The 68,654-nt window shown below is 61.1% G+C and overlaps 1 protein-coding gene across 1 annotated transcript; it reads right to left on the bottom strand.

Moving 5' to 3' along the window:
* Positions 1 to 6,422: 6,422 nt before the first annotated feature.
* On the bottom strand, positions 6,423 to 51,427 carry GNA12 (G protein subunit alpha 12). The gene is made up of 4 exons (XM_080672197.1): positions 50,993 to 51,427; positions 23,416 to 23,631; positions 10,927 to 10,977; positions 6,423 to 8,996 (listed from the first exon to the last, which is right to left on the bottom strand). The coding sequence occupies exons 1-4, from the start codon at positions 51,302 to 51,304 to the stop codon at positions 8,427 to 8,429; spliced, it is 1,149 nt and encodes a 382-aa protein (XP_080528323.1). The 5' UTR covers positions 51,305 to 51,427; the 3' UTR covers positions 6,423 to 8,426.
* Between the last annotated feature and the right edge of the window lie 17,227 nt (positions 51,428 to 68,654).

A 68,654-nucleotide genomic window follows, 5' to 3' on the forward strand; every position in this document is an offset into this window, starting at 1 on the left:
CAAATTCCTATGCGCACTGTGGGCCCGGGACGCGTCGGCAGCTAAGCAGGACAGGCAGCGGCACCCGGCAGGCCAGATCCATGTCCTCGGCGGGCCGCCTGTGGCCCGAGGGCCGTAGTTTGAGGACCCCTGCTCGAGACTTGGCCGAGACCACACAAGAAGGAGGTCATTTAAGCAGACCTGTTGCGCCTAATGAAACGGGATTGATAACGATGTTCCGAAACAGAGCCCCGGCCCAGGCCGTTCACTGGTGAGTTCTACCAAACGTTTACCCAGAATCGCCCTGAGCTTCTAGCGACTCCAAGCTCACCGCCTCCCCCAGGCAGGTGGAGCGGCCGTGGCCACGTTTACCCATTCTCTCCAACTGCTCCTGGAGGGCAGAACAGAGGGACTTTCCCCACGCACTCGCCGAAGCCAGCATCACCCGAACACCACATCCAGACAGACGGTCCAGGAAAGTGAGGCCCCTCTCTCTCATGAACACAGACGTAAAAATCCTCAACAAAGTAAGGAATCCAACGACGTGTCAGTCGAATTTTCTATCCCGACCAAGTGGGTTTAGCTCAGGCAGGCAAGGCCGGCTCAACCTCGGAACCCCGAGGAAGAGGGCCTGGGAGAACCGGAGTGTTTCCGGGGCGGCTCAGAAGTCACATATGTCATCTATAGTCCCCAGCTCAGACTGAGTCACATGGCACACCTGGCCGTGATGGTGCAGAGGCCGAGGGTGCGGGAGGGCGAGCCGTCCGACCACCTGCTGCCACCTTCCCAGCCCCCTCGCGGTGCCGTTTCCGCAGGGCCGTGGCACCGTTAAGTGTGTGCGGCTCCATGCCCCTGGGAAACGCTCCCTGGCTGTGCAGCAGGGCGGAGGAGAGGTTTAACTGACCCATTCCTACCCTAAGAGCACAGCCCTTCAGGTGTCCGGACTAAGTTGGGGTGGGGCCCCTGGGTGGCGCCCAGGCAGGGACGGGGGCAGATGCGCACTGTCTGCACTGTGGGACTGCGGGGTGCTGAGCCCCGAGGTCTTACTGCGTCCTTAGCCTGGAGCCTGGGGCAGGTAGAGCTGTGGAGGAGAGGGACGAGAGGCGTCTGTCTGTCCACAAGGAAGGGCCAGGTTCACAGGGGGCTGCTCCGTGCAGGGCCCTGACCTGGCGCTCCCGGTCTCACCTGGGTTCTGCATCATCCTGCGTTGTGGCGTTGTGCGAGGCGTGGTCCCCGGTGTCGCACAGCGCACTGACCCCCAGAGGGAGGGCAGCCCCAAAGGCCCCCAGGCAGGCGCTCCTGTCCTTCCAGCCCGCGTGGCCGTGCTGCCCTCTGCCGGCGGCATGAGGCACCGCAGGGCATCCTACCCGCCCCTCCCTCCGGAAGTTGTAAAATCTCAGCGCCACCAACCCCGTGCCTGCCCACAGCCTGGAGCCTGCGGTGTGGGTGGAGCCTGCGGTGTGGGTGGAGCCTGCGGCGTGGGCGGGGCCTGCAGCATGGGCGGAGCCTGCGGTGTGGGCGGAGCCTGCGGTATGGGCGGGGCCTGCAGCATGGGCGGAGCCTGGCCGCAGGGTCTGCCTCCAGGAGGCGGGGCCTCGCTCTGTCCACCAGGCCCGGCCTTCCGCCCACTCGGTGCTGGTTCCAAGGGCAGGATTCCGACCCAGACGGGGCGGCGCATTCTCCTGACGCGCTGCGGGAGGCATGTCCACCGTCTGGTAAGACCCACCCAGGCCCAAGGAGGACGGCGAGGTGCGCCCAGCGCAGGTGAGATGGGAAACATTTGGGAAAGCCCGCCCCTTCCGGTCCGCTGCTTGAGGGGCCACGGCCCCTGGGACCCCTCCTTTCCTTCTGCTCCTGCAAAAGGTCACTCGCTGGAACGGGGCGAGGTCACCAGGATATTTGAATTAAAACTTGGCTTAGGGTTTTGCTGTGGCCACTGCCTCTTTCTGAGAAAGAGGTGTGTCCCCCCAGGAGCCAGAGCTGACCACCTTTCTGGGGGGCCACAAGGCCTGCTCCCACGTGGCCGGGGCAGGGACAGCGAGTGAGGAAGACAGGGGTCCTCCAACCGGTCTCCCCCACAGGTCTCCGCTGTGGACTGAGAAGCGACAGCAGCTGCCGGGCCACGTGGGGATTTCTGAGTGATGACCCTGTTTTAAAGGAAACCCTGTCCCTGTCACACTGGGAATGCTTGTGTGTCTCAGGCAGCCGAGGGAGGGAGCATGGGTCCCGCACACGCACATGCCATGGAGGCGATGGCCACTTTCCCAGCACGTCCCTCTGTCTGTCCGTCTGTCTGTCTGTGCCCCGGCCTTTGGCTCCCGGCTGTGGTCCAGAAAGCACTGCCAAGCGGGAGGGAGAAGCCACTAGCCGCAGAGCCTCCCGGGCCTCAGGTAGATCCCAGGAGGGGCATTCTGAAAAGGAACACGTAGAGACGGAGATGTTCTGTGAACGTACAAGGATGACGCTCAGGGCACAGGTCCCCGAGCTGCCAGCGGGGCGGGAGCCTGCGGGGGACTCGCCCAGCTCAGAGCCCGGGCGAGGGGGGTCACGCCAGTCCCCACTGCTGCTCCCGTGTGCGATGCGGCCAGCAGTCCAGCCCCGAGAACTTGAACACACGCCCGGCTGCATCCTGATGAAGGGGCAGGAGCAGCCAGGCCCCATCTCAGGGACACATCCTCTCCGCGCAGCCCTGACTCCCCGATTCCTGGCCTCTGTTTCCCTCATTCTCCCCAGGGCCAAAGTCACTTCAGGAGAATCATTCTGGACCCTTCCTCCCGCCCCAACCCAAGCCCTATCCCACCCAAGCCCTATCCCACCCCTCTAAGCCCCGCCCCACCCAAGCCCCACCCACCCAGGCCCTATCCCACCCCTCTAAGCCCCGCCCCACCCAAGCTCCACCCACCCAGGCCCTATCCCACCCTCTAAGCCCCGCCCCAACCAAGCCCCACCCACCCAGGCCTATCCCACCCTTCTAAGCCCCGCCCCAACCAAGCCCCACCCACCCAGGCCTATCCCACCCCTCTAAGCCCCGCCCCAACCAAGCCCCACCCACCCAGGCCCTATCCCACCCTCTAAGCCCCGCCCCAACCAAGCCCCACCCACCCAGGCCCTATCCCACCCACCTAAGCCTGCCCCGACTAAGTCCCAAGGCCAAAAGCCACGCCCCATCCAACCCAAGCCCCGCCCACCCCGCTTAAGCACCAACCAAGCCTTATCCCACCCACTTAAGCCCCGCCCCAACCAAACCCCACCCACCCAGGCCCTATCCCACCCTTTTAAGCCCCGCCCCAACCAAACCCCACCCACCCAGGCCCTATCCCAAAAGCCACGCCCCATCCAAACCAAGCCCCGCCCACCCCACTTAAGCCCCAACCAAGCCCCACCCTCCTTAAGCCCCGCTCCAACTAAGTCCTATCCCACCCATCTAAGCCCCCGCCCACCCAACTTAAGCCCCGCCCCACCCACAGCCCCAGTGAAGTTCGCCTCTCTGCGGGCCGGTGGTTGGGGAGCATGGGGCAGGGAGGAGGGATGTGGCCTTGCTGATACTGGCCCATGGGACGTCTGATTCAGCCTTTTCTGGGAGGAAATAAATCTCCGAAAGGGCTTAGAGAAGTAATAGGCACACACCGGCTTAGCCACCGGGCTACTGTTACAGTTCCGGGTACAAATTACACCCCACCACGTTCAAAGGCCCCGGTGCTCCCGGTGCTCAGGGCGGCGCACACAGAAGCTCCAACACGGGCCCCGCAGCGGCTCTGCAGACCCACCGGGCCCGGCGGCTGCTGGAACCCCTCCCCTGGGAGCTCGGCGCCATCAGCCTCGAGTCTAGAAGCGCCCCGCCAGGCGATGCCCTGCTGTGGCCCAGGAGGCCCGCCGGGCTGGGGGCTCCCCGAGGCTGCACAGCTGGGGGCTGCTGAGCAGGCCTGGTTGGCATCGACCCCCGAGCTGTGGGTCTTTCTTAGAGAAGCACCTGGCCAGTCTGAGCAGGAAGGAGGCTCCAGGTGGGAGACGCAGCTGGCTCCCGGCGTCCGCTCGGCCCTGCCCGGCCTGGTCCTGAGAGCAGCTGCTGCACCTTCCCCCCAGACTCGGGAGGTCCCAGCGGCCGGGTGGGTGGCCAGCCTCGGGCGAAGATGCCAACCTAAACAGGCCCCAGCTGCCGCTCTGAGGCCCTGTGTGCACAGAGAGGGCGCGTCCCAGCAGGAATATTTTTATCCCGGAGGCCAGCCGGGAGGAGCAGGGCTTCCCCGGGCAGGCGCAGGGACCCCGGGGTGGCCTGGGGGCCCGGGAGCCAGCACAGGCCTGGTCTAGGCCACTGTCCCCGCCCCGGCCCACGGGTCCTAGTGGAGCTGGATTAGTCCTGGCTCCAGTGGGGCCACTGAACACAGAGGAACCCATGGCAAGGAAACCAGCTTATGGCCAGCTTATGGCCCTCGGAACGAAGGCGGGAAAGCTCAACACGGAACGAGCCAGGAGACGCCTCCGCTTCGCCAAGCTGCGCGGGAAGAGCTGCTGAAACCCCCGTAAATCAGGGAGAAACGGCCAGCAGGCCCCGGGGCCGGAGCACCTTGATTAACGAGAACCCGGAATAACAGGTTTATTTTTAGACCAGCTTCTCGGGTAGAGAGGCAAATGAAAACAGGCTCGGGCAGGGGCTATTTTAAAAAGCAGTTTCCAAGAAACGTCCACTCCGTGTCCACCCAGTTCCCCACTGTGATGAAGGCCAGGCGGCCCAGGACCGGCTCAGCGGAGGCACCCGAACGCAGTGTTCGCCTCCTCGGCCCGAGGAGTGGTCCGTCCGGAGAGGCCGCAAGGCCGGCTGTGTCTCCCCAGCCCCCCAGGCTCTCAACCAGCCAACCAGAAGCCAAGTCGGCCGGTCCCACGTGAGGCCATCACCCAAGCACTTTAATCCACTGTGTCGTGTGGAGCTGGGCCAGGCCTGGCACCCCAGGCTCTCGGCCCATCCCCTGGGGACCCTTCGGCCCTCGCAGGCCCTGCCTCCCTGGCTCCGGGACTCCAGACAGCACCCGCATCTCGAGCGCATCTCTCCTGCACGCATCCCCCACCCGTACCAGCTTCTGCCCAGAGCACAGCGTCAATGTCACCTCAGCGAGGCCCCCTCCGCATCCCTGTGGGTTCACGGACATTCTCAGCACCGAGCTGTTCTCACCACGTGTCCATGTTTATGGCCGCCCAGTGGCCCGTGGTCAGTGGGGCCTGGTCCTGACACCAGGGGGCACACTCACCTGCCAACAGGAGGCCAAAGAGAGCAGGAGGTGCCCGGGCGGCCTCGGTGGGTCTGGAGCCCACGCACCCCTCTCCCCTGCACTGTCTTATAGCAACAAGGGCGACCCGTCCTCCCGGTCCTCACCACCTGCCTCAGGTAACACCTGTCTGAAATGGGAGTCGAGTGTAGGCCTCCACCGCTCAGGCGGTCATGGGAGGAGCTGCTGGGGCAGGGGAAGCAGGTGGCCAGGGGGCAGCTGGGCGGGAGGCACCATGGCCATCTCCCTCCACGCTGCTTCCGCCTGTCGCCAGTGGGGAGACGGCCAGCACGCGACAGCCGCTCGCCCTCGTTCCACAGCGGATCCCGCGCAGCCGGCGGTCCCCAGCTGGGTGCGTCTCGCCACTCCTGCCCATTGGAAGCTGTGCTTGGAGGCCTTCGTTCCCAGCAACACGTGTGCCGGCCGCCCGTGTGGCAGGCTGTTTAGCACGTGGAGTGAAACCTGTGATTCTCGTCACAGGGAGCCTGCAAGCAAACCAGCGTCAGCATCACTGGTCTGAATTTTTGGGTCTGAAAATTGAACTTCATGTTGGTTTTGAGTACTGAGTGGTATTTTTAAAAAATGTATTTTTATTGATTTCAGAGAGGGAGAGAGAGAAACATCCATGATGAGAGAGAATCATGGATCGGCTGCCTCCTGCACGCCCACACCGGGGGTCGAGCCTGCAATCTGGGCCTGTGCCCTGACTGGGAATCGAACCGTGACCTCCTGGTTTGTAGGTTGATGCTCAGCCCCTAAGCACGCCGCCGGGCTGAGTGGTGCTCTCTGCTGAGCAAAGAAAAACTAAGGACTTATTTTATAAACACCGAGAGGCTGGAGATGGTCCCATGGCAAACCAGACGCTCGCAGCCGCGCCAATCCGGCGCGAGGGCCGCCTGGAGCCCACGCGGACACCCCGTCCTAACGCGCGCTCACCTGCGGGAGTGGCTGTCCTCCCCGGGGGTCACAGCCACGCTGAGGATCCCGCCTCCAGGTTAGTGCCTGCTCTCGGGGAGTTAATCACCCGACTCGAAAGGAAAGAAACGCGCTAGAGTGCAATCATCGCAGAGCTGTCACTCAGCATCTGGGACAATTCTCTACAAACTGAAGTTAAAAAATACTTCGGCAACCCCACGTGTTCTTATGTGCACAGTGTGAGCGGCAGAAACAGAGAAACACGTCTTCATTGAGGAAGTTTATTGTTACATTTTTGCAATAATAGATGAGGCACCTCTACCTCCTGCTCCTCCAACATCTCAATACAAAAGACAAGAATCAAGGGTGACAGTGAAATTAAGATAAAAAATTACAAAAGCCGAGGCTTCAGAAACAAGGACTAGACTATGTGTAGAAAGTTGTAAATGGTTTAGTTCAGCCTCACAAACAGTAACTTCTTCTCCGGTTAGGCGCCTCCCGGGACTCAGAGCAGCGCCGGGGACGCCCTCCTCGGCTGTGGACGCTCGGGCTCGGCGAGAAGCCCACAGGGGTGAGGGGTGGCCGAGCTGGTCGGGGTCCTGGCCTCTGGGACACCCCGCCCCGCTCAACGCGGTCACAGTCCCTCACACTCACATGAAAGTGAGCGAGCTAACGGGTCAGCCTGACTCGAGGCAAAGCGCTCAGGGCCCCGGGGCCCGGCCGGGACCCAGCAGCCTCTCCTGAGCCCCGTTCCCGGTCGGGGAGGACCAGCCCACTCCTCACACCCCTGAGACCCGGCGCCCCATCACGGAAAGCAACCGTGACCTCAGAACCGCCTGCTGAGCTGCCCTGCGCCCCTCCCCTCAGGCCACACGCCGGGCCTGGGCCACAGCCTCGGCTCGTGGAGAGCCACAGGGGCGGCACCCAAACAGCAACGTCTTTCTAACCGGAGCCGACCTCGGCACACACACCGAGGACTTGCACGCTGTGCGTCTCCTCGCTAAACACGGTGACAACAGGTGACTCAGCAGCGGGCGTCCTCCCTTCCCTCTGGGTCAGCCCCTGCCACAGACTCACGTGTGCCGGGCCTGCTGACATGGAGCCGAGGGAGCCGCCAAGGGACACAGGAGGGGCCCGGGTGGCCTTAGGACCAGGGCCCGGGGTGTGGCTAAGCCAGTGGATTCTGGTGCCAGCGAGCGAGGAAGCTCTTTCCTTCTCTCTCAAGTGCTAGGCGAGCCCTGCCCCCGAGAACCGCAGGGAGTGACCCGCAGCGGGCAGTGGAATGCAATGCGCTGTACAGTGTGGCGCCTGCTGGGGTTGGGCCTCCACTGGGCCCGCGAGCAGCCGTCCCTCCCGCAGCTCCCGCACCCCGAGCTGGGAGCACGTGTTGTGTGGAATTCTAGAGGCAGAGCCTGGACAGGACCCGGATGGAGGGCGGCCTGAGAAGGGACCGGCTCTAAGAGGCACTGGGGTGGTGGCAGTCTGCGGCACCCAGGGTGGTGCGGGTCGGGGCTTCCTGAAGGTCAGTGTCTGCGGTGCACAGGCCGCCTGCTGGACACGGCTGTGCTAACCCTGCAGCTCCCAGAGCCGCGGACAGGAAGCCGGGGCTGCGCCACAGCAGCCACCTGCAAGGCCGGCAGGTGTGTCTTCGCGGGGGGAAGGGGGCAGGGCAGGGCGGTCAGGAGTAACAAGCACCGCCGAGTGCTACGTGGAGGGACGTGCCCTGTCCATGCGACGGGCAAGGTGACAGGCAGGAGGCAGCGCCCCGGCCATTAAGGCACAACACCCCCAAGGCTGGGCCCCGGGCTTCGTCTCACAGCCGGCAGGGCTCCGGGACGTGGCACAGGGGTTTTAAAAGGCAACGCGTTCCCTGTGGGAGGGGCACGGAGACCCCGGTGCGGCCGCACTGGCCTGCGCCTGCGCACTGGGTCGCCTACACGCTACTGCGAGGCAGGGCTCTGGGTTAGTGGCAGGAAGGCCTGCGGGTTAGAGGGAAGAGCCCGGCAGGCCGGCGCTCGGTGCTGGCGTTAGAGGACGCGCACGCACATGCGCGCACACATGCACACGGACACACACCTGGGCACACGCAGGCGCGCGCACGGCGTTTCTGCCGAAAGCCGCGCCGAGCAGTCCCACCAGCTGCTGCGGCGTCTCAGTAGTGTACCTTCCCCGGGATTCAGTAGCTCGTCGCAGCCCCGTCCTCCGCCCGGCGTGGCCGCTCCCGCAGGCGCTGGCGGGGCTGCGCGGGGCCGGAGGGCGGGGCCAGGCCCCTCACTGCAGCATGATGTCCTTGAGGTTCTCCTGCAGGATCGTGTCCTTGACGGCGTGGAACACGAAGCGGATGTTCTCCGTGTCGATGGCCGTGGTGAAGTGGTGGAAGAGCGCCTTGCTGCGGTTCCGGCGCCGGCGGTCGAAGCACTGCACCAGGTAGCGCTGCACGTCCTCCAGCCGGTGCGGGTCGCCGCGGAAGTCGGGGAAGTGCTTGCTGATGGCGACGCTGCGCACCTTCTCCACCAGCAGGTCCGTCTTGTTGAGGAAGAGGATGATGGACACGTTGACGAAGAGCTTGTTGTTGACGATGGTCTCGAAGATGTTCATGGACTCCAGCAGCCGGTTGGTGCGCCGGTCCTCCATGAGCACCTGGTCGTACTCGCTGGAGGACACCATGAACAGGATGGACGTGATCCCGTCGAAGCACTGGAACCACTTCTGGCGCTGGGACCGCTGGCCGCCCACGTCCACCATCTTGAAGGGGATCTTCTTGATGACGAAGTCGTGCTCCACGATGCCCTTGGTGGCCTTCCTGGCCAGCAGGATGTCCTGCTTGCTGGGGAAGTAGTTCTGCAAGACAGGGGCGGAGAGCTCAGAGAGGGCGGGGAGAGCTGGGAGGGGGCGGAGCTCAGGGGGGGCGGAGCTCAGAGGGGGCGGAGAGCTGGGAGGGGGGCGGAGCTCAGAGGGGGGCGGAGGAGAGCTCAGAGGGGGAGGGGGCGGAGAGCTCAGAGAGGGCGGGGGAGAGCCGGGAGGGGGGGGGAGCCGGGAAAGGGGGGCGGAGCTCATAGGGGGGGCGGAGCTCAGAGGGGGCGGAGAGCTGGGAGGGGGGCGGAGCTCAGGGGGGGCGGAGCTCAGAGGGGGCGGAGAGCTCAGAGGGCGGGGGAGAGCTGGGAGGGGGCGGAGGAGAGCTTGGAGGGGGGCGGAGCTCATAGGGGGGCGGAGCTCATAGGGGGGCGGAGCTCATAGGGGGGCGGAGCTCATAGGGGGCGGAGCTCATAGGGGGCGGAGCTCAGAGGGGGGGCGGAGGAGAGCTCTGAGGGGGAGGGGGCGGAGAGCTCAGAGAGGGCAGGGAACAGGGGCCGGGGAGGAGAGACAGTCAAGGGGCTCGCGAGAAGTCGAACCAAATAGCGAAGGTCACGCTGCTGGTAGAAGCGAGTGGTGCCGTGACAGCGGGCTGGGGGGCTGCTTCAGCCCGAGGGAGTCAGGGGGTGGGGAGAGGGTGGGGGGTCAGGTGCCCGGGCCCTCACTGCTCCGGGAAACACCTGCCCTCTGTCTTGGCCACAGGAACCAGCCGTGTAGTGTTAGGCTTCCCGTTACTCCCCTAACTCCCGGAGCACATGCATTCCAAGCCTCGTAGGAGCCGGTGGGACGCAGGTCTCCCTCCGCACAGCCCAGGGGGTTCTTGGAGGGAGAGCTTCAAGTCTGCAGCCCCAGGCAGGCAGGTGGGCGTGGCAAGTCTCAGAGCCCGGAGTCACCCCTTTGCAACCCATGTGACCCCCACGTGGGTGCTCAGGCTGCAGTCTCCCCAAACCCAACAGGGATAGCAACACCTCGGACCAGCCACCCATGTGCAGGGCAGACGGGACCTGCTGCAGGATGGAGGGAGAACCCGCAGGGGAGAGCGGTCTCAGTGACCTGGACCACGGTGCGTGGACTGGCTGTGGGAGTGGCGGCGCCCACGCACACGCCGCGGGAAGCCGGGAAAGCCCCGCTGGCGGGCGGCTGGCGGGCATAGGAATGGCTGCCGTTTTCCAGGAGCGACGGGTGGTGTGGTTCTGACTTCTGGAGTCTTACCTTTCCGAGACAGGCTCTGAGTATTACTGATGCAATAATATAACCACGATATGCTCCTGGGGAGGGGGTGGGGCTGATGGAACAAGACGGACCACAAGGGATAATTGTTCAACCTGGGGTTTCATGGGACTTTTTTTTTTAAAGCAGCTCTCTTTTTAAAATTAATTAATTAATTAGTTGTTGCTGTTAATCCTCATCTGAGGATCTTTTTCCATTGATTTTTAGAGAGAGTGGAAGGAAGCGGGAGAGACAGAGAGGGAAACACCATCGTGAAAGACACATCGACTGGTTGCCTAATGCCAGAGCCTGCAACTGACCAGAATCGGACCTGGGACGCTCTCCGCTGAGCCAGACCAGCCAGGGCTCATTAGCGCTTTATGTTTGCACATGTTTGAATCGTCCCCAATGAAAGGTTACAATGCCTGTCTCCCTTACGGGGATCTGGGCGAAGGGATTCTTGCAGAAACACCGCCTCCCATGTTAGTCAGCAGGACTGGCGGTCTATGAACAGGAGTGGAGTTCCCTTGGGGGAACGGGGTGACCCTCCCCCGAGCACTTGTCCCTCCGCCTGCCCAGCACGGGCGTGGCATCGTCCTCCCCAAGGTCACCTGGCACAGCCAGGCGGCTCCTCAGTCCAGCGAAGCCCGAGCCCCACGAGTGGCTTTGTTCTCCACGTGGAGGCTCAGGCGGGCGGGTCTGTACTCACCAGCTGGCCGATCCGGTCCAGGTTGTCCAGGAAGTACTTCACCGACTCACCCTGCCAGGGAGGAAAAACAGCCAGAGCTCAGGGTCAGCTGCGGAGCCCAGCCCGGCCCACAGACCTCGCTGGGGCGGTGTGCTGGGCCACAAGAGCATGGCACTCGCCGGGGATGGCACATCTGGAGGAAGCGGTCAGCGAAAAGCACGCACACGCTTCCCCGAGAAGCAGGAGGCAGGAGTGCAGGCCCCATGGGGATGCGCCCTCTGAGCGGTCACGGGAGCCCAACTCTCGCGGCCCAGGGCTCTCACGGCCTAGGGCCGTGGTCGGCAAACAGCGGCTCGCGAGCCACATGCGGCTCTTTGGCCCCTTGAGTGTGGCTCTTCCACAAAATACCACGGCCTGGGCGAGTCTATTTTGAAGAAGTGGCGTTAGAATAAGTTTAAAAAATGTGGCTCTCCAAAGAAATTTCAATCGTTGTGCTGTTGATACTTGGCTCTGTTGACGAATGAGTTTGCCGACCACTGTCCTAGGGCTCTCTCGGCCCAGGACTCTCTCGGCCCAGGACTCTCGTGGCCCAGGATTCTCGTAGCCAAGGGCTCTCTCGGCCCAGGGCTCTCTCGGCCCAGGACTCTCCCGGCCCAGGACTCTCCCGGCCCAGGGCTCTCTCGGCCCAGGACTCTCCCGGCCCAGGGCTCTCCCGGCCCAGGGCTCTCCCGGCCCAGGGCTCTCCCGGCCCAGGGCTCTCCCGGCCCAGGACTCTCCCGGCCCAGGGCTCTCCCGGCCCAGGACTCTCTCGGCCCAGGACTCTGGTGGCCAAGGACTCTCTCGGCCCAGGACTCTCTCGGCCAAGGGCTCTCTCGGCCCAGGGCTCTCTCGGCCAAGGGCTCTCTCGGCCCAGGGCTCTCTCGGCCCAGGGCTCTCTCGGCCCAGGGCTCTCTCGGCCCAGGGCTCTCTCGGCCTAGGGCTCTGCTCCTTCACCGAGGCTCTGCGGGAGGCGGGCTGCGCCGTGGGAAAGCAAGGTGGCACAACCGCCATCCAGACCTGGGAGGGAGCGAGCGGGAGGAGCGCGGTCACGGCCGAGCTGTGACTCACGAAGAGGAGAAGGAGCTGGAGGACAGCAGGCCCAGCTCTGAGGGATCTTCCCCCCACTTGTCCCAGCGGGCCGGAGGAAGCACGGAGTCCGCTTCCTTTCGGGAAGGACCAGCTCCCATTCTACAGCGAAGGCCTCTGGCTGACTTGTCTGAGGGTGGGACAGTCTTCCTGCTGGAGCACCGAGCACGCTGAGCAGACGCAGCCCCCCCGCGCCCCCCCCCCCACACCAGGAGGCTGTGGGCGTTGACTGGGACCATCCGCTCTGGGAGTCACCCACAGCTCCAGGGAAAAAGACACCGCCCCTCCCCTCCCCTCCCCTCCCGCAGCCTGCCTCTGCCACGTGACTGCCGGCCCCGCCCCTCCCACACGCAGCCCTTGAAGCGGGAAAGCCAGGATCTGGGATCGGGAGGCAGCGCGTCCCGCCCGCCCGTGCCCGCTGGCTGCTGTCCGTGTTCTTGCTTTGTCTGCAGCCCCTGCCTCGCCCACGCGGACAGGAAACAGCTGTGAGGGAACGAGCTGTGGAGCCCCCAGCAAACCTGCCTGTGGCCCTCCTTCCCTGAAGTCCTTCCTCCCTCACCTCCTGCCTGTCGCCCAGGCCTTCGAGCTCACAGTGGAGCCTGCCGGGCCCTCCCACGGGAGGCGTGAGCTCTTAGCCACCACCCCTGCCAGGTGACAGACCTGGCATTAGGCTCACCTTGTGACCGTCCGCCAAAGCAAAAACCCAGCGCTAGCTGGCGGAGAGGACAGCACCTGGAGACCCTGTGACAACACTCCAATGTCAGGATCCATCCAAACCACTCACCGTGGAGAGCCGAGAAAATGGCACTATCCTCAGGGAAAAAAGTCAACTCCAATAACCCAGGTGTTGGAGTTACTGGACAAAGGCTTTAACGCAGCTATTACAATTACGTTCAACGAGGTAATAACATGCTTACAATGGTAAAGACATAAAAACCCTTAGCAGGTACACAGCAAATATACAGAGCGCCACGCACAAGTGGTAGAAGTTAAATAATGTACAGAATCTAAGAGAAAAAAAAAATCAGTGGACGGCCTTGACAGACTGGAGATGAGCCAGAAAGCATTAGTGAGTGTTGACATGGGAATGACAGAAATGAGAAGGTTCACAACAGAGGACAGCAGCCCCGGCACCGGGGGACAGCAGGTCTCCACTGTACCGGAAGCCGACAGGATCGGAGAGCCGGCGGGAAGAATGCTTTGTGTATAAAAAACAACACTTTCCTAACTTGGCCAAAGAGGTACATTTACAGATTTCCAGAAGCTCACAAACTCCAAACACAGCACGCGTGGAGAGAGTCGTGCCCAGGATTCTGGGGCACTTCAATGTAGACGCCCCACCGCCCTGGACTGACGCGGGGAGGTCTTGTCCTCGCCAGGAAGGAGCTGAGCAACTCCCCTGAGACCCCTCTGGGAACCGAGGCCCCGCCCACCAGCCAGGCACACACAGAGAATCACGGCCTGTTATGTCCAGCTTTCAGCAGAAAATCACAAGACACGCTAAAAGGCGGGAACCAGTGTGACGATACAGAGCAAGCGTCAGAACCAGACGCCTACGATGTTTCCCTTTTGCTGTACATTTTGTATTCTGCAATAGTCCTGGAGGCACAGGAAGCTACAGAGACAGCACAGAGGCCCCGTGTGCCTGTCCCCCATTCCCCTGATGGCCCGCCTTACACAGCGACAGTGCAGGTCAGCACCGGGACTGACGTGGGCGCAGCGTGTGCGTCAGCTCCCTGTGCTCTATGGAGTCTGTAGGTGTGTGCAACCCCCCTCGCACTGGAGAAGACAGCACTGCACCTGCTCTGGATGCTGACCTGGGCGAAGAGTTCCTGGATGTGACACCAACAGCACAGCCCATCAGAGTCATTTCTGAAGAAAGCCCATGGTGGTGTCACTGAAATTCAGAACTTCTGTTCCGCCAGAGACCCTCTTCGGAGGAAGGGAGGACAAGCTACAGGGCACACGGGCCCCGCATCTGACGGAGGGCTGTCTGGAACAGACAAAGGATCAGAAACGTGACCGTAATAAACTCCTCCAAAGGGGGACCGGCACCGAGCTGCAGAGACTGCACCCGGAGGACGGACGGACGGACGGCAGATGAGCCGTAGAAAGGCGCTCACTTCACCAGCACCCAGGACACGCCGCCTGGTGCACAGGCAGAGCCCGAGGCCCTGGCAGACCACAGGGCCTCCCGCTTGGGCACGCGTCACGGCCGACTCCAGCGGCGGTGGGTCGGAGCTGGCTGGAAGGCTCTGCAGGGGCAGCCCCTCGTGTCACTCCCTCATTCCGCAGAGCAGCACCCCACGCCCGAGTCACCGATCAGAGGTTAAAACTGAGAGAATCGGAAAACACGGACCACGTGAGCAGGTCTGCAGCCAGCCACGGCGGGATGACAGCAGCGACGCGCACGCACCCTCGAGGGAAGGAGGGGAGGAGACCCACCCCAAGGCCTCCAGCATCCAGGCGCTGGCGCAGGGCACGGACACACGGTGGCGCCGTGAGACGCCAGGACGTGGGGTGGGGGTGTGCCGAGGAACCAGCACCCTGAGACCCACACGGAGACCCTCCAAACGCAGCCGTGACCTCGAGACGCGTCCGAGGCGACTCTGCGGCCTCTCGCGCGCAGTGACTCCAGCTCCCAGCGCCGCTCCCACACCCACTCGCTAACCTCAACGGATTCCGAGGCAGGGTCCCTGGCACCTGCTTCAGACGCCGGGACAGGCGCCGTGGGCAAGTTACCTGCCCACGTGGCAAGTTGAATGGCTCCTCAGCACGGTTAGGGCTAACAGGCGGGGAACACCCAGGAAGGGAACCCAGCAGCGAGCCCAGGCCAGCGGGTGGCTGTGTAGGTGGCGGCAGCGAGAGGACCTGGGGGGGCGGGCTGCGGCCGAGTGCGGGCAGCGTGATGGGCTCGGGGCTTTTAAACGGCTGACGGTTTCAGCCACGCTGCTCAAAGCCAGTGACAGGGTGCCCCCTGCCCCTCCAACCTCCTGCCACCAGGAAGCAGCAGAGGCTTCATCTTAGACCCTGGACCCACAGCAGTGACATCAGCACTCAATCCTAAAAAGGCACGAACCACCACAGAAACACCTGTGCTTCAGGGGGAGGCGCTGGTCCAGAGGGAGGCCCGCGAGCCAGGTGCCGTGAGCGTGTGGCCGGGGACCCTGTGGGGTGCAGGCACTGGCCCGTGGCTGATCTCTCCCGCCGGCCCGCTCTTCCTCGGGGAACCAGGAGGTGTGGGAGGGCCTGCGAGCACTCGGGACCTGAGGGCACGAGCTCACTTCACCCGCCACTCGGGCGACGCGTGGTCGTGCTGTGCTGCCCCGCGTGGGCCCCGCTTTACCAGTTTTGTCACGTCCCTCATCCGCCCCAACGATGACCTGCCACGGGACAGGCCACGTCGGCCCACGCCTTCCCCAGACATGGCAGGACGCACACCTGTGGCTGCGGCAAAGCCGCGGACGCCACGCCACAGCCTGGCAGGTCCATCAAGCACCCGCACGGACCAGCAGGACACTGTCCCTTTAAGTCTCCCCACCCCTCCCTCCAGCCCGGCTCACTTCCTTCCCCAGCAGCATCTCCGGGAGTAAGTTGAGCTGCCGCCACCCCACCCCCTCCAGGACCGCCCAGGCCTCTGCCGGGGCCGCCCGCCCAGCCTGCTGGCAGGGCCCAGATGACGAAGGGCTGTGAGCCCCCAGGCACAGTCCCCCCCACAGCAGTGTTTGGGGGGCCTGCAGATGGGAGCCTTCCTCGCTCCACAGGGTGGCCTGGTCCCGGCACAGCCATGACGCATGCTGGGACAGAACCACACAATCAAAACCAAGTCACAAAGCACAGGCCTCACCAAGCCGCCCCTTCGCTGGCACCTGGACTCACCCGTGGGAGCCCTTTCCAGCTGCACCGTCGAGGGAAGGGCGTCGGCGCAGACGGTCATGCAGGCCCAGCCCAGACCGCGGGCTCCCTGCGCACGCCGCTCCACGTCTCCCGCCCAGAGGCCTGGGAGGTGCCCCAGGCTGGGACACGGGACAGAGGAGCTGTCTAAGGCGCCCCCCTCCCCCGCCCACAGGCCCTAAGGTGACGGTTAGGGCGGGGTGGGTGAGGGTCCTAAGGAAGCTGCCGTGGGGGCAGCACCTGAGGCCCACGCAGGGAAGGGTGCTCTTCACTGAGTGTTGCCCGGTGACAGGAAGGGGTTACAGAGCACCCTGTGGCCACCGGGTCTGTCCCCCATCATCACTCTCTACGCTCCCAGCCCCACACGCCTGCGTCCGCCCACGCACACCTGGGTCCCCCTCCGCAGGCCTGGGTCTGCTGACAGCCGCTTCGTGCACAGCTGCCCACAGGCTGCGGAATACGGTGTCAGCACTGCGTGCACGTGAGCGACAGCAACTAAGACACTGCCTCCCCGCCGGGTAGACGGGTCGGGGCCTCGCTCTGCAGACCACACTTAAATTCCCAGCCCCGCTCGCCCTCCCATCTGTCATGCCCACGGGGACAGGACGGTGGAGACAGTGGGCACGTCCAGCTGCCCAGCCACCCACAAATACCACACCCCCACGCTCTCCCCTCCTCCCCAGGGCGGCCCCCACCCACCGCCAGCCGAGCCGCGCGGAGCAGTGCGAAGCCAGCGCGCTCGGGCGGAGGCTGGGGAGCCGGATGGACACGGTCCGTGCAGGAGGCATGACCGGGCCTCGCAGTGCCAGCTGGGACATGCCCCCCGCCGGTTCCTGAAAGATCGCGGGGCCGTCAGCACAGACCACGCGCCAGTAGCAGCCTCTCCATGGAGGTCCCGCCAGGTTGCGCCACGCGCCTGACACACATTGTCACATTTACCCAACCTCGTGCGTCACTCCCGCTTCCCAGTGAAGAAGCCACGGCTTGGGACGACCTACCTGAGGCCAGGAGAGCCGGGGAACCCCGTGCAACCCCGAAGGCTGCTCTCACACGCCCACGTGCAGGGCAGTGGCCCCGTGGACAGACCAGCAAAGGCCACATGCCGGGGGTCGGCACCAGGATGGCAAACCATCCCGAGGTGTGGCTGCCTGGGGACCCTAACCCGCCCCCTCGCCGAGGAGAGCCAGGCCGAGGTCAGGGTGCTCCTCGCTGGCCGCTCCCCGTCACCCCCTCTTCCCCACCTCAAGGAGGGCTCTGAGCTCTCCCCTCTGCCAGGGCCTGAGTCATGGCAGCGCTGCGGCAGAGGGAGACCGCCACGGCGGGGCGGGGGGGTGGGGCGGGGAGGGGACCCAGACGCTGCGCATAAAGGGCGCTTGTGCTCAGGGCTCCGCTGGCTGCTGGCCTCCACAGACACCGACCCGACCTCCGACCTCCGTGGAGGGAGGGACGCAGGCGGCCCGGAGGCTCCCGCCCCCTCCTCCACTATCGCCGAAGCTCTGCTATCGTCGGAGTGAGGGGCTCAGAGCAGACACCTGCTCCGGGGAGGCACCCGTGCCAGGCGAGGCCCCGGAGAAGCTCGCACCCCACGCCCAGGAGGAGCGGGGGGGGGGGGGATGGGGGGGATGGGGGGGGATGGAAGGGTGGGGGAAGGAACCCCGAGCGCAGCATGCTGCCCGCCGCCCTGGGCGGTTTGTTTGCGTCTCTGGCGGAGAAGCGGGAGGCCCACAGGGATGCCGTCCTCTGGCCTTGCCAGCGTCTGAGTCAATGCCGCACCCGGGCACTCCCTGGGTCCCTGGGTCCCTGGGTCCCCGCGTCCCGGCCGCCACGGTGCAGTCCCTGGGTGGGAGGAGCCTGCACTCACGCGCATCTCAGCTCTAAGCAGCGAGCTCACACACAGCGCCGCCCGCCGTCTAAATGCCGCGCCCCGCGGGACACGTGCGTTCCCAGGACAAGCAGCACCGAGGGCCTGGAGGGGCACCGGGGCTGCGGCCACTCCTGGACGTGCCAGGCCTTCACTCACTGCTCTCCTCACCTGGGCGGCACAGGAGTCACCCTGCCTCCAACACCCCCCAGAGCAACACAGGCCGAGCCGGGCCATCTGCGCCCAGACTCTGTGCGGGCCACAGTTCCCGGCGGGGCTGAGCCCGAGAGATGACTTCTGTGAGACTGACTGACTGGCCGAGCCCCTGGGCGATCAGACCTCCGTCACTAGGACGGCCGCCCCGTTCTCTTCTCTGCAGCGGGAACGGGCGGGACACATTCCCCATCAGCTTTCTCCCCTCACGAGTGGAGCTGGCAGAGGGGACGCGGAGCCGGGCCCTGCGGGCACAGTGCCCCCGAGACGCTGCTGGTGGAGCGCCCGCGAGGGCTCGGAACCCAGCCCGCAGCCCCGGGAGCTGCCTTAGCGCCACACGGGGGTGTGTCCGGAGCGGAGCCACGGAAACTAAGCCACCCGCAGCTGGTGCCGCCCGGACAGAGGACATTGGACGGTGTTCATACACTGCTCTCAAAGCAACCCGTTTCCACCGTCCCAAGCGGAGGCTTCCGCGGGACGCTTCCCACTGTGTGTTTTGAGCTCAGCGGACAGGAGTGAGTTGTGGGGTTACTTCCCCAAATCTGAACTATCTGATCACACTCTGCGCTACAGCTGGCGGATGAGCTCCTCTTCAGAAGGGAACATTCACGCCAACCGGCGTGGCTCAGAGGCTGAGCGTTGACCCATGAACCAAGAGTTCGCTGGTTCAATTCCCGGTCAGGGTTGTGGGCTCAATCCCCAACAGGGGGCGTGCAAGAGGCAGCCAACTGATGAGTGTCTCTTACCACTGACGTTCCTGTCTCTCTCTCCCTCTCCCTTCCGCTCTGAAATCAGTAAAAATACATTTTTTAAAAAGGGAACACTCACTGAGCAGCACAGATTTATTTTTTAAAATTCTCCCAAACTCGAACAGCATCCTGGTGATGGGCCTCAGCTGAGGCTGACATGAGCAATAATGGGGGGGCGGGGGGGGGGAGGCAGCGAGACTCGGGGAGCTCCTCTCTGGTTCTAAGGACACAGGCCTGACCCCTTCTCGCCGCCCACCGCCTCGCTGATTTGAGCCACCATCACCTGTCACCTCGCTTACTGCAAAAGCCGACCCCCAGGCCTCCGTTCCTGTTACCAATGCACTGCCAAGGCGACCCTATTAAATATAAATCAGACCAGCCGCTCCTCTCCCCCGAGCCCACGCCCTTCCCGGCCCCTCCCCAGCCCTCCACACGCCCCACCTGCGCCCTCGGCCCCGCCTCACCGGCCCACTTCACCCGGAACACAAGGCCGGCCCCACCACAGGCCCTTGGCACTTGCTCCTCTCCAGGCCAGAACACTCCCTCCTCCCTCCCTCCTCCCCAGACACCTGAACGGCCTGCTCTCCCCCTCCTCCAGGGCTTCCTCAGAGGCCACTCGGGGAGCCACCTTAGAGAGGGCTCAAGCCAGGGCGCCTCGGCCACCGCTGTACGTGGCTTCCACCCACCGTGGGCGTGTGCTGGCCGCCCGGCTCTCCGCACTGTCAGCCTGTGGGCAGGAGGAGCCGGCAACGTGTCCAGCCCCTGCCGGAGGGAGGCTCAGAGCGCGTCCACGGCCGCACCCACCCGACGGGAGCGGGAGACGTGGCCGGGCTCTGTGGCCGCACTCCCAGTCCCAGGACCATCGCGAAGGGGAGACGATGTGGGAGCCCCAAGCGTCCGCTACGACCCTCTCGGCCACTCACCGGCCCAGCCAGGCTGCCCTGCCCACAGCCCTCCCACTCGCTGCTCTCCTCTCCTCTCGGCACAGAATACACAGGGCATGGATGTGCACACGCGCACACGCATACCACACCCTCCCCTGTTCACGAATGTGCTGTCTCCCCGTCGGACCGTCAGCTCCCCGGGCGCAGACTTGTTTGTGTTTGTTAGCTGCTCTTCCCCAGGATTGTAAGAGCGCCTGACACGTGGTGTCTGCTCCACAAATATTTGCTGAATGAATGAATTCCATAAAATTAAAGACACACGCTGGAGCACAGCTGCGAGGTGTCGCCATGAGCATACGTGACGCTTCACTGAGCGTCTGTATCTCCTTACTCAACGGAGAGCGAGATCACAAAACCCCCGTGTGCTCCCAGGGCTCCCCGAGGACCCCCATCTCCCAGCAGCAGCCTCTGGGCGGGGGCCACGTGACCTGGCTCCGTGATGAGCTTCGTGGCCCGCCGGCGGGTGCTCCAGGCCACCAGGCCGTCGCCCGGGCTGTGGGCTCTGAGCTTCTCACGCGGGAAACAGTCCCAGGCTTCGCGTCACATGCAACCCTCTGTGACCGCCTCCCGGCACACTCTCCCCCGGGCACACGCTCCACCTGCCGCCAGCAGCAGCCACCGCTCTTTCCAAGTAGGAGTCTCTGGAATGTTCCAGACTGCACCCCACGAAGCATCGATGAAGGCACTGCCCTCACCGTCCTACCCGGGGTCCGCTTGTCTTCTCTAGTCTAAACCTGCGGATCGCAGTATTTTAAGAAGTGGTCTTCCTGGAGGAGAGAGGAAGGTTCCAGCCAAAGCAGGCGGCCTGGGTGAGACTCAGAGGGCGAGGAGGCAGCTGGACTAGGAAGGGCCCTCAGGACGGCAGAAAACTCTCACGTCCCCCCAACAGCCGTGGGCGTGAGCTGTCCTTCGCCAGGCAGGCTGCTACTTCCGGTCTCACCCCGTCCACCAGCCACCCCCCTCCCCAGCGGCCGGCGGAGAGCAGAGCAGCCTCCCTCCCAGCACTGGCCCGAGGAAGGGCACCTCGCTCCTTTGGTTCTCGTGGCCTCCAGGGAGTTACACAAAGTGCTGTGGCTGCTACACGTCACCCTCCCCGCCCCCGCCCCCACCCCGCTGCCCCCGCCCCCGCCCCCACCCCCGCCCCCAGCCCAGCCCCCAGTGTCTCGAAGGTTTGGGGAGAATTTCAGAAACTCAATGAAAACAATAGCAGCAAAAGCACAGACGCGTTTCAAAGGCAGCGAGGTTAACCACGCACTGGGAGGGCCCGGCCTGCTGGGAGGGCCCCGGCCTGCTGGGAGGGCCCGGCCTGCTGGGAGGGCCCCGGCCTGCTGGGAGGGCCCCGGCCTGCTGGGAGGGCCCCGGCCTGCTGGGAGGGCCCCGGCCTGCTGGGAGGGCCCCGGCCTGCTGGGAGGGCCCCGGCCTGCTGCGAGAGCCAGCCGGGTGCGGTGTCCTGAGGAGCTGGAGCTGCACGCAGCACCCGGCAGGAGCCTCAGGAATGCAAAGGGGCACGCGGCACCCCCCCCACTCCCCTCCCGCCGGAGCCGCCCTGAGCAGGCCCGCCACGCCGAGTGCACGCGGTGGGCAGCCCCGACAAAGCCCACGTGCACCGGGCGAGGGGGAGGAGGGTCAGGCCTGGGGGCCCATGCAGTGTCCGAGGGCTCCGACGGCACAGGGATGGCAGCGCGCGTGAGGAGCGAGGCCCCCAACCCCAGGGCCCCTCCACAGTTAGCACGCCGCTCAGCCGGCTGCAGGCCAACTCCCGGGGCTGCCCACTCCCCGAGTCCCACGGAGCAGCAGCAGCCGCCGCCCATGATGGGCACCTCTCCTCCACGCCGACAACGCAGCCGCACGGCCGGCCTTCCCTGCACTCGGGGAACGCCACAGCCTCGATTCCTGCGAACACGGCAGGGAAACGTCACTAACAGCAGCATCGCTGGACTTCCAGAAACGAAGACACACTGTGCTCTGAACAGAAACGTCCCGTCCGTGACAGCGCCGGCTCCGGCTCCGGCTCCGAAGCCCAGGATGAAGCCTCAAGAAAGCACAGGCCGCCCTGGCCGGTGTGGCTCAGTGGATAGAGCGTCGGCCTGCGGACTGAAAGGTCCCAGGTTCGATTCCGGTCAAGGGCATGTACCTTGGTTGCAGGCATATCCCCAGTAGGAGATGTGCAGGAGGCAGCTGATTGATGTTTCTCTCTATCCCTCTCCCTTCCTCTCTGTAAAAAAATCAATAAAAAAATATATTGAAAAGAGAAAGAAAAGAAAGCACAGGCCGCCACCTGGACATAAAGCCGGAGGGTGGAAAACAGGCTCGCGAACACCGAGCGGCGTGAAGCCAGCGGCGGAGGCGCACCTGGGCCACGTCTTCCCATGCCTGAGCAAGTGGCACCGGCGCCACCCGGCACCGGGAGGGGGAGGGCAGCTGAGAGGCTCCCAGGCGAGGCCCCAGGGTCACTGCCCCCAACCCACAGGAGCAGCGCTGCTCCTGGAGCGATGGGCCTGCAGAGCCGGATGGAGAGCAGGCACCGCTCCGCCACTCCGTCGGTTCGGCACCTGGTGTCTCCCAGCGGCTCGCGGTCCAATAATGAAGATGACGATGCCCGAGACCAGTGGTCACCAGCTGGTGGCCCGCGAGGTCCTAAAGGTTGGCGACTGCTGCCCGAGACAGCAGCGAAGAGCTGTGCGAAGCCCAGGAGCAGTGAAACACGAGGTCCGCTCTCAGAACCACTTCTGCCCGGGGCCAAGCTCTCAGCGTCCGGCCCGCCTCCCTCAGGGCACCCTGCACACTGGCAGTCATTTCGGGAAACACTGCCGATCGGACCCGTCATCTGGTGCTTCAGCACCTCCGTGGCTCTCTGCTCACAACCCCAATCGCCCTGCCACGCCCCCGCGGCTGCACACCTGCTCCGGGTGGTACAGGGACGGAGGGTTCCCAGGCCCCCCCCCCCCCCCCCCCGCACGGGCTGCGCTGGCCGCCCTGGGGTGCCCTCCTGCTCCCGCTGCTGTGCACTGTGCGGCCTTGTGCTGCCGCCGCCACGGCAACCACAGGGGACGCCAGACCCCGGGTGGCGAGCCCAGCGGAGCCCGAGGAGGAGACGCGGTTCACGGCGCAGAACGCTCCCACCCACCTCCCCCCGGGCCTGGTCAGTGCTGTGCCCGGGGCCCTCGGGAGCTAAGCTGGCCTGAGGGGAGGGCGCAGTGTGTGAGAGCCTGCCACGGGGTGCGTGGCCTCTGTGCGGCCTCCCCGCCCCTCCAGGGCAGCGCCCACACTTCCTGCTCAGGTTCATACCTCCATGCTCTAAGCGGCGAGGACACGCGTCTTGAAAGGTTGAGGCTTAAAGCGAAGGGGAAGAAGCGGAACAGAACCCGCCGCAGGGAGCAGGTGAGCTGCCGAGCGGTGGATCCGAGCAGCGTGTCCGGGGAGTCCCAGGCCCCACCCTGCCCGCGGGCACTATCCCAGGGGCATCACCTCCGCCACAGATAGACCTAAACCCTGACCTCCGAGTGACCTCTCTCACCCTTCGGAGCCCTCCCAGCCTACAGACCCAGCTGAGCCCGAGTCATCCGCTCCCCCAAACACCGAGGCAGCGCGGCCGGCTGTGTGCCGGGGGTGAGCTGTGGGGTGAAGGCGGCCTCCGCCTGCCTGTGCTTGTGCAGAGCCCAAGGACATGGCGCCGAGGTCACCATCCATGAGGAATGCCCCCCCCCCCTGCCAGCTCACTCACCAGCTGGAACTCGCTCCTGCGGCGGAAGGCCTCCCGGATGCCCGAGTCCCCCCAGAGGGCGCTCAGGGCGGGCACGTACAGCTGGAAGGTGGCGGGCTCCACGGGCAGCCCGGCCGTGTTCTCGAAGGCCATGAGGAACATGCCGTGCTTCTCGTTCTCCGAGTGCTGCCACGGGATGCCCAGCTTGTCCCGCGCGTCCACCAGGACCTTGGAGCCCTGGGGGACAGAGAAAGGAAGAGTGAGCTGCAGAGGTCAGACCACGCAGAGCCGCCGAGAGCAGGACACCCGCTGTCCGCCGTGCCACCCACACGGCCCTCGGGCTGTCTGGTCAGGGCGCGGATGCCGTGCCCCTGGGAACACGACTGTGCCACGCAGTTACACACCCGGCGGCAGTGGGCCCTGCGCGGCCCCTCCCCGGGGAGGCCTGGGAGGACACGCCTGGGGGAAGACGTGGCCACCCGAGCGGAGCCAGCACTGAACGGGCCACGGCAGGAGGCGACAGTGACCGGAACCCCGCCCAGCACCACCACACCCACACCCCGCCGAACCCGCGTCTCCGGACTAGACGCCGCACCACACCCCGTTCCCGCTGTCCAGCTCCCGGTTTCCCGACAAAGCTCCCCTCCTCCACGGGCAGAAGGGGCGGTGCCGCCTCCGCCTGAACCGCTGGGTGGATGGGAGCGGTGACCCGAGCCTCTCCCAGGCTGCGGACCTGCCCGCTCAGTGCAGGGGGGTGGGGGACTCCCCGCGGCCACTCCCCTGCCGGGCACAGGAGGGCGGGCTGGGACCCTCAGGAAGCGGCTCTAAATGCACCCGAGTGGCGACGCCCCAGTGGCAGCAGCGCGCCAGGCCCGTCGCGAGGAAACAGGACAGAGAGGTGCTCAGCGCTCCTTCCTCGGCTCACCCCCCCGGGGCCTCCCATCTCCCCGCTTTCTCTGATGACATCTCAACAGACCCCCCCGCCCAGAACCCGAGAAAGAGGCCTCCTGTGGGCCCTCAAAGAAGGGCTCCTCAGCGCCCCCGCCCCGCCCTGCCCTGCCCCCACGGCTCCCAGCGCACAGTCAGACCACGACACGTCTTCACACGCAAAGGGTTAGCCTCCCAGGCGCACAGCCTCAGTCACACGTTACACGGAACCTCTGCTCCGGGCCGCTCGGTTCCTGTGCCAGGGATGAAGGTGGGGAAGGCGGGCCCCCACCCTGAATGCCAGACCGCGATCGCTCACTTTCTATTTAGTCTCCTCATTTGGAGGACAAGGGCATCAAGGGAAAGATGTCTCTCTTGTCCTTTAAGTTCTCTGCGGGGACCTGAGTACCCACACTGACCCAGGTGTTTCCCGCGGGGGGCGTCTGCTCACGCTGCGCCCCGCTTCCTGGTGTCACACGCGCTGTCCTGGTGCGGAGCGGCTGTCGTACCGTCGCCATCACTGCACAGAGCCGCCACCGTCATCGCACAGCAGGCGCGGCAGGAAAAGGCCCTTCCCCTCGCTTTCCAACGGGAGCCCCATTTCCTCCCACGAAAGCCCGGCTCGCCCCATCCACACACACGCACGGGAAGAGGTCGGGGCCGAAGACACGGACAGCCCTGCTCACGGCCCGAGGCAAGTTCAGTAGGAAGTGCTGTTCCCATAACGACACGTGTCACCCCGCCGCCCGAACACACAGTTAAAGCCCAAGAGCGTGATGACTTCATCGCACGACCATGTGACACTCCGACTGCTCAAAGCACACATTTTTAAGGCAATTTGTAAACCCAGGACCTAAGCTTCCAGTCAGAGAACAGACTCCCTGTCTGCTGGGGATGTAGATTTTGGGGGGTTTTCTGGTTTTACTGGACAGACACCAAAAATCGCAAACGCTGTGATCTCATTCCCGAATGCGTTTTGTTAGTTTAACTCCTGGTCAGAGCCAGCCTTCTCAGATGGGCCGTCCCTCACGGAGCTGCCCTCGGAGAGCGCCGCGGCCGACATGTGGGGTGCGGGCGCCTGGCGCCTGTTCCAGAGCCTGAAGGGACACGGAGGAAGCGGGTGTGCCCCTCGGACAGCGGCGCCTGCGCTCCGGCAGCGGGTTTTACTGAGACCCGAGGCGGTGGCTGGCCTCTGGCCCCGCGCACATGGAGACATGCGCCAGAAGCGTACACAGGACGGGGCTGGGGTCCTGGGTGCCTCTGCCCAGCGCCGACCCTGCGGGAGGTGCCTGCTGATGCGGAGGTCCAGAGCCGACCCTGCGGGAGGCGCCTGCTGATGCGGACGTCCAGAGCCGACCCTGCGGGAGGCGCCCTCTAATGCGGACGTCCAGAGCCGACCCTGCGGGAGGCGCCCGCTGATGCGGAGGTCCAGAGCCGACCCTGCGGGAGGCGCCCGCTAATGCGGAGGTCCAGAGCTGACCCTGCGGGAGGCGCCCGCTAACGCGGAGATCCAGAGCCGACCCTGCGGGAGGCCCCTGCTGACGCGGAGGTCCAGAGCCGACCCTGCGGGAGGCGCCCTCTAACGCGGAGGCCCAGAGCCGACCCTGCGGGAGGCGCCCTCTAACGCGGAGGTCCAGAGCCGACCCTGCGGGAGGCGCCCGCTGATGCGGAGGTCCAGAGCCGACCCTGCGGGAGGCGCCCTCTAATGCGGAGGTCCAGAGCCGACCCTGCGGGAGGCCCCTGCTGACGCGGAGGTCCAGAGCCGACCCTGCGGGAGGCGCCCTCTAACGCGGAGGCCCAGAGCCGACCCTGCGGGAGGCCCCTGCTGACGCGGAGGTCCAGAGCCGACCCTGCGGGAGGCGCCCTCTAACGCGGAGGCCCAGAGCCGACCCTGCGGGAGGCCCCTGCTGACGCGGAGGTCCAGAGCCGACCCTGCGGGAGGCGCCCTCTAACGCGGAGGCCCAGAGCCGACCCTGCGGGAGGCCCCTGCTGACGCGGAGGTCCAGAGCCGACCCTGCGGGAGGCGCCCTCTAACGCGGAGGCCCAGAGCCGACCCTGCGGGAGGCCCCTGCTGACGCGGAGGTCCAGAGCCGACCCTGCGGGAGGCGCCCTCTAACGCGGAGGCCCAGAGCCGACCCTGCGGGAGGCCCCTGCTGATGCGGAGGTCCAGAGCCGACCCTGCGGGAGGCCCCTGCTGACGCGGAGGTCCAGAGCCGACCCTGCGGGAGGCGCCCTCTAATGCGGAGGTCCAGAGCCGACCCTGCGGGAGGCGCCCTCTAATGCGGAGGTCCAGAGCCGACCCTGCGGGAGGCGCCCTCTAATGCGGAGGCCCAGAGCCGACCCTGCGGGAGGTGCCTGCTGATGCGGAGGTCCAGAGCCGACCCTGCGGGAGGCACCCGCTGATGCGGAGGTCCAGAGCTGACCCTGCGGGAGGCACCCGCTGATGCGGAGGTCCAGAGCTGACCCTGCGGGAGGCGCCCTCTAATGCGGAGGCCCAGAGCCGACCCTGCGGGAGGCGCCCTCTAACGCGGAGGTCCAGAGCCGACCCTGCGGGAGGCGCCCGCTAATGCGGAGGTCCAGAGCCGACCCTGCGGGAGGTGCCTGCTGATGCGGAGGTCCAGAGCCGACCCTGCGGGAGGTGCCTGCTGATGCGGAGGTCGCACGCAACGGATAAAGGAGAGCAGCCCGCAGACAAAGGGTCCCCGAGCTCAATGGCAGGGCTGCCGGCCTCCTGGTTGTCCCCCTGCCCCCACTTCCTCTCGGGAACAACGCCTCGTTCTCAGGACCGGCTGCTCCTCACCAGGCCCTCCTCGGGGAGCCGCCCACCTGCAGCCTCGAGGGCGGGGGAAGGGCCGCTCTGCTCCCCACGCGCCCCGCAGCAGAGCGGAGCCCCCATCCTGAGAACGGCCGCTTCACCCTCAGGCGTGGGCCCGGGCACATCACGGGAAACAGGCTCGGCGGTCACGAACACGCCATCTCTCGCAGGCCTGCGCTTCTGACTAAGGCGTCGGACGGGCAGATGCAGGGACCCCAAAGGCGGCCTGAGCCGCTCCAGCCACACGTCGCCGCCGGCACACTGCGCCCGCCCCGGAACAGGCCTGCTCAGTGCCCAACCGCCACTGGCTCGCTCCACCTCGGACACGTGAGGGGCGCAGTATTGTGCCCATTTCACAGATGAGACGGACGCAGCTCGGGAACTCGGGTTCAAAGGGAGTGCTTGTTTTGAACCCAGAGTCTTCCTGCACCTCGCTGGGTATGTCGGGGAGACGGGAGCAGGGGCAGGACGACTGGCTAACTGCAGGCACGGACTTTAAAGCAGATCTGAACTGACCTGGGAGGACCCAACATTTCCGGTTCTCTCTAGAATGCTTTTTAAAATTAATGGGATCTAGAAGTAGGGATACGCTGAACGCCTGGCGAACTCACAGGAGATGATGAGTTCAGACGCTCCTTTACAAACAGCGAACGCCGTCACTCACACACCCTGACGGAGCAGCATGGCCGGGACCCCCGCCTCCGGGGCTGTGGGCAGCGGGACGTGGCCAGTCCCAACTGAGATGTGCTATAAACACACAGTGCATTGCAAAGACTTCGCATGAGAAATAAATGGAAATATCTTTAAATTTTAAATATGATTATGTGTTGAAATTATAATATTGTGGATATTTTGCATTATTAAAATACATCATTTTACTCATTTTTGTTACCTTTCTCAATGTGGGTAATTTAAAATATGTGTTTTTTTAATTCATTTGAGAGAGAGAGAAGGAGGGAGAGGGAGAGAGAGACAGAAAGGAACGTCAATGACACACAAACATCCATCGGCTGCCTCCTGCACACCCCCTACCGGGGCTCGAGCCTGCAACCTGGGCAAGTGCCCTGACTGGGACTCGAACCCGTGGCCTCTTGGTTCATGGGTCAACGCTCAACCACGGAGCATGCCAGCCGGGCTATTGTGGGTAAAGTATGTACGAGGTTCACTCTACATTTCTGTTGGGCCGCACTGCTATACGGAAACATTTCTTAACACGCTAAGCGCATGTCAGTCACCGGTGACGGACACTGTACTTTCCGTCCGGACCTCGTCAGTTACTGTGGACTGACGACACACAATTTAAAAAATTACATTCTTCTATTAATGAATTTTAAATAGCTTGGAGATCATAAAAGGATGGACCTAAATATTACTTTACAAAAAAAATGTTTAATGAATCTTATGAAAACACAAAAGTGGCTGTTCGGGCAGGTTTCACAGACTCTTATCCCTTGTTCTGTCGACTTTCTGGCAGCATCTCGTCCACATCGCGCTGCCGTCTCTTCGCAGCGTTTTTCACAAAGTCTTCGAACTTCAGGCACTCTTCCAGCTTTCTGTTCAGTTTGTGACGAGACGCTGCAGGTCTGTTTACAGTACTGCTACTTGTGATTTCTTCATCCGACAACCTGTTAGATGGACAGCTAATTTCTCCCGAAATTCTGGGACAGTCATATTCTTCTTGCTGATGTTTTTAAATGAAGTATGAGCATTGAGAACGGTATTCAGTAGGAGCTCAAAGGCTGGCTTTTCCTTCCCTTTCATGGGTTTCCGTAACGGATTGTTACAGGCACTCATTTGATCAGCTATATCAACTGCTGCTTTTCCTGCCTTAGAACCCACTACAGTTTTTGGTTTCCAGTAGTGACCCGATCTATTTTCAACACTCACCATCTCTGACTATGTTTTGTTGAAAGAAGTAAGATGTCCCGCTATCTTTCCATTTTAAAATGGTTATTCCTTTTTTGTTCTCTTTTGCTATATTTCCTCCCCGTTTTAATTTCTTTGGCGTTACTTCATGAGGATTTCCCTGTCGATCTGAACGTAATGTTCCTACTAAGTGAGTATTATTATCGAGTAATTTATATGCTAAACCTAAACTCGTGTACCAGCTGTCTGTGTACGTGTCCCTTATTGAATACATCTCTACAAAGAGACATGACAACATGAGCTGGTGTCGTATTTTCTTTTTCTAAACGTTTCCCTGCATGTACACGGAGAGCACGCATGTACCCAGATCCGCAGCACAACTTAAATAATTTAAAATAAAGCTTGTTTCTTTCCGATTACAAAAATACTGGTTTTTTTTTACTGTAGGAAGTAGAGGAAACAATTACATAGAGAAGCGAATTAAGCCTCACAAACATCACTGCTGGAGAGAACTTCTGTTAACATGTGAGAATGTTCGTCTCATTGGCTGTCGATGACAGTTCACATCATATTCCTCCGTGTTAGGTTCAGGTGGACGGCCAGAGGGCCCGCTGCTTCAGGCCCCACGGGCCCCGCACAGTCAGCACGATGCCCCGACGACGCCCCGTGCCGCACACGTCGCCGTGCCTGCTCCGCACCTACCGATCTGCACGGCTCAATGCCGTCGCCTTCTCACCTGGCCGCCCCCCCCCGCCCGGCACCGTCAGCCTCTTTTCCGTTCTCAGAAACACCGCTATCCAGAGAGAACGTGTGCGGCCTGAGAAGGTGCTGGGTCTCGCTCCGATGGAATCTCGCCGTGACATTAACATTTCACGTGGCTCGGGCTCTGGCTGGCCACCATCACGTCCCACCTGGATTCCTGCAAAGCTTCTCGCTGGTCTCCTCACGTCAGCTCTTGTCCCCTTCCGTCATCCTCGAACCAGCCACCATCGCATTCCTCTGCAAACCCCACCTGACTCCCTCTCATGAGGGTAGGCACTCCGGTCCCCACAGAGGCCCGCTGCCCCGACCCCGCGCCGTCCTCATCTCCTGCCTGCCCTGGGCCAGGGCCCCCCTGAGTCTGCCCGGGCCTGCCCTGCTGGCTCCTGGTGCCTGAAACCCGCTGCCCAGGATCACGTCCCTCAATCCACAGCCGCTACGCAAAGGTCAGCCTCGGTGAGGGCCTGCGTGGCCATCTGACCCCGCATCGCAGCCCCCGCTGCAGGTTCCCGGCCTCCGCCCTAGCTCCGCGCGGGCCTGACCAGTCCTCTGCTTCTACCCCGGAATGGGAGGCCTGTCAGGGCGGCTCCGGGTCTGGCTGTTCTCTCCGCAGTCCCAGGCCGCACGGTACGTGATCTACTTGGTGACGAGGGTGCCTGGGTCTCGGTCCCTCGGGGGCGGCCCAGGGACCACCCTCTCTTTCTGCCTCTCGGGCTGCGGCGAGAATTCCGGACGGCAGAGGTGGGACCGCGACAGTCAGGTCTGCCCGGTGCCAAGGCGGAGCCACAGGACAAAGCCGACACGGCTGTCAGCCCACGGCTTCGCACCGGAAACCTGGCCACCGCGCATCGTTAGTGAGGCGGGAGGTTAATGCGGTCTGTGCTGTATGCGAAAGCAGGTGAGTGGTGATGGTCTGGAAACCGCTTTTAAAACTGCTTCTGTGCTCGCTCCGGCAGCCATCTCCTGAATTGGAACGGTAAGAGGTGAGCACGGGCCGCGCAGGGATGACGCGCAAATCCGTGAAGCCTCCCATATTACACACGCAGGGACTCTCTCCTCTACGCGGACCAAAGCTAAGAGAAAGCGTGTTTACAGGAAAAGCTCACCCAGAGACACGGCGCGGCTCACCCTGGCAGGTAACTTAAAGCGGCAGAGCGACGGGCCAGGTTCACGGAGAAGCGCCTGCCGCCCGCGGGCAGCCTGTGGGAGCAAGCGCACTGCGCTCAGCAGCCCCGCTCACACCTGGGGGAGAGCGCTGACAAAGGGGCCGCCCAGGCGGAGGAGAGCTCCCCGAATCAGCTGCCTCCCTGCCCAGGGGCGTGGGGAACACACAGCGCGGTTTCCCAGCTCAGGAGCCCAGTCCTGAAGGAACAGGAATCACCCTGAAATGCAGGTCCACACGGCAGGGGCCAGCGGGCGGCGGCCGGGTAACGAGAGCCCCGGGGAAGCAGGGCCCGGGTCCCGGGCAGGGGCGGGCAGCGTGCAGGTGAAGAACCAGGAGAGACCGCGTCCTGCACAGCCGCGTGAGGGGACCGCACCCCGACAGCAGGGTAGACGCCAGGAGGAGCAGATGCAAGGCCGCCACGCCCACGCTCCCAGGGGCCAGGCGGCAGCTGCACTCCAGACTGGCAGGCTCGGTCCCTCCGCAGGGCTCACCCGCAGCTCTGGGGTCACGCCGTGTGCAGGGCAGAGAGGCCCCCAGGGCGGAGGGGGGTTGCCAGGCTCCGACGGGGGACACGCTGGCTTTAGTGCTAGATGCGGGCTACGGCATGAGCACTGCGGTGACTTCCGCCAAACGTGTGCTGACGGCGCAGCCCCATCCTAACGCAGACAAACCTCCCGGAACCACCTTCTACAGACACCTTCCCTAGCCCTGGCCGGTGCGGCTCAGTGGATAGAGCGTCGGCCTTTGGAATGAAGGGTCCCGGGTTCGATTCCGGTCAAGGGCACGTACCTTGGTTGCAGGCTCTGGCCCCGGTCAGGAGCATGCAGGAGGCAGCCAATCGATGTGTCTCTCTCACATCGCTGTCTCTCTCTGCCTCTCCCTCTCCCTCTCCCTCTCCCTTCCACTCTCTAAAAATCAATGGGGAAAATCCTCAGGCGAGGATTAAAACACTCTCTAAGTGAGAGACCGTGTCAGCACTCCCCTGATGGGTGCGCGGCCTCTGCGGGCTCACGGAGCTGTGAGAAGATCCTCAGGTCCCGGGTGTTGTACGAGGCGGGCTGGGAATCTCGTGAGCCCGCCACCCCGCAGAGCAGGCTCGGTGCTGCCCAGCAGCACGGCCACGTGGACGAGCCGCCCCAGCGCCTTGGGGAGTCTGCGCCAGCATGGGGGGGGGGGGGCGGGCAGGGGATGGACGGTGCAGGATCAGGCCACGTGCTGTGATGAGGACGATGCACAGAGAGAGCTGCTTTCCCGGCAAGCGAGCGAGTGACTGCGCCAGGAAGCTGGGCCTGTCGCTCCTCCTGCCTCGGTGGCCCGGCCACCTCCAGTCACCTGAGTTCTGATCCGCCCTCAGCGAGGCTGGACACCACACCCGGTGAGCGGTCTCTTCCCCGCCACGCGCCAGCCAGAAGCACCAGGTGAGACCACCCTCCTGCGGAGAACCCTGACCCGCGGGTTCTTAAACCATGAAAACAGTCGGTTTAGGCGATCACTAAAATTAGAATTTGTCCTTCCAGACATTTTCCCTCTGAAAGTATTTATTCATACATCCGACCAATGCTTGATGCCACCACGTGCCGGGACCAGGCCGGCCTGAGGCTCACAGGCACGAGACCAGGGCTGACACCAGGGCGGGGCCTGAGTCGGATGTGGTGCCGGGACCAAGCCCTGCCCACAGCAGCTCAGTGTCAGCCGCACTCACTCCGCGCAGCCTGTGGGCACGCGTCTCACGTTAGCCTGCGCGTCTCCGCCTGCTCCTGGCGCGACTCTGGGATGCTCTCCTTGGCGGCTTTGGGGTGTCACCAGGCAGGTGTCAGCGCCGCTCCCCTGTCTGCGCAGCACCGCAGTGCCCTATGGCTTGGGCAGCAACGGCCGGGCACAGCCTCAGCTCCAATCTCAGATTTCAGGCGTCCCTTCCCCAGCCCCAGGGGAGATGAAAGACAGGGACCTCGCAAAGGCGGCAAACAAACCCCTCCCCCTGCGCAGGGTCTGTGCCTCTACCGAAGGCCCTGCCTACAAAGACGCCCCGAGGGCCCCACCGTGCGCCCCGACCTCACACTCCCCGGACCCCAGGTCGGTCAGAGATTAGAAGCAGCCATCTTTCAGGAGCACAGCACCAGCCTCTCCTGCGCCCTGAAAAGTCACCCGCACTCCTGTGGCTGTTCCAGCCACTACGCATCGCGGCGGCTTTGCTGGAGCTGGAGGGGCCAGCGCCCGGCCCCCGGCGGCCTCCTCCCGCCCTGTACAGCGCAGTTACCCCTGGGGACAGGAGGCAGAGGCGAGAGCGAGCTGCTGCTATAAAAAGGCTGCTTATCTCAGGAACTGGGCACCGAGGACAAGTGTGCGCTGAGGACAGAGCCTCGGAGCTGATGTCGAGAACTCGGCCCGGTTTGGGGGGGTTGGGGGTAGTGCTGGGAGGGAGCAGGACGGGGGGGCGGGCATGACAGAGAAGAAACGAGAACTAGGGAGGTGGCGCTGATCCTTGGGTCCGGGTCAGCCCACAAGAAACCTCTGCCGCTGAGGAGCACTCAGCTGTTCTGGGAGGGGCCCCGCGCTCCGCCACCCCTCCACCGGCGCCCGGACCTCAAGGCGGCCTGCGTTCCGGGCGGCTGGACACGCAATTACCCGAGGAGATAGAGCTTTCGAAAGCATCTGTGAGCACAGAGCAGGAGCTGCACCCGCAGCTAGGACGTGCAGGCAGCGGTGCCCACGGAGAGGACACGCAGGGCGCCGCCGAGAGAAGCGCCTGCAGGTCTCCTCCGGGGCAAACCACGCGCTCAGAAGCGGAGCCGTGGCCTCACTCCTTACTCCGCGTGCTGAAGGTCACGGTTGTGTCCCCACATTTACTCACGTTTTTAAAAGTATGTTTTTATTGATTTTTTAGAGGAGGGGAGAGGAAAAGAGAGAAACATCAATGGGAGAGGAACACCGTCGGTTAGCTGCCATCTGCACACCCCACTGGGGATGGAGCCGGGCATAGGCCCTGACCGGGAACCATGGGCTGACAACCGCTGAGCCACACCAGCCGGGTACCACGGATGTAGGTTTTATACTCAATTCGCGCCTGTTCCTGGCGTTCTCTCCTCGGTGCCACCGGTGTGAGGGGCACTGTCCTGCCACGGGAAGGGCGTTCACACCCACTCACACTTTGCATCCAGCCACTCCCGAAACCGTCTCTCATTCCAATCACCTCTTGGGTGACATGCTGGATTCTCTTACGTCAGCTGTGGGGGGTACACCTAATGTCTTTTCTCTTGTGTTTGACTGGCTGGGGTGCCCAGCACGCCCCGGAATCACCTATCGGCACTGGTGTTCTGGGCTGCAGTCGGAAGTGGGAATGTCTGTGCCGGGAGCTGCCTGCCCATGCCAGCACCACGCAGGCTCTCACTCACGGGTGTCTGTGGCTGAGTGTAAGTGACTTCCTCTTGGATCACGTCATTTATATAAAACTAGTAGCCCTTCACACGAATCCGTGCGCCAGTAGGTCGCCGCTGCCCTCCTGTAGCTCCCGCCCGCTGCCCCACCCTCCTGTAGCTTCCCCGCCCCCCTCTCATAGCTTGCTGCCCCGCCCTGTCCTGTAGCTCTCTCCACAGCCCTGCTTGTAGTCTGGTCGTTAAGCCTCAGGGTGTAATGGATAATTAGCATAATCCTCTCTTATTACATAGGAGGATACGTTAAAGGGCAGGATCAATATCAAAACAATTTGGGAATAAAAGCCATAATTAAAGAAACAATCACCTGAGTATAAATTTACAAAAGCAATATACAAGAAAAATGACTATCCATGTATATTTATTACGATACTAGTGGCCCGGTGCACGAAATTCATGCATCGGGGGTGGGGGGTGTTCCTCAGCCTGGCCTGCACCCTCTCCAATCTGGGACCCCTTGAAGGATGTCCTACTGCCGGTTTACAGGGATCGGGCCTAAACCGGCTGTCGGACATCCCTCTCACAATCTGGGACTGCTGGCTCCAGCCGCTCACCTGCCTTGCCTGCCTGCCTGCCTGATTGCCCCTAACCACTCTGCCTGCCGGCCTGCTCACCCCCAAATGCCCCCCCGCCAGCCAGATCACCCCAACTGCCCTCCCATGCAAGCCTGCTCACCCCCAACTGCCCCCCTGCTGGCCTGCTCACTCCAAACTGCCCCCACCCCCGCGTCCTGATCACCTCCAATTGACTCCCACTGATGGCCTGCTCACCCCCAACTGGCACCCCTGCTGGTCTGCTTACCCGCAACGGCCCCTGCGGTCCCATCCTGGCCTGATCACCCCCTGGCGACCCAAGGTCCCAGCCCCTCCGTTTTTTCATTTTCTTTGTTTTTTAGTGCCTCCTTGAGTGGAGGCCAGGGCCAGCTGGAAGCAAGTATCTAGGATTTATTTATGTTCTATAATTGAAACTCTGTAGCCTTGAGCGGAGGCCAGGACGGGAAGCTTGGCTTCCTCCATTGCCGAGGCAACCCTAGCCTCCTGCTTGCTCTACCTCTGTGGCTGACTGCTATCTTGGTTGGGTTAATTTGCATACTCGCTCCTCATTGGCTGGTGGGCGTGGCTTGCGGGTATAGTGGAGTGATGGTTAATTTGCATGTTTCTCTTTTATTTATTACTAGAGGCCTGGTGCACGAAATTCATGCACGCGGCTGTGTGTGTCCCTCAGCCCAGCCTGCACCCTCTCTAATCTGGGACATCCCTGTCACAATCCAGGACTGCTGGCTCCCAACTGCTCGCCTGCCTACCTTCCTGATTGCTCCTAACGGCTTCTGCCTGCCAGCCTGATCACCCCCTAACCACTCCCCTGCCAGCCTGATTGATGCCTAACTGCTCCCCTGCCAGCCTGGTCACCCCTAACTGCCCTCCCCTGCAGGCCTGGTCGCCCCCAACTTCTCTCCTCTGCCGTCTTGGTCACCCCTAACTGCCCTCCCCTGCAGGCTTGATCACCCCCAACTGCCCACCCTTGCAGGCCTGGTCCCTCCCAACTGCCCTCCCCTGCTGGCCAGATTGCCCACAACTTCCCTCCCTTGCAGGCCTGGTCCCTCCCAACTGCCCTCCCCTGCTGGCCATCTTGTGGTGGCCATCTTGTGTCCACATGGGGGCAGCCATCTTGTGTGTTGGAGTGATGGTCAATTTGCATATTACTCTTTTATTAGATAGGTTGATATATTGCTAATTAACTATAAAAACATAGGGCAAAGTTCTTTTTTAGAAGACTTAATTCAAGATTTAAGACTTTTCATCTACTTCAAAAACACACTTAAAACATTTTCTTTTCCCCCAATAATTTATTTTAAGAATGCCATTTAAAAACATGAGTGAGCGGGTGGGGGGCAATGAGGGGATAAGGACACATTTGTAATACCTTAATCAATAAAGAAAAAAAAAAAGGAAGGAAGTAACAGAATGTTGCAGCCACTCAAATAAAGCACTATCTAAAAAAGATCCTTTAAAAAAATAAAAAATAAAAACACGAGTGACAGCCCAGCCGGCGTGGCTCAGTGGTTGAGTTTAGATCTAAGAACCAGAAGGTCATGGTCAAGGGCACATGCCCGGGTTGTGGGCTTGATCCCCAGTAGGGGGCATGCAGGAAGAGTGGACCAATGATTCTCTCTCATCATTGATGTTCCTCTCTCTCTCCCTCTCCCTTCCTCTCTGAAATCAATAAAAATATATTTTAAAATTATAAATAAAAATAAAAATAAAAACACGAGTGAGATGAGGAAGGGCGCCCCCGGGAAGCGGGCCGCTGCAGCGGGCACAGGAGAGGGAGCTGGTTACTTGGCTCTTTCCTTGAAGTTACCAAGAATTAAGAAACAAGACAAGTTTCCAATTAAAAATACGTTGAAGCCAAAACCGGTTTGGCTCAGTGGATAGAGCGTCGGCCTGCGGACTGAAGGGTCCCGGGTTCGATTCCGGTCAAGGGCATGTACCTTGGTTGCGGGCACACCCCCAGTGGGAGGTGTGCAGGAGGCAGCTGATCGATGTTTCTCTCTCATCGATGTTTCTAGCTCTCTATCCCTCTCCCTTCCTCTCTGTAAAATATCAATAAAATATATTAAAAAAAAAAATACGTTGAAGACGCTGTGGCCTCTCAGCAAATATTTACCCACCCTGAAAATACTCAGGATCACAAAACCCCGAAGCAAGCCTCAGACCGCAAACGAAGTCAAAACGCCTGCAACCCCCAATAAGAACGCCTGTGACATTGGAGGTGTGCGGCAGGAGAGAGGTCTTAGTGGTCGCTGCTGATCACGAAACCCACTCCCAGGGACTCGCACGCTAACGCCACGATCGCCACGCAGCGCTAAAGAGCGCCCAGGGCAGAAAACGCATTTAAAACGTGACACTCCCACCCTGCTCCTCAGAAGCAGGCACGCGGCGTCCTGCTCTCTCCTGCTTTCCTCCAGGTGGTTGCACGGGCCCCGGGCCACGGCTGTCCCGCACCGTGTGAGTGTGTGCGTCTCCCCGAGCGCGGCACCCTGTCCCACGGGGGTTTCCGTGTGGTTCTGCTCGCGTGTAAGCATGACCACACCGAGCTCAGTTCCCAAGTCCGCTTCTGATGTCCCAGCTCAGGAAAAGCTACGGCCGCCCGGGAGCCTGTGCCCGCCGAAGCAAGACTCCCATTTGGTATTCCTGCTTTTTAATTTTGTTATTCCTCACTCAGGGATATTTTTCCCCTGGATTTTTAGAGAATGGAAGGGAGGGGGAGAGACAGAGAGAAAGAGAGAGAAACATCGATGTGAGACAGACACATGGATGGACTGCCTCCCACACACACCGACGAGGGCGGGGATGAAGCCTGCAGCCGAGGTACACGCCCTTGACTGGAACCGAACCCGACACCCTTCAGTCCCAGGGCTGATGCTCTAACCACTGAGCCAAACCAGCTAGGGCCAGGCTCCCATGTCTTCAAGAGATGAGCCTGAGGAGATGAGCCACGCCCGTGGCTCCAGCTCCCGCCAGACGAAGCCGCACGAGAGAATTCTGTGCGCGGGGCTCTAAGCTGAACCGCACAGAAGCCCGCTGAGCCGGAGGCTGCAGCAGCTGGGGATCCTCTTCTTTCGCCCCGAGTGACAGGTCTTTGAAAGATGAGGTTGGACCATACGAACACGCCGTTTTTGGGGTCAAGAGGGTCACATATGAGAATTTCACACGGTCCAACCTCTGTGCACTGGTGCTCCTCCCCCTGACTGCTTCTGGGAGGTTTTCTATTCACATGTGAGAGTATTTAGAACACACACACACACACACACACACACACACACACATCCATCCCTAGGCTGAGCTTATAACACTGGCTGCAGAGGGGAGAGCTGGGTGTTTGAGGCTCGCTGGCCCGGCTGGACAGACACCGGCACACCCCAGCTCAGGACACCTGGACACAGGCAGGCACACGCACACACACATGCACACACACCACACACACACCACGCACACACATGCACACACATCACACATGCACACAACACACATACCACGCTCTCTCTCACACACACTCACAGCACGCACACGCACACACAGCACACATGCACACTCACAGCACACACACCGCACTCTCACAAACACGCACACACACTCACAGCACGCACACACATCACGCATGCACACACACTGCGCTTTCACACACACATCACACATGCATACAAACTCACAGCACGCACACCGCATGCACATGCACGCACACACACAGCACGTGCGCCCACACGGTGCTTGCTGACCGGGCTTCCTGAGATGCTCACTTTTGCTGAGACGCCTGCTTGGACCGGCATGTCCGGGGAGGGGGGCTCAGGAATGGGCTCACACAGCCTCCTCACGCTGTAGTCTGTCAGGTAAGCGCCGTAAGAGGTAAACGGTGTCTCTCTCAGTTCCACTGGCCCAGCCTTGGGCAAACTACGGCCCGCGGGCCGGATCCGGCTGTTCTATCCCATTCTCTTGCTCTCCCCTCCGCTCCTTTACTTTGAATTTATATTAGTTCACACAAACACTCCATCCATGCTTTTGTTCCGGCCCTCCGGTCCAGTTTAAGAACCCATTGTGGCCCTCGAGTCAAAAAGTTTGCCCACCCCTGCACTGGCCTCTCGGGGAGCTCCCCCACCCCCTCCACTTGCACAGTTTACAACCTGCTCAGCCTGCCCTGCCATCGCCACCCAGGAAGACAGGCCCTTTCCCTGGGCGAGAGCAGCAGCACAGGCGACGGCAGTGATGGGCCTTGGCTTCCTCGAGAGACCACCCGATGCCCACCCAACGGAAACAGTTTGGTCCCCTCGTGTGCCTCAATGCCCGGTACGACACGGAGTGCCAGCGGGTAACCCTGCTCAGCCTGCCCGGGGCTCAGTTGGTTGGGCATCGTCCCGAGCACTAACAGGGGCTGGTTCGATCCCCAGTCAGGGTGCATGCGGGGCTGCAGGTTCGGTCCCCTTGTTGGGGTGCAGGAGGCCGCTGGCTGATGCTCCGCCCTCACACCAATGCCGCTCTCTCCCTCCCCCTTCCTCTCTCTCTAAAATAAAATACACATAAAGCCCTGCGCACAGTGCTGTGAACCTGCACGGCCACGCCCCTCCCTCACCCACAGGGAAACCAGCAGGAGAAGGACTTGAGGTCCTCCTCCCTTTCCCATCTCAGTAAATGTCACCGCATCTTGTCTACAAAGACCAACACAATGACCTTGAAAATGAATTCAATCTGCACCCCAAAGTGCTCGGCCTACGCCTGCCCCTCACGCTGACCAGCCCTGAGCACGGACCGCTTGTCATGGGTTCCCAGCAGCCTGAGTCACCGGCGGCCCCGGACGTGTCCTGCAGCTCTAGCCCCGGTGACCCTGGCCACACACCCTGTGCACAGTCTCTGTGGCCTCCTTCGCTGGGCTCCTGTCCCCTCCCCTCTGTCTCCCATCCCCACAGAAGCCAATGGAGATGGGCAGGACAGGAGGGCCCAGCGCCATGTACCCTCCACTCAGCTCACGCACAGCACAGCGCAGAGGCCCGGCCCTGCACGCCGGCTTCCCACGGCCCTCACCCGCTGGAGCCTCTGCTGGCCGGTCCCGCACAGGCACTCGGGCTCACGGGAAGTCACCGTGCCGGCCACCGGACAGCCCTCCGAGGCCCCACAGCGCCAGCACTGAGGACACAGGTCTCTGAGTCTCCGTGTCCCCTGGCACAGTGGCCGCTCCGCTGGCTAAGTGGACAGGTGACCCGAGACCTGGCCCACACCAGGGAGGTCAGTCTGGCTGCCCAGTTGATGGCACAGGGCGGCTGACCAGGCTGGTGCCCAGGTTCAGGCCAGACAGTCACACAGATGCCAGCTCAGAGAGAGGGGCTCCCGGGCCCCGAACGTTCTCCGCCCAGGGCATCCGCTGCCCTCTGTCCACCTGCAAGTGCTCGCACAGCCACTCTGTCTCTGTCCTGTCCCGGTGCGCTGTGAGTGTGTGTGCGTGCTGTGCATGTGCTGTGTGTGCATGTGTGGTGTGTGTGCATGTGTGTGTGCTGTGCGTGTGCTGTGTGTGCATGTGTGCGTGCGTGTGTGTGTGTGTGCGCCTGCCTGTGTCCATGTGTCCTGACACAGCACAACTGACTCAGTCCACCGGGCAATGGGCGTGGCCTCTCTAGCGAACTTTGCATTCCCAAGACCAGGGTGGGGACGTGCGGCCCGCGGGCCATCTAAGGCCTCAACATCATTTGCCTGGCCCCGCCAAGGCATTAGGGGTGAGGTAACTAAATGTCTGACCAAAGATAGCCGGCTCATCTTCAAGTTGATAATTTTGTATGGCCCTTGACATTACAAATACCCAGCGGCCCTTGGCAGAATAAAGGTTCCCACCCCTGCCCTGGACTGAGCGCCTGGGCCTGCGTGAGCATCGAGCCCCGTGTGAGACCCAAGCGTCTTCTTCCTGCCCAGAACCCCAGGCGCGGAGCAGCCGCAGCCAGCGACCCCGTGCGCTCGGCTCCCGCTGCCGGGCAGGCAGTGGCTCCAGGGCAGGCAGTGGCCGGGAAGCAGGCCCGCCCGGCCCACCAGCAGGGACACAGATGCCTCCGGCGCTTTGTTTACCTGCAAAGAACACGACTCACCGCCTGACGCGCCCGTCTGGGCCGCCACTGCCTCCAGGTGGTGCAGGCCAAGCCAGGTGGTTGCACAATGGCCTCCCGGGTTGGAGGCCGCCCTATAATTATCTCTCCCGATAACCCGGTAACCCTGTGTACGTCCTCGGTCCGCCCAAACCGGTAAGAGCCATGTCGACACTCAGCTGTGTCACTGCGGGAAGGGCTCCAGCCTCCGCACAGCACCCTCCAGCATCAAGCCAGCAGGTTCCAACCTCAGCGGACAGACGGCGGGGGGGCAACCTGCCCCCAAGACAGACCTGGTGAAACGATCAACATGTCACCCCAAAAGCTGGAGACCAAACGTCATGGGCTCTGACCCCAAACAGCCAGCGGGTCTCTGGGTTTTCAAACGATGGCCAGGGCTGGGTTTGCGTGACCGAGAGGCCAGCCGCGCGCCCAGCAGGAACAGGGGACCTGCCCACTGAAATGCGACTTCCCAACAGGCAACCCACCGGGCGCTCTCCCGGACGCCAGGCCCACGGACGCTCCCGCCCGCACACCCACTGCGGCCTGGAGACGGGGACGCTCCGGAACCCAGGCAGCGGCTGCGGGCGGGCCGCGGCCTTAACACAGAACAGCGGGGCTTCCTCTGCAGTCCCATCGCCGCAGCCGCAGGGAACACGCCCCGCGCCATCCCGAGCAGAGACGACCGCAGCTCGCCGGCCAGCACCGCCTCAGCTGGTCCACGCAGAAGCCCCTGAACTGCGTCCCTCAGCGCCTGTACTGACCACGGGTCTGCAGCGAGCATGCATTGTGACCCCGTGTACGAGAACGTTCCATCCAGCTCCTCCACTCGGTCTCGTCTAGAACTTCCTCCGATCAGAACTCCCTGCCTGACCACGCGGACGCTGGGCAGAGACGGGCCGATTCGGGCCCTGTGTCTCCTCCACCTGCCAGCCCCGCGGACTTCAAAGGCCAGCGTGGGCACACTCCCCCGGCAGGCTCTTCCAGATGCCCGGCCAGAGCTCCCTCCGGCTCTCCGTGCGCCTCTGCAGCGCACTGAGCCTGGCACACACCCGACTGGGCACCGGTCACTGGGCGCCTGTCTCCTCGGCTGTCAGCGTGCCCGGGGGCAGGGACTGGCAGCGCCCACCCTGGAGCCCCCGCACCTGGCAGAGGGTCTTGGGTACATGCCAGAAAAGTCTGTCAGTTTGATTCTTCGTTCCAGCGTCCACAGGAGGCCACTCATTTTAATGCTCTAGTCCTTCCTTCGCCAGGTTCCTAAACCTTGGATACTCGGGTCCCGGGGGCGGGGGCACACGGGTGGTGGAAGGGACACCCAGGCAACCACGCATGACACTGTGACTCCCACGCTGTAAGAGGGGACCCCGAAACAGCTAACACAGCTGACCGCTCCCTCACTTCCAGGGGCTGTGACACTCAGTGTTACAGAGGCTCCGTCCCCAGCGCGGTGAGGGAGGGGCCCGAGATGGAGCCTGGCTCTGAGGCCTCGGCACACTGCGCCCGCCGGCCGCACCATCCCTGGGCCGCCACGTCCACCAGGAGGGGGAGACTGTCACCTCGAAGGTTATGAAAACAAAGAGAGGGACAGGGATATTTACAGGAAGTCAAAGCAACTCGCAGACGCAAATAACCCGTGGCAGGGCCTGGAGGAGATGACGCTGGGCCCCAGCTCCCACTCAGGCACCTCGGCCTGAAGGAAGGGCCCGGTCCCAGAATCAAAGGACCGGGAGGGAGACTTCCGTTCCTCCCAGCCGCTCCCTGCCCCCTCCCCCGCTGAAACGCCAGCCACTGAGCTAGAGGACACGGTGGGCAGGCGAGGTGTCAGCTATGGGCTCCACGTGGGCGAGGATGCCCTTCAAGGGCGGTGGAACAGACGTTGGGGTGAAGGAGAGCAAGAGGACTGGCAGCAAACCCACACGTAGAGAAGGCTGCGACAGGGAGAGCGACAGACAGGGAGAGCGACAGAGGCGGGAGCGACAGGAAGGGGCACTCAGCGAGGCCGGGGCCGGGGAGCCTGCTCTGGGGGGGTGTTAGCCCATCTGAGGCCTGCAGTAAAGCCAGGATCCATGTTCCAAGGTAATAAAAACACGTCGGACATTTACGTTTGAAATGTGTGAGGGCAGAGGGAGCTAAATGGGCGGGAAGTCTCCACACGTCCCTTAAAGCCCTAACACACGGTTCCAGCCCGGGACCGGGACCAGCCAGATGTGTACAGTACACCTACAGCCACCGCCACACAACCATGCAGAGCTCTGCCTGACACACTCAGCAGCCAGTCATCAGAGACAGACACCTTTACAGTCCTTAGACCAGCTGTGGGCAAACTACGGCCCGCGGGCCAGATCTGGCCCGTTCGGCTGTTCTATCCGGCCCGCGGAGCCGAAAGAGCGGAGGGTTCTCTTGCTCTCCCCTCCACTCCTTCACCAGCAGCAGTGTTAACATGGCAACGTCGGAAACACGGCCGCAGCTCCTTCTTCTGAGTGGGCGGATTTATATCCGGATTTATATCCCCATTCAGTAGAAGGAACAACCTCTCCGTCTTCCAGAGGCTCCTTGGAATGCCCGCGGACCGTGCCCCGACATCACCCTGGGAATGCGGAGACACGGTATCGTGGAGATGTAGGGAGACACGCCCCTGGAGAGCACAGGATCAGAGCATTAGCTAAAAAGGAGACCAACAACACTATTCCCACTGAAGTGGATGTTTTAAAGACCAAAAACCTTTCAACCCAGTCTACATTGCCATCTACATCTACATCCCAGGCATCATTTGGAAGTTGCACTAAAGAAAATGTTTAATTTACTGTTTACACATTTTGTTCTTTTCTATTTGTTTTAGTTTTAAATTATTTTATTATATTTAAGTTTAATTGGAAAGGCTTTTGTACCTTTCCTTTGTTAGGCAATTTTATTTTGCCTTTGCCATCTTCAATATAAGGTATGTTATTGTGCTATGATTCCTCCATTTTTTGAAGTTTCAAATTATAATAATTAGTGTTTACATTCTTCTTGTTAAAATGTTTGAAATGAATAAAACTATTGAAATAAAAAAAAAAAAGACCGTACCCTTTTATGTAATGTTGTTTACTTTGAATTTATATTAGTTCACACAAACACTCCATCCATGCTTTTGTTCCGGCCCTCCGGTCCAGTTTAAGAACCCATTGTGGCCCTGGAGTCAAAAAGTTTGCCCACCCCTGCCTTAGACCGAAGGGTCTCGGGTTCGATTCCCAGCCGGGGCGGTTGGTCAATGTGTCTCTCTCTCTTTCCCCCCTCCCTCCCTTCACTCTCTAAAAAGTAATGGAAAAATTATCTTTGGGTGAGGATTAAAAATAACCCACATGAAGGTAAGAAGTAAAAAAATAATAAAATGAGCCCTTGCCAGTTTTTTCAATGGTTAGGGCACCAGCCTGCTGGTTGAAGGATCAAGGGTTCGATTCCTGTCAAGGGCACATACCTCGGTTGCAGGCTCCATCCATCCCTAGCCCCGGTCGGGACACGTGCTGGAGTCACCCAGTGGATGTGTCTCGCTCACATTGATGTTTCTCTGACTCTCCCCCTCCCTTCCACTCTCTCTAAAAATCAATGGGAAAAATATCCTCAGGCGAGGATCAAAAAATAATAATAAAATGAGACTTATGCCCCAACATATTAATAATTACGTTACCTCAAGTGTAAATGGTCTAAATAGACAAACTAGTGGACAGACATGAACAGAGTAAAGACGATACGAGGTAACAACACGCTGACGATAAAACTCCCTTCACACAGCTCAGTGGGTCGGTGCCAAGCACACGGATGGAACACACATGCCCCCAGCATCCAGGACAGCAGTGGCCGTGTTCGCACAGACGGATGTCAGAGCAAAGAAAACCAGCAGGGACAGAGAGGGACATCACGTATGGACATGAGGATCAGCCCCCCAGGAGACATAACCCTAACATTTACACACCACACAACAGAGGCCAGACTACTCAGAACAAACACGGACTGAGCTACAGGGGAGGGACGGACAAATCCACACCGCACAGGTGACCCCGGAACAACACGGCCTGGAACTCCGTGGCGTGGGCCCGCTCCATGCGGGTGTTTCCCAACAGAGGCTGCACGTGTGCCTTCTCTTCCCCAGGGCCTTCTCCACGTGTGCTTTCCTCTAGCTGACTTTGTTAGCACACAGGCGATAATGCACAGAACATACAAACTACGTGGGAATTGGCTGTTCATGTCGGCAGAAAGGCTTTCGGTCAGCAGTGACTGCGTGGAGGGCCAGCACCCCTAACCCCCGCGTTATTCGAGGGTTAACGAGTCGGAGACTTGGACACAGCATGCTCAGCAGCGGCCACCCTTCAATCGGCGAGGACACAGGAAAACACCACCGTCCCCCAACAGGATCTCACGGACAGAGAGCACTCCCCCAGGTAACAACCTTTTCCCGTTTCCATGGACCATCCCCAGACACAGGCGCACAGATACAGACCACACTCCGACCCCGGCAAACTTAAAGGAACGAGACCACGCAGAGCTCTCGGGCCATAACAGAGTCAGAGAACGCAGTGACCAAGGCGGCAGGAAAACCCAGCAACTCTTGGACGCAACGGCGGGCCTCCAAGTCACCCGAGGGTCACCGAAGACATCGCAAAGGAAATCAGCACGCACGTGAATCCAACTGGAAATGAAACACCGTGTATAAAAACACGCGGGCGCGGTGAAAGCGGTGCTGAGGAGGCAAGTTACAGCACTGAGGATGCTTACAGCGAAGAGAGGAAATGTCTCAAATAAACAAGCCAAGTCTCCACCTCAAGAAACTGGGGAAAAAGGAGCGAAATAAACCCAAAGGAAGTAGAAGGAAGGAAATGATCAAGAGTAGGAATAAATGCAATGGAAGACCAAAAAACAAAACAAAAAACAGCCGAAACCGGTTTGGCTCAGTGGATAGAGCGTCGGCCTGCGGACTGAAGGGTCCCGGGTTCGATTCCGGTCAAGGGCATGTACCTTGGTTGCGGGCACATCTCCAGTGGGGGGTGTGCAGGAGGCAGCTGAATCGATGTTTCTCTCTCATCGATGTTTCTAACTCTCTATCCCTCTCCTTTCCTCTCTGTAACAAATCAATAAAATATATTAAAAAAAGAAAAAGAAAAAAAAAGAAAAGAAAGCCATCCCTGTCCGCAGAGAGCATGATGATGGATGTTCAGAATCCCCAGGAATGTTCAGGGGAGCCCTGAAACCAGTAAGTACAGCCCCCAGGTCACAGGACACAGGCTGAGACACAAACATCAGCCCCACGGCTGTACTAGCGAAGAGCATTTGGAAATGGAAAAGAGACGCAGTGCCCTCTTCACAAAGCTCCAAAGGAGGTGGAATACTTTAGCACAAGTGTAACGAAACTCACGCAGCATCCATCGGTCGACGGTCACCCAATGCTCATCAGCGATGACCTTCTCCATGAAGACATACCATGTTCATGGACCGTGACACTCACCACAACAGGGAAATCTAGTCTCTCCAAACTGACCTGTAGTTTTAACGCAATTGCTATAAAAATCCAAGCAAAGTTGTGTTTTTTTTTTTTATAGACATAGACAAACTCATTCTAGACTTTATAAGGAAAGGCACAGTCCCGGGAATAACTAAGAAATCTTGAATTGTTTTTATCCATATTAAGGCCTACTATATGGCTACAGTGATCAACACAGTGTGATGCTGGCAGAGGAGAGACAGACAGATCAGGGGGTGGAACCCAGAAATAGACCCATACTGATTTTTTAAAAAAACTTAAGTTATTGATTTTTGAGAGAGAGAGAGAGAGAGAGAGAGAGAGGGAGAGGGAGAGGAAGGGGGGAGATGAAGAAACATTGATTTTTTTGTTCCATTCATTTATTCCTCCATTGGCTGATTCTTTTTCTTTTTTTTTTTTTTTTAAATATATTTTATTGATTTTTTACAGAGAGGAAGGGAGAGGGATAGAGAGTTAGAAACATCGATGGGAGAGAAACATCGATCAGCCGCCTCCTGCACACCTCCCACTGGGGATGTGCCTGCAACCAAGGTACATGACCCTGACCGGAATCGAACCTGGGACCCTTCAGTCCGCAGGCCGACGCTCCATCCACTGAGCCAAACCAGCTAAGGCATTGGCTGATTCTTATACGTGCCCTGACTGGGGACTGAACCAGCAACCATGACCTATCGGGACAGTGCTCCAACCAAGCGTGCTGCCGGGCCAGGGCCGACCCCACTGATTTTGACTAAGGTGCAAAAGCAAATCGACGGGAGAAAGACAGTCTTTTCAACAGATGTTGCTGAACGATTTAATATACATAGAAAAAAAAAAAAAAAAAAGGGAAGGAAAAAAACCTTCACCTTATACAAATATTAATTCAAAATGGGCCAGGGACTTAAATGCAATCTGTAAAACTATAAAACCTTTAGAAAAAAATAGGAACTCTTTGGGATCTATGGCTAGACGAAGTGTTTGGAGACTTGACATCAACAGCATGAGCCACACAGGGAAAAACTGATGAAATGAACCTCATTAAGAGTGACAACTCGGCTCCTGGAAAGCCGAGTGGATGAAAAGTAACCCCATACAGATTGGGAGAAATAACTTGCAAACCACATATCTGTATCCGTGCCGGGGGGCACCGAGCTCACGGAAAGGGGTTCAACTCCGCTCCCCACGAGGGAAATGCAATCAGACGGCAGCGCGGCAGCACTCACACACCTACAGACGCTGGACTAAGGAAGCGACACCTCCAAGTGCCGGCTCGAGCGTGGAGAAGCCGGCTCGCTCCCGCAGGGCTGCTGAGAGCGTAAAATGGTGCGACCGCTTTGCAAACAGTGCCCTTACCAAACTGAACAGGCAGCCCAGCCGGCGGGGCTCCGTGGTTGAGCGCTGACCTATGAACCAGGAGGTCACAGTTCCGTTCCCGGTCAGGGCACACGCCCAGGTTGTGGGCTTGATCTCCAGTGGGGGGTGTGCAGGAGACAGCCGATCCATGACTCTCTCATCATTTATGTTTCTCTCTCTCCCTCTCCCTTCCTCTTTAAAATCAATAAAAAAATATTTTAAAAAAATCAATGGAAAAATATCCTCAGGTGAGGACTAACAAAAAAAAACACACATAAATAAAAAAAAAAAGAAAATCACTAAAAAAACAAAACTGAACATGCAGCTACCATACAACTGACGGATTTTATCCCGGATACGTGAAAATTGATGTATACACTACAACAGGTACAGAAGTGTTCATAGATTTGCTCATACGAGACGGGAATGGGAAAGGACCCAGCTGTTCCCCAGCAGGGTAACGGGGCACCGTGGTAAATCCACACCATGGATGCTGCTCAGCAATCAAAAAGCAGAACGACGGGTTATTGATACATCAGACAACCTGCGGGAATCCCCAGGGAGGTAAGCTGAGTGATAAAAGCCAATTCCAAAAGATGACATTTTGCATGATTTCACGTGTATAATGTTCTTCAAGCGACAGAAGCATACCATGGGAAAGCAGACGGGTCAGTGCCAGGGCAGGGAGTGGCTAGAAAGGAACAGGAGGCACCCTTTAGGTGAGGGAATGTTCTGTCCCTTTCCCCACGTCAATATCCCCCGGCTGCAACACCGCACTTCAGTTTCGCAAGACACTTCCATGGAGGCGGACTAGGCGGAGGGGACACGGGATCTCTGTATTATTTCTTACAGCTGCATGCGACTCTGTGATTATCTCAAAATTAAAAGTTAAAAAAAAAAATAAGACCAGGTTCTCAGCTCTGCCACCTACGAATTAGGTACCTGACCTTGAATTTTAACCCCCTATCTCCAGATCCTCCTGACTAAACGGGACGAAGCCACCCCAAGTGCTGTGGGCGGTAAATGCCCGGTGTGAGGGGGCCTGGCAGTGAGCGTGGCGCACAGTGAGTGCTTTAAAAGCAAACAGCCTGTTGCCACGAGACCTTTCCGAGGCACAAACACTATTCTGAACGGCGTCACTCAACTGTCCACCGGTGAGGCCACCCGAAGTCCCTTCCCAAAGGGATCTGTCCCACCAGGGGTGGGGGAGGGTAACCTTTGGTTTTAGGACGGGAGCCGACGTTCTAAGGAGTTCCTGAAATAGTCACAAGAAGTACAGCGAGCTTCACACAATCAGTGAAAGACGGGGGGCGGAAAAAAGGGTGTTGGTTCAGCAGCCCCGTGTCGGTTGCTACGTCAGTCAAGTGGATGTTTCTGTGCATCGGGAAAAGCCTGGACTGAGTTTTCTCAACACATTTCCGCACTGATCCAGACTGGGATTCTGTGTTTCAGAATACCTTCTCCGCCTCTGAGTTTAAAGAAGCGAGGTTTGTGCCCGGTTTGGAGGCCAGAAGAGCGGCGAAGGGGAACCTGGCCAGGGTCACAGCAAGGCAGTCAAGGGCACTTCACCCCGAGGAGGAGGGGGGATTTCAAACACACGGGCCTGGAATCGCCCGGGGCACCCAGCCTTCGGAGCCTTGGGAGCGCGGCTGGGCCAGCGCTGACTCACAGGCTTTGGAAGGAGGTGAAGAGGGAAGGGGAGGTTTTATCCCTCAGGTCTCTCTCTTCCCCGACCTGTCCTGATCCTAAAAGGGCTGTTTCTATGACAGTGAAACATTTCAGTGACAGGCACGTAACGTGGGGATGCGGGTGCGAGATGCCGGATGCGGGCCCGGGCGTGTGCAGCCCAGGGTCCCAGGGTCCCAGGATCCCAGCACCCAGGCCCGGCGGCGAGGAGCCACTAGACCCGAAGCCAAGGCCAGAAGCTTCCTGGGGGTGAGGGAGGGAAAATGTGCCGGGAAGGAGGAGCTCCCCACTTTGCTCACTTGAACGTCCCTCGGGCACTACAAAACCCAGCCTCCAGGCAGACCTCCACCTCCCCTTCCAGACAGCCTTCCTCAACCTGTAATTTGGTTCCCACACACCAGGCCTGGGAAGGGTGGTGATAAGAAACCTAAAAAAAGGGAAATGCCCGTACCCCGTGGCGGGGCGGTCCTCAGCGGGTTCCTCCAGGCCCCGGGGCTTCAGGGCCCTTTAGGGCACACAGGCTCAGGGGGACACCAGAACCCAGACGCTGTGGACTCCATAGGTGTGTGTGTGTGTGTGTTTTCCCGCCTCAAATAAATTGTAAGGAATAAAATCGGGGCAAGAGACGGAAGAACCTGGAGATTCCACAGCCCCTGAGACGTGCGTTAAAAATGGCAACGCAGGGATGCAATGTATCCCGGACGCAAACAAACAAAGCCATTACGCGCAGCAGCAGAGGGAGGGGAACGCGGCGGGGCGCCTGCCGAGGCCAGGGGGGTGCGTCCTCAGCTGGATGCGGCCGTGGTTGTAGGAAGACACGCGGTAAATGCCCTGTGTGACCAGGTGACCCCACGTCTGGGCGGCGGGGCCCCGTGAGACGGGCTGGACCCGGCGATCGATCGCCGGTGAAGTGGGGGCGTCCAGGCGCCCTACTGTCCTCCCCACTCGGGACGCGGTTGGCATGTTCTTGATCAGCAGCTCAGAACCGAGGCTGCGGCCCGACTCCTCTCTCGTTCCCGGCGCCCGTCTACACTCACCGGGAGGGGAGGGCAGGGCAGGGCGAGGCTGGCTCCCCGGCTGGACCTGGCACCGCGCCGCTGCCATCGCGGAGGGGCGCGCCCTCGGCCGGGTCCAGGGGCCTCCCCACCGCCGAGACCCCGCCCCTCCGGCCCCCAGAAGTTGGCCAGCTTTCCCACTTCCACCGTCCCCAGGCCCCTACGAGGGCAGGAGCGAAGGCCACCACGCCGCCGGGCAGACGGGGCGCGCATCCTCGGCCAGCTCCCCAAAACGGGGGAGGGGGGGGGGCACGTGGCCGCAGGAAGGGGGCTGTGCCCACGCCAGGGGGCAGCCCAGGCGCAGGCAGGGGCGGGCGGTGGTCCCGGCCGGGCGCCGCGGTCCGCGGGGCCGCACCTGCGCGCACCTGGGCACACCTGGACACACCTGGGCGCAGGTGTGCGGGCGGGCGCGGGGACGCACGCACCTTGAGGATGTTGTCGAAGATGGTGTCGCGGAACTCGAGCAGCGCCTTCTGGTCGAACTCGCGGCCGTGGATGATGCGCATCTGCTTGAGGAAGGTGGACTTGCCGCTCTCGCCCGCGCCCAGCAGCAGGATCTTGACGAGACGCCGCACGGCGCGCCGTTCGCGGGCCAGCCCCGCGTCGATGTCCCGGCTGCGCCGCCGCGCCTCGCGCTCCGCGTCGCGGGCCCCGCTGCCGCCCGCCCTGCGCTCGCGGCCCCCGCCGGCCTCGGCCGGCAGCAGGCAGCGGCTGAGGGTCCGCACCACGCCGGACATGGCCGCTCAGGCCATGGACCCCGCTGCGGGCGAGGCGAGCCCCGCGCGGCAGCCGGCCGCTCCCTCAGGCCGCGTCCGCCGCCGTCGCCGCCCGGAGGCCCGCTCTCGCCCGCCGCTTGGCCCCGGCGGAGGGGCGGGGCGACGCGGCCCGGGGCCCGGGGATTGGGCCAGCTGCCTCCCATACGGACGAACGCGCCCTCCGATTGGTCCGTGCCACGCCGAAAGGCGGGCATCCCTCCGGCTTTTGGGGCGTGGTCGGAGCCGAAAGAGGCGGGATCTGTGGGGTGGAGGCGCTTCTCATTGGACGTTCGGGCTGAGGTTCTTTCTTTCAGAATGAAAGGGAGGCGGGGTCCTCGGGGAGGCAGAGTGGCCGTCCGCCATGACCAGTTATAATTGCTCCGGGATCACGTCAATCACGGCGAAAGTGTCTGGGATTGGGGGTTTTGCGAAGTGGGGCGGGACCAGAAGTGCCAGGTGTACAGAAAGTCGCCCAGGATTCCCAGATGGGACCAACCTGGGAGACCTGGAGCTTTGCAGTGTGCGCTCCGTGTTGCCCGAAAGCTGGGGAATGCCGATGAGCGGTTCCCCTGCTGCTCCACCTGTGTTTAGAGAGACAGCTGTTCCCAAACCGTGTTCCTCCCAGGAACGGCGGAGGGGGATGGGCCATACATGTCAGACAAACGCACCCTTTGAGAGCGGCCTGGCGCTGGCGGCTTTCCCTAGAGCTGGCTGGCCAACCATCAGTCACCAGAGCCGCCCAGCCCGCTGCCGCGCAGTGATGGAGAGCGGGGTCTGGCGCTGCTGGGTCAGAGCTGGAACCTGCACTGGACCCCGTGCTAGTTGACTAGTCCAATAACCTCTTAAGGGGCCCCTCCTTCTCCCCCATCTGTGTTTTTCTTTTTTTCTTTTAAAGTTAATGTTTTCATTGATTTTTTTTAGAGAGAGAGGAAGGGAGAGGGAGCGACAGAAACATCAATGAAGAGAGAAACATCATTGATGGGCTGCCTCCTGCACACCCCCTACCTGAGACCAGGCCTGCGACCCCCGCATGGGCCCTGACGGGGAATGGAACCATGACCCGTCTTGGTTCATGGGTCAACACGCAACCAACCGAGCTGCACCGGGATGATAGCAAAGTACCTCACATGGCTTGAAGCTATAAACCGAGAACATGAACTTGTACAACCGGTAGCACAGTGCCCGGATCCAAGTTCGTTCCTGCTAAGAGCTGGCTCACCTTATGACTGAGCCTTAGTGTGAGTCAAGCTCCGGAGAAACCCAGTCTCCCTTCACCTCCAGGTGACTGGCCACATTGGGGAGGCTCGGTCTGTTAGAAGGTAAACTGCGGCATACTAAGGATTTTAAGAGTTTGAGCACAAATCGATTCCCGTCCGGCAGTGCCAAACTGAACAGGGGCTCTGCCCCAGGACGGGCGCAGGACAAAGACTTCGTAGAGGAAGCGCGGGGCAGAGAAAGGGGGTTGTCTGATTGGCGGTAGCTTGGGAACGAGGGGGTAGTTCGTGACCGGTTGTCCTTCGCGTTTTGATCTTGTAAGCTGGAGGCATTTGCAGCTGAGAGTCTGGTGGCCTCAGCCTCGGGGCCACCTTGTTGGATTCATCGAACGGGCCTGAAAGATCATCCTGTCCACCCCCCTCGCCGTGCACAGGTGTGAGATAAAGACCAGCCACAGAGGACTTAGCCGAGGGGCCATCAAGGGCCGGTTCGGACCCTGCCCTCTCCACCCGGCGCTCCGCACGGGTGGGGTGGGAGCAGCAGAAAACATTAGCGGGCGTGATCTCACTCAGTTCTACAGATTTTTTTGCATAGTTATGGAAATGCCAGGCGCCGAGGGCTTCGGGAGAGGAATCTGAAGACAGCTAAAATGCAGCCTTTGAATCAAGAATCGCACACTTCAGCCCTGGCCAGTGTGGCTCAGTGGAGAGAGCATCGGCCTGCAGACCGAAGGGTCTCGGGGTCGATTCTGGTCAAGGGCATGTACCTCGGTTGCGGGCTCCTCCCCAGCCTGGGCCTTGATCAGGGCTCATGCAGGAGGCAACCAATCAATGGGTCTTCCTCACATCGATGTTCCTCCCTGTCTTTCCCTCTCTCGTCCACTCTCTTGAAAAATCAATGGAAAAATGTCCTCGGGAGACGATTAAAAAACAAAAACAGACAGAAAGGAAGAAACGTACACCTCAGCTCGGGCACCAGACCGCACAAGTCACAGGCGCGTGCAGATGAGCGAGTCCCTAGTTCCTGCCCGAGAACCGAGAATTAGTGTCAACGCTTTATGCAGTCCTCTGTCATCCTTCAAAGCGATGGAAAAAGTCTGGTTTCTTTGTGAAAATGGTCTTCCACAGGAAAGTTAAACGCTAGTGGTCTGAAAGAACAAGAGAGAGCGTGCAGAGACCTCGAAGGCCACCGAGGAGGGGCCTGTGGGATTCAGCAATGGACCAGCGTTGGCCCCAATGCAGCTGAAAGAAGCGAAGGTGATTCAGAACACACTTTGAGCGGGGAGGTGGGAAAGGACCAAAGACCACATCTAAAAATGAAAGCTGTGATGATCCAAGTAGAAACGTAATAGACATGTTACGGTGCAGACTCAGACACAGATGAAGAGAATACACCGAAATACAGATCGAAAGAAATTACCCGGAATCCAATACGAAGACAGAGAGGCTAAGAGACAGGAATGCTAGAGGAGGAATGTCTCACACATACACCGAGTGGCCAGATTAGGATGATCTCTGAATGTCTGAACGCATAATAATCTGGCCACTCAGTGTGTGTGTATGTGTGTGTGTGTGTGTGTGTGTGTGTGTATGTATATATATGTGTGTGTGTATATATATATACACACACACATATATATCAGAGGCCCGGTGCATGAATTCGTGCATGGGTGGGGTCCGGCCAGCCTGGCCAGGGGGAGGGAACATGGGCGGTTGGCCGGCCTGCCTGCTGGTCAGCTCAGTGGATGAGCGTCAGCCCATGAACCAGAAAGTCATGGTTTGATTCCCGGTCAGGGCACGTGACATGCCTGGGTTGCAGGCTCCATCCCCAGTAGGAGGCGTGTAGGAGGCAGCCAATCCATGATTCTCTCTCATCATTGATGTTTCTCTCTCTCTCTCCCTCTCCCTTCCTCTCTCTGAAATGAATGAAAATCTATAAAAAGGAACAAAATGGGGAAAATGAGGACATTTCAAACAGATAAAAACAGAAGACTGTATATATTGTGTATAAAGGGCTGAATTGCGCCTCCTTTCCCAAATTCATAGGTGGAAGCCCTAGCCCCCAGCACCTCACAATGTCACTGTATTTGGAGACAGGACTTTAAAGAAGTGAGGAGGTCACTAGGGTGGGCCTCGATCCTGTATGATGGGTGTCCTCGTAAGAAAAGGGAGTTTGAACACAGACACGGCAGAAGGTAGACCATGTGAGGACGGAGGGCAGGACGGCCCTCTGTGAGCGTAGGAGCGGGCTTGGCTGCAGGAGAAACTGACCCTGCCGACACCTGGATCCTGGGCTTCCAGCCTCCCGCTTGGGTAGAAAGTAAAGTTCTGTCTCTGCATCACCCAGCCTGGGTGCTTTGTCATGCCAGCCCCGGCGACCTGACACAGCGGGAAAATCATCTCACAAGGAAGGTCTGCCATACCAAAAGGGACAGTGGCTACTTCGTGGACAGATAGGTAACTCTTACCGACCGCACCCAACACCGATAGTTTTACTGTGCGGAGTTAAAAAAAAAATAGAATTACAATAATAGGACGCAAAAGGCATATCCATGTCAGGAGGGGACAGCCACAATTAGATCTTTGAATTATCTACGAGGAGAATAAGTATTTCGATTAATGTTCAACTTTGTCGAGTTACATAGTCACGTTAAAATGTTTAGGGTGAACACGAAAAGAAGAGACATAGAGTGAATGAATTCCACGTGAGCAGAGGGGCAAGAGGAACGGGGGAACAAAAATCAATCAATGCGCAGAATGCAAACAAAGAAAGAAAAGGGGAAGACGGACACGAACCCCAAGCTCCGACTCACCGAAGTAAATGTACGCGGGTCGCAGTGGTGACAGATGGAGACTGTCAGACTAGAGAAAATAAAAACAGCGCTCAGCTACTTGCTCAGAAAGAACATGCCCACATCCCGCCCCATTCTCTGTCCCACCGACCCAGAAAAGGTCCAAGGAAAAGAAGGAGTGCGGACAGATCTCCCAGGCACACGGCCGCCGAAGGCCGCCTGGCGTACCAGTGTGAACAGGACACGAAACGGAGGTGACGTCCCCAGCAAGACTAGTGACAAAGAGGCCTTTCGGGCGGTGAAAGGTTCCTTCGCTGGTAAGATGCAATGAGTCTAAACCAGCCGGGGGCAAACTACGGCCCGCGGGCCGGACCCGGCTGTTCTATCCGGTTCTCTTGCTCTCCCCTCCGCTCCTTTACTTTGAATTTATATTAGTTCACACAAACACTCCATCCATGCTTTTGTTCCGGCCCTCCGGTCCAGTTGAAGAACCCATGGTGGCCCTCGAGTCAAAAACTTTGCCCACCCCTGGACGCTCACGCAGCTCATTGCACAGCCTCAAATGCTGAAGGCGGAGAAGTTGGCGACCCTCAACGCGGCACTGAAGAATCCGCCGTCCCGGCGGGCGGGGCGAGGGTGCGGATAGCACACATTTCACGCGCAACAGTGAACACGCTTGACCTACTGACGCTAGGTTAAGCAGCGAGCCCAATAGTTGCAGGGGTCCTCAAACTACGGCCCGCGGGCCACATGCGGCCCGCCGAGGACATGTATCCGGCCCGCCGGGTGCCGCTGCCTGTCCTGCTTAGCGGCCGATGCGTCCCGGGCCCGCAGTGCGCATAGGAATTTGTTCATAGTTTTTTTTTAAAACTATAGTCCGGCCCTCCAACGGTCTGAGGGACAGTGAACCGGCCCCCTGTTTAAAAAGTTTGAGGACCCCTGATAGAGGATACAAGTTCTGCTGAAATCCAAGGAACCTTTAAAAGAAATTGACCACAGAAGCCCTGGTTGGTGTAATTCAATGGTTAGAGCACCAGTCTGCGCACTGAAGGGCCACAGGTTTGATTCCTGGTCCAGGGCACGTACCTGGGTGTCAGGTTCGCGCCCCAGGTGTGGGAGGCAACCGATTGAAGTGTCTCTCTCACATCGATGTTTTTATTCCTCTCTCTCCCCTCCTCACACCCTTCTTTCCACTCTCTCTCTGCAAAGCAACGGAAAATAACCTCAGGTGAGGATTTACAACCAACAACAACAACAAATGACCGCAGAATGGGCCCTAGAGCAAGCGTCACTGCTTTTAAAGGACTGATAGCACACCCACCGCGTTCTCCGACCGTGCTGCAATTACCTGTGATATCACAAACATAAATATTCCTTCTGCAAAGTCCAAAGTGATAGACATTAAGAGTGTACCTTCTAAGTAAACGGCGTGTTGCTGGTGTGGTTTGTTACTGCCCCATAATCCGATTCATCCTCCGCATACAGCCTCCCTCCGGCAACGCCGTCGGGCTGTCGCGAGCAGGGCTCCCAGCGGCCTGCCCGAGTCCTGGCCTGTCCTCTGCTGGCTGCATGACCTGGAGCGAATGGCTTCACTCACGGTGCCTCACTTTCCCTCACCTGTAAAGTGGGGGTCACAATGGCACCACGCTAGCACAACGAGGTTGAAATCAGTAAAAGCGAAATGAGGTAGCATGTAAAGTCCTAAGAAGAACGACACACAGTAAGATATCAATGGATAGTAATTATTACTCTTATTATCACTTTTATTATCTTCATATTTCAGAAGTCAAGCTGACAGAAATGGCAAGTCTTCGCCCAAAATCATACTGAAGAAGGGGCAACACCAGAATCTGACTCCCCGTCTTCCGTCCTCACCGGGCACCCATGCTCTCCACGCAGCACCCCCCCCCCCCGTGTGGTGACTAAGAATAAGGTCACCATCCCTTCCTTCCTGCGTCCCCACAAGCCCACCCACTTGGGTCACATTCGAAATCATTTGTGTCATTATATGCTGAGTCCATGAGGCAGGGTGTGGGTCTCTTTAGGCAGGGCTGGAGCCCCTGTACCTGTACTGTAGGAACTCAATCATTGTTTGCTGGGTAGGTGGGGGGAAGGAAGGAAGGGAAGGAGGGCGTGAGGAAAGATGAAAGAATGATGGATGAATGGATGGATGAGTGGATGGATGGGTGGTTGGATAGATGGATGGATGGATAGATGGATAGTTGGGTGGATAGATGGGTGGGTGGGTGGGTGGATAAATGGGTGGGTGGATGATGGATGGATGGGTTGATGGGTAGATGACTGGATGGGTGATGGATGGGTGAATGAGTGGATGGATGGATGGATGAATGGATGGGTTGGTGGATGGATGGATGGATGAGTGGGTGGATAGATGGATGGATGATGAGTGGATGGATGGATGCATGGATGAATGAATGGATGGATAGATGGATGAGTGGGTGGATGAGAGGATGGGTAGATGGGTGGGTGGATGGATGGATGAATGAGTGGATAGATAGATGGATGAATGAGTGGATGGGTGGGTGGATGGGAGGATGGGTGGATGAATGGGTGGATGGATGAGTGGGTGGATGAGTGGGTGGGTGGTAGATGGATGAGTGGATGGGTAGATGGATAGGTGATGAGTGGATGGGTGGATGGATGGATGGGTGGATGGATGGGTGGGTGGATGGATGGGTGGATGGATGGGTGGGTGGATGGATGGGTGGATGGATGGGTGGGTGGATGGATGGGTGGATGGATGGGTGGGTGGATGGATGGGTGGATGGATGGGTGGGTGGATGGATGGGTGGATGGATGGGTGGATGGATGGATGGGTGGATGGATGGGTGGGTGGATGGATGGGTGGATGGATGGGTGGATGGATGGATGGGTGGATGGATGGGTGGGTGGATGGATGGGTGGATGGATGGGTGGATGGATGGATGGGTGGATGGATGGGTGGATGGATGGGTGGATGGGTGGGTGGATGGGTGGTGGGTGGCGGATGGATGGATGGATGGGTAGATGGATAGGTGATGAGTGATGGATGGATGGATGGGTGGATGGGTGGATGGATGGATGGGTGGATGGATGGGTGGGTGGATGGATGGGTGGATGGATGGGAGGATGGATGGATGGGTGGATAGATGGGTGGATGGGTGGGTGATTAGAAAAATGAGTCGATGGATGAATGGGTGGGTGGGTGGCAGGCACAGTCCCCAGGGACCTTGGGAACAGTGCAGAGGGCCCTCTCTTTAGCATGAGCTTTGTCACTTCTCTTGAGAGTGGACAAGGGGACTCTCCAGGGTGCTGCCAGGGCTGGCTGGCTAACTACTCACCCGAAGGAAGTCAGCATGTTTTTAAGGAAGTATGGTCGTGGGACCAGGATCATGGGCTGAGGCACTTCCCCGTTTGAGCCTGGTTTCTACTTCTCTGTCCCCAAGCCCCCAGGAGAGCATGTATGGGGACGCGCAGTCAGCAGTTCTGAGAAGCAGTCAGCGGGCCAGCAGCGGGCTGGCCTCTAGCTCAGGCTCCGACCAGGGCTCAGACATCGCAGGGGGGTTATCGGTCCATCCTTGGCAGCAACACCTGGGGCCTTTCCTTCCTGGTCCGTGTGGCTCCGGTGAGGGTCGGGCTGCCTTGGGGATGCTCAGGCGGCAGCAGCCAGTCCGTCAGGGATACGCAAATGCACGTGACAGAGGGACCCCATTTCTTTTTTTCTTTTTTAAAAATATATTTTATTGGTTTTTTACAGAGAGGAAGGGAGAGGGATAGAGAGTTAGAAACATCGATGAGAGAGAAACATCGATCAGCTGCCTCCTGCACACCTCCCACTGGGGATGTGCCCGCAACCAAGGTCCATGCCCTTGACTGGAATCGAACCTCAAACCCTTGAGTCCGCAGGCCGACGCTCTATGCACTGAGCCACACCGGTTAGGGCTGAAAATAAACCTCTTGACATACGGAAACGTGGCATGAGATTCCGGATATATGTCATTACTATACCACGGCATATGTACACTCTCCTATCTAATAAAAGGGTGACATGCAAATTGACCCGTCAGCAGAACGACCGCTGGACGTCACTATGAGGCACACTGACCACCTGTTGGTCCCTTTCCCCGGCCGGCAGGCTCCGATCGCCCGATGGGAACGGGGAACCGGGGGTGGGTGGTGGTGGGGGGGGCGGGGCTGGCTGCTGGCAGCTGGGGAAGATGGTCCTGATCACAGGCCAGGCCTAGGGACCGTACCCACGCACGAATTTCGTGCACCGGGCCTCTAGTGTATAACATAATATTATAGACCAGGGGTGGGCAAAGTTTTTGACTCGAGGGCCACAATGGGTTCTTAAACTGGACCGGAGGGCCGGAACAAAAGCATGGATGGAGTGTTTGTGTGAACTAATATAAATTCAAAGTAAAGGAGCGGAGGGGAGAGCAAGAGAACCCTCTGCTCTTTTGGCTCCGCGGGCCGGATAGAACAGCCGAACGGGGCGGATCCGGGCCGCGGGCCGTAGTTTGCCCACGGCTGTTATAGACACATACTCTTCTGTAGTTTTTGCTTCTCTGGAGAGCCCCAAACGGAGACAGGCCACGTTGCCCCTTCCAACAAAGGGGCCAGAGGTACCATCATATGATGGTGTCACCGTGGCGTCAGGTTAGTGTTAATGAGTCCCATGGAGTCATTGCAAAGGTTAGCGATGACGTAGGGACGACACCCGGGCTGCAACATCAGGCCTGGCCTCGCCCGGGCTCGGCCGCTCCCGGCTGGCCGACTCTCGGACAGGGCGCACACCTCTCTGTGGCTCAGTTTCCTGTTCTGTAAAATGCAGATGAAATCACCGAGCCTGGAACTCAGCACGCGTCTGGGACCGGGGAGGTGCTCAGCGCTTTGCTGACTTTATTCCTGGTGTGGTCTGTCCCGCTGCCCCTGGCCTTCCCCCGCCCCTACTCCCCGCCCCCCCCCCCCCCCCCCCCCCCGCAGCCTCCTGCAAGTCCTGCCTGCCTCCCTCAGCTTTCTGTGCCGGAGCCCCGCCCTCCTCGGCCCCTCCCCCTGAAGTGTGCAGACCTGCGCTGGGCCCCCCCCCCCCCTGCTCTCTGGGCCCCTGTCCCCGTGGCCCGTGCAGGCCGAGGCTCTCAGAGCTCATGGCCCCGGGCATCCTGGTGGGCTCAGAGCCTCCTGGGGAAGGACAGGAGTGGGAGCCTGCCCCACATCAGAGACCCCAGACGGTGCCCGTGGGAAGCCAGGAGCCATCCCAGGACCAGCCACATGATTGGGGGGGCCCAGTGCAAAACGGCCCCTTGTTCGAGCGGTGTTGGGAACTTCAGATGGCAGCTCAGAGCCTGCAGCCAAGCCAGGGTGCTCCTGAGGACAGCGAGTCTGCCTAGCGCCTGGCGCTGGGGCAGCCCGGGGCCGGACCCTCAGGGCAGGGTGTCTGGGGCAGGGAACTGCAGGCCGGGAGGAGGGACAGAGGGAGGGACCAGGCTCAGGCGCTGGCTGGGCCCCGCTCCCTCCAGGCCCCGGGGAGCAGCGGCTGTTGGTGAACCCCTGGCCTCTGCCGGATGCACAGGAAATGGTCAGTCTTCCCTGGCGATTCGCTGCCTTAGGCCTTGCTCCTTCCAGTCTCGCTTCCGGCCCCTTCCCCAGGGCGCAGGCCGACTCTGTCATCTCCCCGGCACTTTGGGGCAATAAAAAGCCTGGTTTGGTTGAATCTAAAACTTCCCTCTCAAATCCAATTTCACGCTCGCCTTGTCCCCTCCCGCAGAGCAGCCCAGCCTGGCCCCGAGCTTGCAAGAGGCAGGGACAGGGGACCAGGGCCTCCTCCCCTTCTTCCCTCTCTGCTGGGCCTGGGGGGCGGGGGGGGCAGGGCAGGGAACCCCCCCAAACGGAGTGTCTCTTCATTCTCCACCGCCCACCCCCACCCGCACCCTGCCCCCTCTGCCTCCTGCGTGGCCTCCTGTTGCGTGGCTGGGGGTGGAGGGTGGGAGGTGGCGGGAGCCTTTGACCCCCTCTTCAGCTCTGAGAAGGCACCCCTTTTGCTGCTGGTGGGACCCCGACCCCCTCTGCCTCCAGCTGGGGGTCCAGACCACAATTCAGGGCCCCAGGAAAAGGCCCGCTCCATGCAAGACACCCCGAGTCTCGTGGGGAGGCCAGACGGCACGCAGCGGCCTCTGGGCACAGTGACAGCAGCAGCCAGCGGGCTACCTTCCCCGTGTTCTCCCCGGGCGAGCCCTTCCCTGGCAGCCTCGATTTGAAGTCTCGCAACGAGGAGGAGCGGGTGATTACACGTCCGGTTTGTCACCGGCGAGGAGTCGGAGGCCGAGGAAGGTTAAACACAGCCATGGGCAAACTACGGCCCGCGGGCCGGATCCGGCCCGTTCGGCTGTTCTATCCGGCCCGCGGAGCCGAAAGAGCGGAGGGTTCTCTTGCTCTCCCCTCCGCTCCTTCACCAGCAGCAGTGTTAACATGGCAACGTCGGGAAACACGGCCGCAGCTCCTTCTTCTGAGTGGGCGGATTTATATCCGGATTTATGTCCCCCATTCAGTAGAAGGAACAACCTCTCCATCTTCCAGAGGCTCCTTGTAATGCCCGCGGACCGTCCCCCGACATCACCCTGGGAATGCGGAGACACGGTATCGTGGTGATGTAGGGAGACACGCCCCTGGAGAGCACAGGATCAGAGCATTAGCTAAAAAGGAGACCAACAACACTGTTCCCACTGAAGTGGATGTTTTAAAGACCAAAAACCTTTCAACCCAGTCTACATTGCCATCTACATCTACGTCCCGGGCATAATTTGGAAGTTGCACTAAAGAAAATGTTTAATTTACTGTTTACACATTTTGTTCTTTTCTATTTGTTTTAGTTTTAAATTATTTTATTATATTTAAGTTTAATTGGAAAGGCTTTTGTACCTTTCCTTTGTTAGGCAATTTTATTTTGCCTTTGCCATCTTCAATATAAGGTCTGTTATTGTGCTAGGATTCCTCCATTTTTTGAAGTTTCAAATTATAATAATTAGTGTTTACATTCTTCTTGTTAAAATGTTTGAAATGAATAAAACTATTGAAATAATAATAAAAAAAAGACCGTACCCTTTTATGTAATGATGTTTACTTTGAATTTATATTAGTTCACACAAACACTCCATCCATGCTTTTGTTCCGGTCCTCGGGTCCAGTGTAAGAACCCATTGTGGCCCTCGAGTCAAAAAGTTTGCCCACCCCTGGTTAAACACCTGCCCGAGGTCACGCAGGTAGGAAGCAGCAGAGTCTGGGTCCCCCGGCTCCAAGCCCAGTGTTTACAGTCACTCGACCTTCCGGCCTTCTGTCAGGGTCCGTACACGGTGCACCAACCACGGGGTGGGGGCCGATTCTGCCTGTGGAGTATCCGGGAAGTCTTCATGGAAGAGGTGACCCTGGATTTTTGTTATAAAGGGCAAGCGGGGTTTGTCATGGGGATGAGGTGGGAAGGGCGCTGCAGCCAGAGGGAACAGCATGTGCAAAGCCCTGAGGCCTGGCCCGCACCTGCTGACCAGGGCCTGCAGGGCGCCCCGTGAGGTTGGGGGTTCAGGGCCCGCGTGTCGAGGTGAGTGTTGGGAGGCGAGGCTGACGTGAGGTTCACGGAAGGCCTGAGAAGGAGGATCTGGGCTCCACTCCTGAACCCTCGGGGCGCCGACACTAGGAAAGTACCCCATTCCTCCCACGCCTGCCATCGCCTCCCTACGGTGGCGTAAGCTCCGGGAAAGCCACGCGTGACCCTTGTGTTCATCCCTCTGTCCCTAATGCTCGGCGTGCAGCGGGCGCTCAGTACCTGTTTGGGGGATGAATGAATGAACGAACGAATGAATGAATGAATGAACGAATGAATGAATGAATGATGGGCATCTGGCTGGGAGGTGTGGCCCAACGGCTGCCCCTCACTGCCGCTGTCCCGCTGTCCCGAGTCTTCCCGCACCTGCTGGGCCACCGCTCAGCTCAGGGGGTGGTCTCGCCTTTGCAGGGGGAAGGGTGGGTCCTGCTGGGGGTGTCCCCGGCATCCTGAACGCGACTTGAAATTCCACCCTGCAGCCACCAGATGTCGCTCACGCCACACAAGAAAACCCGATGAGGGCCTGTTGGGGTGAGGAGGGGAGTGCTGGCAAATCTCACCTGGGAGCCACAAATGAGTTTCCAGGCTGCCGTTTGTTCCCATCGGCGCCTGGCGTCCTTCTCCGGCACCAGGCAGGTGTGACCACCTCATGGGCTCCCCATCCCCAGCCCCGGGCAGCATGGGAAGGTGGCGACAGGCTGGGGCCCCGGCCCGGGAGGCCTGTGGCCGGGGTGCCACCCAGCCAGCAGCCCTGCCCACCGGCCTTGGCCTTGGCCGTCAGGAAAGCTGGGTCTGCAAGGCCTTGCATCGGTGCCAGCCGCACAGCCCGCCCCTCCAGGCCTGCCCCCCGCCCCCATGCTGCAGGCTGAGGGAGCAGCGTCAGCCGCCGGCCGGCTCCGGGGGTGGCCCTCCCCTTGCCAGGTTCTCAGCTTCGAGCCCCAGGGGTCTGGCCACTGCTGCCCTCAGCCTCCGGGCTGAGTCTGGAAGCTGCTGGCTTCCGTGGGGAGGAGGTGGCCCACGATCGGGCAGGGGTGCCCCTCATGCCATGACGGCTGTTTCTCCGTACGTCAGCCCAGAGCCAGAAGGCCATCCGGGCCGATCCCAGGTAAGCTGGTCACTGCGCCCCCGAGGGGAGCCCCCTTTGCCCTTCTCTTGGCCTGAGTGGCCGTTACATCCTGGAGGACGACAGACACAGGGCACGGGGCGGCACCCGGGCACGGGCTGCCCCGAAGCTGGCGTCCCCTGGAGGGACCTGTCCTGGCTGACCCCCTTCCGTCATTCCCGGGCCCGCTTTGTCCATGGAGTGAGCTGGGCAGAGTCCACGCGAGGCTGCCGGGTGCTGGAGGGCGGAAGGTGTCAGTAAAGGGACAGCAGTGACCACCGCGGGGCCGGGCGGGAGGCGGCGAGAGCGCAGGCCGTGGACGGGACCCGCGTGTCCTGGAGACACTGTGCGGGGTCCACGGTGAGATGGGCCGGCCGCGTGCGGGAAGGCGGGGAAATCAGCCTTCAGGGCGAGCAGACGGGGAGTTAACCAGGAGCGAGAGGGAACACTCCAGCGCCCACAGAGGCCGAGCACCGAGCAAAGAACTTCGGGTCCAGCGGGTTGTCCACCCTCCACGGAAGGACAGCGGGGTGGGGGGGGGTGGCGGCGGGGTGGGGGGAGGCTGGGGGTCCACCCCGGAAGGGCAAGCGCCGGGCGGGAGGGGCTGAGCCCTGATCTTCCAGGCTGGGACCAGGTCTCGGGATTGTCCCCGGGACAGGGTGGCGCTGCGGCCACGCGGCTGACTGCTCGGAGCAGAGCGTCTGCCAGGACCTCTCAGCTGTCCCTGCTTCCCCACCAGCCAGCCAGCCCCTGGGGTCCCGGGTCCTGGCACCTCCCTGTGGGCCGGTCCTGCCTCCTCTGTGCCCTCGCGTGGCAGTGTTCGCCCTGCCCCAAAGCCCTCCTCACTTCCCTCCATCTAACGCCGGCCCCTCTCCGTGCTGGGCCCTGCGGTGGGGTCTGGACTCCATCAGCCCCTCCCCCCGCCCATGAGCTGCGGCTGGGAGCCACGTGGTGGGGGTGGTGGTGGGGTTGTATTGCTGCCGAGGGCGGCCTGGACGTCAGGGCTGCGGAGGAGGGACGGTGCCGGGGACGTCTGGGAGGGTCTGTGCCACAGTCACCACCCCTCCAACCTCGTCACAGGGAGAAGAGGCTTCATTTCAGGCCCCACGGCTGCTGGGGTGCATGTGTCTCAGGCGGCTGTCCTTGGGAACTGACGGGACGGCCCCATGTGCCCCCCCACGTGCTGGTCTCCCTCCATCAGTTCCCAGGGGCACAGCCCGCGGGTCACGCGCAGCCCGACCTCAGGGGGTGTGTAAGCAGCTGTGGGGCAGGAGGGGCCGTGCGGGGGCAGGAGGGGCCTCTGCCCCCTGAGTTTTAAGGGAGTGGAACCAGCCAGACGGGGAGGGGCAGTGGAGGGAGGGGCCGGCCAAGGCTCGTGAGGCTGAAGTGTGTGCACATGTGTGTGCATGTGGGACTGCATGTGTGTGTGTGTATGTGTGTGTGTATGTGTGTGAGTTGGCACAGGAAGTGGAGACCAGACACAGGGCAGATTCTGCCCCGAGGGCAGTGGGTGCCTGGAGGTGTCTGCGCTGGGCAGGGACCGGCCACAGCGGCACATACTAGAAAGTTCCGTCGGGCTGCCGAGAGGAGAGGAGGGCGAGGGAGCGGAGTGGACCTTCTCAGAGACCCCAGCTGTGTCCAGGGATGGAGCGGGAGGCCTGAGCATGCCGCCCCCTCCCAGCCCAGCCCGGCCTCCGGGGCTCCCCCAGGCCCCGCTCTGCAGACTCCCTGGGCTGGACCCGCCTGGCTGGCCGGTCGACCTGGGTCCCTGTCTCCCTCCCCAAGCACTTGGCTGTGTCCCCTGAGCCCGAGGCCCCGGAGGGCAGGACTCCTGTCTGGACACCGCAGCCCTCGGGGATGAAACTGCTGATAAACACGGGCCTGGGACAGAGGAATGTGAGCCGGAGGGAGTCACCTGGCACCGACCCCAGGGCGCAGGGCGCATGCTTTGCTCTGGATTCTGGGAACTCCCTCCCAGGGAGGAACCGCCAGCCCATTTCCCGGAGGCTGTGGGCAGGGGGAGGCTGTGGGCAGGGGGAGGCTGTGGGCAGGGGGAGGCTGTGGGCAGGGGAGGCTGTGGGCGGGGGAGGCTGTGGGCAGGGGAGGCTGTGGGCAGGGGGAGGCTGTGAGCAGGGGGAGGCTGTGGGGGAGGCTGTGGGCAGGGGGAGGCTGTGGGCAGGGGGAGGCTGTGGGGGAGGCTGTGGGCAGGGGGAGGCTGTGGGCAGGGGGAGGCTGTGGGGGAGGCTGTGGGCAGGGGGAGGCTGTGAGCAGGGGGAGGCTGTGAGCAGGGGGAGGCTGTGGGCAGGGGGAGGCTGTGAGCAGGGGGAGGCTGTGAGCAGGGGGAGGCTGTGGGCAGGGGGAGGCTGTGGGCTGGGGAGGCTGTGAGCAGGGGGAGGCTGTGGGCAGGGGAGGCTGTGGGGGAGGCTGTGGGCAGGGGAGGCTGTGGGCAGGGGAGGCTGTGGGCAGGGGGAGGCTGTGGGGGAGGCTGTGGGCAGGGGAGGCTGTGGGCAGGGGAGGCTGTGGGCAGGGGGAGGCTGTGGGGGAGGCTGTGGGCAGGGGGAGGCTGTGGGCAGGGAAGGCTGTGGGCAGGGGGAGGCTGAGGGCAGGGGGAGGCTGTGGGCAGGGGGAGGCTGTGAGCAGGGGAGGCTGTGGGCAGGGGGAGGCTGAGGGCAGGGGGAGGCTGTGGGCAGGGGGAGGCTGTGAGCAGGGGAGGCTGGGCCCGCCTTTCGCAAGGAGGTGGGGACATGCTGCCCAGGCCTGCACTTGGCACCAGTCCCTGCCCATTGTGCCTCCCCCCTCCCCCCTCTACCCTCCCCCCTCCCCCTCCCTCCCAGCTTCTGTGCACGCCGGCCTGCACTGTACGTCCCGCGCTTCACCCGCACTGCGCATACCCCGCCCAGCACACCTGGGCCACCTTGGCTGCGTGGCACATGGAGCGGCTGGCTCTGTCTCACGAGCCCGGCACCCAGGCCCCACCACGCTCTGCGCTGCGGCCTGTCGCGCTGGCTCTTTCGTTCTGACCGGGGGCGTGCGGGCGATGCTGCCGGCCGCCCCTGCGAGAGTGTTTCGCTGGTGCAGAGGCTAAGCCGTGAGCTTTGCTGCTCGCCGGCCTGGGCTCAGTTAGCTCATCTGTGAAATGGGATCCAGCACTCCCTCCTTTACGGGATTACACAGGAGTGCATTCAGCTGGGTGCTGGCACCGCTTCGGGCCTCTGCCTGGGGCGGGTGGCCGGGGGCCTGGACGGTGGGGTGTCTGCCTGGGGCGGGTGGCCGGGGCCTGGATGGTGGGGTGTCTGCCTGGGGCGGGTGGCCGGGGGCCTGGATAGTGGGGTGTCTGCCTGGGGTGGGTGGCCGGCGGCCTGGATGGTGGGGTGTCTGCCTGGGGCGGGTGGCCGGGGGCCTGGATGGTGGGGTGTCTGCCTGGGGCAGGTGGCCGGGGCCTGGATGGTGGGGTGTCTGCCTGGGGCGGGTGGCCGGGGGCCTGGATGGTGGGGTGTCTGCCTGGGGCGGGTGGCCGGGGGCCTGGATGGTGGGGTGTCTGCCTGGGGTGGGTGGCCGGCGGCCTGGATGGTGGGGTGTCTGCCGAGGGGGGGGCCGGGGGCCTGGATGGTGGGGTGTCTGCCTGGGGTGGGTGGCCGGGGGCCTGGATGGTGGGGTGTCTGCCTGGGGTGGGTGGCCGGGGGCCTGGATGGTGGGGTGTCTGCCTGGGGTGGGTGGCCGGGGGCCTGGATGGTGGGGTGTCTGCCTGGGGTGGGTGGCCGGGGGCCTGGATGGTGGGGTGTCTGCCTGGGGCGGGTGGCCGGGGGCCTGGATGGTGGGGTGTCTGCCTGGGGTGGGTGACCGGGGCCTGGATGGTGGGGTGTCTGCCTGGGGCGGGTGGCCGGGGGCCTGGATGGTGGAGTGTCTGCATGGGGCGGGTGGCCGGGGGCCTGGATGGTGGGGTGTCTGCCTGGGGCGGGTGGCCGGGGGCCTGGATGGTGGGGTGTCTGCCGAGGGGGGGGCCGGGGGCCTGGATGGTGGGGTGTCTGCCTGGGGCGGGTGGCCGGGGGCCTGGATGGTGGGGTGTCTGCCTGGGGCGGGTGGCCGGGGGCCTGGATGGTGGGGTGTCTGCCTGGGGCGGGTGGCCGGGGGCCTGGATGGTGGGGTGTCTGCCTGGGGCAGGTGGCCGGCAGCCTGGATGGTGGGGTGTCTGCCTGGGGTGGGTGGCCGGGGGCCTGGATAATGGGGTGTCTGCCTGGGGTGGGTGGCCGGCGGCCTGGATGGTGGGGTGTCTGCCTGGGGCGGGTGGCCGGGGGCCTGGATGGTGGGGTGTCTGCCTGGGGCGGGTGGCCGGCGGCCTGGATGGTGGGGTGTCTGCCTGGGGCGGGTGGCCGGGGCCTGGATGGTGGGGTGTCTGCCTGGGGCGGGTGGCCGGGGGCCTGGATGGTGGGGTGTCTGCCTGGGGCGGGTGGCCGGGGGCCTGGATGGTGGGGTGTCTGCCTGGGGCGGGTGGCCGGGGGCCTGGATGGTGGGGTGTCTGCCTGGGGCGGGTGGCCGGGGGCCTGGATGGTGGGGTGTCTGCCTGGGGCGGGTGGCCGGGGGCCTGGATGGTGGGGTGTCTGCCTGGGGCGGGTGGCCGGGGGCCTGGATG

This window comes from Plecotus auritus (assembly GCF_963455305.1).
Source record: "Plecotus auritus genome assembly, chromosome: 6".
Lineage (NCBI taxonomy): Eukaryota > Metazoa > Chordata > Mammalia > Chiroptera > Vespertilionidae > Plecotus > Plecotus auritus.

What these genes read in the sequence shown, in the direction of transcription:
- GNA12 (XM_080672197.1), bottom strand. Translation starts at nt 51,304, where the DNA reads ATGTCCGGCGTGGTGCGGACCCTCAGCCGCTGCCTGCTGCCGGCCGAG. An exon ending in GCAGGAGCGAGTTCCAGCTG is followed by an intron (nt 10,978 to 23,415) that starts GTGAGTGAGCTG and finishes CCTCCCTGGCAG; the next exon opens with GGTGAGTCGGTGAAGTACTT. An exon ending in TGGACCGGATCGGCCAGCTG is followed by an intron (nt 8,997 to 10,926) that starts GTGAGTACAGAC and finishes CCTGTCTTGCAG; the next exon opens with AACTACTTCCCCAGCAAGCA.